We start from the raw sequence: 60571 nt of genomic DNA on the forward strand, positions 1-60571 counted from the left end.
CAGCAATAGAAGATACAGTTGCCCATGCATGGGATTTTGTAAAGTGCTCCTTTTCAGATATATAAGGGGTAATTTTCATTTCCCCAGGATGCAAGTGCTAAGAGGCTCAAGAGCACAAGCCTTTGTGCTCATCTAACAAGCAGCTGCACCCCATGGAAAGCTGCACCCTGCTCCAGATGAAAACCCAGTGCAAGGAGCAGAGCACAGTATCAGGAGGTCCAGGTGACCCCTCTCCTTACCACTTTCAAATGATGCGGAAGGGAAGATGGCTACATCCACCCACCCTGCCTATGAGACTGGTGATAATTCGGTTATGATAAGCTTTCTAAAGATATCCATCCTGTACACTTTTATAGTGTATAATAGATATTTCCATACTTTCTTCAGAACATACTCTTTAGTGCTTTTTGTGTTCTAATCAAAAATATGGTCCTTGTGTAGTGGTTTAACCTTACTTAAATGAAATGTTATGTCTGAAAGGACAATATTGTTAGTAGGATAAAAGTGCAGCAATATAGTTGCTGCACTTTGCAACCTGGTGGTAGGGCAATAGGGCTCTATGGCAGCTATAGAATAATTACAGGGCTAGATGAACCTGCACTAAATTTAGAATATCAAAATGTTCACAGGGCTAGACCAACCTTTACCCAATCCAAACATCAGAATATGCACAGGGCTTTATCAGCCTCTACCCATTTAGAATATTCACCAGACTTGACCATCCTGTACCCATTCAAAACATCATAATGTTCATAGGGTTAGACTAACCTGATAATGCGAGTACCGGAATTTTAATAAAACTTGACCAACCTGCACCCATTCCTCATCAGAATATCCACAGGGCTTTGCCAACCTGTATCCGATCATAACATCCAAATATTCGCAGTGCTTGATCAATATGTGCCCAATCATAACATTAGAATACTCACAGTGCTTGACCAACCTGTACCCATCAGAATATTCACAGATTTAGATTTAACCTGTAACCAAACTGAATATCAGAATTTTAAAGGAGATATTACAACCTGTATCCAATCAGAACATCAGAATAAACACAGGGCTAGGCAAAGACCATCTTGCTTCCTGGCTAGATAAACATATAGCTAGTCAGATTAGTATATATCATATGCCATATAATATATATTGTAGGATTTAGTGTAAACACTGATTTCATAAGACTTAACCAGTACGTGGCCATTCCCATAATGGAACACCTTGGAGCTCCCTGGTAAGAACAACGTGCAGGGCACAGATCATCAACCCCAGTATTTGTGTAGCAAAATACAGTGAACTCAATCTTGAACAGTTCCTAATGTTTAGCTGTATGTAAGTAACAGGCTGCCCTGGGGGAGAGGGCTTTATTGTATTAATGTCAAAATATGAGAACTTTTCTGTTTTCCCACGGGGGGAGGGTTTCACTCAGAACCTAGGGAAAAACGTCAATTGTTCAGTTAACATTAGGTAAGGTGATGCGATTCCTTTTAATCTACCTTTTAAGACAAGGACAAGCTTTTCGGTTACACGCCACTGTGTCAGTCAGTTGGCTGCTTATTTTCTGTGTTGCTTTTGTGAATTTGGTAAGGAGTTGGGCAGCAATATTGACTATATACTGGGGGTTCAGTATTGTAAGAATCATTTTAAAAGAAAACTATACCCCGAACAATGTAGATCTCTATAGGAAATATATTGCATAAAAGAGCTCATATGTAAAACCCAGCTTCATCTAAATAAACCAGTTTCATAATAATATACTTCTTTAGTAGTATATGTCATTGGGCAATCCTAAATAGAAAATTGCCATTTTAAGGAATAAGGGCCACTCCCTGGGATTCTACTAAATCTACAGGTATTGGATTTATCCAGATGTGGTGTTTTCCAGATAACGGGTCTTTAAGCAATTTGGATCTTCATAGCTTAAGTCTACTAGAGAATAATTTAAACATTAAATAAACCAAATAGGCTGGTTTTGCTTCCAAGAAGGATTTTATATCTTAATTTGGATGAAGTACAATGTACTTATTTATTATTACAGAGAAAAAGGAAATCATTTTGAAAAATTTGGATAAAATGGAGTCTATGGGAGATGGTCTTTCCATAATTCGAAACTTTCTGGATAACAGGTTTTTTCCTTCCTGAAAGATTCGGCCGAATGCCAATTTGCATATGCAAATGAGGGGCAGGAAAACGTGGAGGAAAAATGACTTCTTTGTTTTGTGACAAAAAGTTAGGTGATTAATCTTCCCATCCATAATTTGTATATGCAAATTCAGTTTTGGTTCGGCCAGGAGCAAAGATTCACCCTAAACCTGGTGAAAAAGGCTGAATCCTGGCCACATTCAATCCAATTCAGATTCAATGCATCCCTAATTTTAATAAAACTGCTTTATTTAGATAAAGCAGGGTTTTACAAATGAGCTGTTTTATGCACTATATTATTATAGAGACCTGCATTGTTCACGGGTATAGTTTTCCTTATCTTTGTTACATGTCTTATTTGAATTAGTTCTTACAAAAACCAAATCGTGAAAGGAGGCTCGCTCATTATGAGCATGTGTGTGACCAAACATGGCCACTCACTACAGGCGCTCCTTCCTGGTGCAGACGGCATAGCTCTCCCTAGGAGCATTTTTTGCCCAAAATGGCAACAGGTAGGAGTGTGCACTCTATTCAAATACAAAAGTTATGAAATGGGGTGTGGATTGTGGCGGTTGACGTCACAAGCATGCACAGTACTTTGTGATGTCACTTCCACCCACGTCATGTGCACATGCACCGATACAGCCCTACCTGCACCTCCATAAAAGCTATCCTTTAAAGGAGAACTAAACTCTAAAAATAAATATGGCTAAAAATGCCATGTTTTATGTAATGACCTTATTGCACCAGCCTAAAGTTTCAGCTTCTCAATAGCAGCAATGATCCAGTGAAAGTGTCTGCAACACTCACATGCTCAGTGGGCTCTGAGCAGCAAATTGTCATGCAGATGTTTGCTTGTAATATAAGATGATGCTATCGGGCAGATTATTAAATTCTGATGCTAGTTGCACTGGTTTCTGAGCTGCCATGTAGTAATTATCTGTATTACTAATCAGCCTTATATTGTGACATTTATATTCTATGTGTACTGTATATTTTGAGTCAGTCTAAGCTCAGTAACTGAAAGAGCATGTGCAGTGAATCAGCAGAAAAGAAGATGGGAAACTACTGGGGCATCCTTGGGGGCACAGATCTTTACTGCTAAAGGGCTGTAGTTGCCTTGGGCTTGTTAAGAAACCCAAAACATAATGTACAACATTTCTAGCCTACTTCTAGAGTTAAGCTTTAGTTGGTGGCCAATAAAAGCTGCCCACTCTGTCCCCGCAGACCGTCTCAGTTTATTGGCCCATGTATGTGGCCCCAAAGGGCTTGCCCAGCTAATATCTTGCTGAAAATTGGGCACATATCAATCAACAGGTTTGAAAATCCCATTGAACAAGGAGCAGATTGCGGTGTTGATGGCGTCCTCATCTGATGGGACACGGTGCATGATCCCTGTCAGCAAATAGCCACCTTTACTTTGGCTGACAAGGATTTCAAACTAGATCTGAGCACCAGTGTCTAACTAGATATTACTGCCCCCAAAGCAAATTATTTTTCAGGCCCGCAAAATGTCTAGAAGTTAACCTGTTTTACCAATATTCATTGATATTGTATATGAATTAGGACATTGTGGGGCCTCTATACCTCCTGGGCCCCCTGCAGCCTCAACGTCTGCCTCCTCTGGGACAAAACAGAGCACTATGCACACACACACACCGAGAACATACAAACTCCTTGCAGACATTGCCCAGTTTACACCAAAGAACTGCTTGTTTGCAAATGCTCCCGATCTTGCATCCAGTGGCCCTGTGAAATTCAGGACAGTGTGGGGCACAAGCAGTTAATTCCGCGCATCCCATTATGAAATTGCTCTCGGCATCCAGTCTGCAAAATAGGAAGATAAAATCAGCAAGGCCAGCGACTCCAACCTAGTTATTTGTGTTCAGTAAGAGGATCAGCTTGGGAACACTCCCACATGTTCCTTTTTAGGAAGGAGGCGTGTCTGTGACATCAGCTGCTGCTGCACATGGAGGTGTGGATGTTCCAGCAGGAGCAGCAGAGCTCAGAAGTGTTTGTGTTGTGCTTGCAAACAACATCACAGTGATCCCTGCACTGCCAGTCTACAGTGTAAACCCATTGATAACTTGTCAACGGCACATCTCCCTCTCTCCTGTTTTTTTCTTTTTTTTTTTTTTTGGTTGAGCCAACTTGAAGCTGCTGCAAAAAATTCACCATGGAGAAAATGTCCAGGGTTTTACCTCTAAATCCAACTTTTATACCTCCGACTTACGGAGTCCTGAAATCTCTTCTGGAGAATCCGCTGAAGTTACCCATGCACCACGAAGATGGTAATGTATCCACTGATATCTTAAGGCTTTCCTTGGCTGTGTGTGTGTGGCTAGACACTTTATAATACTAAAAAATTGGGGGTTTTATCTGTATTAGTCTGGACTGCTCACGAGTGAAATCATTATATGCAGAATATTTGCATATAGGGTGAACTCAGATTGGTGTATATTTGTTACTGTACTTGTGAGCTGATGCACGAATAGAGAAAGAGGGTTCCATCTATCCGAAAAAATCACAAAATTTGCATGTCCTTATATTTAGTAATAATTGTGTAGACTAGTACTTTATAATTACGTTGGGTCAGATTTGTACATTTTTTTTCTTCATTTATTTTCGTAATCTCCCCTTCCCTCAGTGTAATGGTGTGTATGGTTACAGTACGTACAGTATGTCTTCTGCAGAGTTACATGATGGATTCATTCCCTTTGAATGTTATCCCTGCTAATATCATGCAATCAAACAATTAAAATTGTAATTAAACTGGATGCAGCTGTGTAGAGGGAGAGAGTGAACTATATATGTGTAGAGAGGCAGGTACACACTCGCTGGCATCAGAAGTTCTTTCTCCACTGTAAATAGTGTGTTTTTATCATGCACTTTCAACTTGATTTTATGTGGAATAAAGTCCCTTTTGTTCACTAAGCAGAAACCAATATTTTGTCTGGGAGGGGTATGAATTATTAGACATACAGTAACTGGTACGGTGTATAGAGCACAAAGGCGTGATTTAAGGTTGATAAATTGCTTAATAGGATTAGAGGGAGCCTTGCTTCATGACCACCTGTTTGGGGTGCATGGTAGTACCCTGTGCACAGGTCGAGAGCCAGCTAATGCTGATTGGCTGCAAGTCATTAAAAGATCAGAATGGTTCCTATAATAACCTCCTAAGCATGTTAGCTCCATCATCTGAACTGCGGCCGAATATGTTTTTTATCAGAGTTATGGAAAGACCTACAAGGTATAGGTGTGGTGCCAAAAATACTCTTAAACTTATTAATATGGTTTACTGATGCCGCTGATAGCTTCCTTGTAGTGTTTATGGCATTGAGATGCCGGGTTTTTAGAATGTTCCATAAAGAACTTGGCCAACCCAAGTAGTCCTCACTTAAATATGAAAATGAAAAACCAGTTTTTGTAGCCAGCTATTATTCAGTCTGTGTAGGTGCCTAGATCGTCAATGGTCTTTTGGCAGGTCAGAAATAGATTTGGCTAAAACTAGTTGATGCAGCGTTTAACAAGTATTGTTTAAAATAAAAATCCTGAATTTGGAGCATGCCTAGCATGTTGTAGCCCTTTAGACCATGCACGGAATAAAATAAAGCTGTAGCTTGAATTCTCTCCATATAAACATACAGTGTAAATGAACTCCTTTGTGATTACTTTGGGAACCTGCCATTATTTAGCTCTAGAAGAATGAGAACATAGGCTGAAGGTGTAGGGAGGCTTAGGTTCCTCAAAAAGAGACCATCTTCCATAAATAAGTATGTTGTAAATAGATATACATGGTATATGGTATCCACTAAGGCAACTGTCTAGTGTGACTGCTGGCAATTCTTGCTGAAGTTCACCCAATGGGTGTCTTTCATTGTTACTGATCTTTAGTGAGAGTGGAGGGCACAATGTGCAAACCATCATAATGTGTTGCAAACACTTGTTTTTCAACTAATTCATGCTACCATATATATATATATATATATATATATATATATACTAATGTTCAGCAGACAAGCCAATAATATACTGTCGAACCCCCATGTTACGTTTTTTAGGGGAACTGAAGAAAAAATAGTGTAAAATTAGAGAAAATGTAAAATCAGGACAATGTGACAGTATATTCAATATATATGGGTCGGACCACAATAAACATTGTAAAAGCAGGGATCTGTAAAATTAGAAAGTGTAAAAGTGAGGTTTTCCTGTATACCTAAATGCTAGGCTACAGAAATCCTCAGAATTTCCTCCTGGAAAGAAGAGAGGATAAAAAACACTGATTAGCAATCAGTGCAGAAAATATCAAATCTATATTTTATTTTGGGATGCTCGACTTTTAGTTGCAGTTATTAGGACCCAGCAAAACAGAAAAGAAAGTCATCATTATGTGGTATGAGTGTTAGAAACAATTTTTCAAGTAAAAAAAAACATAGCTATATATATAGATAGATATATAGATAGATATATAGATATTATATGCAACTTTCCAACATACAGTACACATGTATAATGGTATATTTGTAAATAAAGCGATTGTTAAAAGCATTGTCTTTTCATGGCTTTTCTCTGCACTGTTTCCTATTATATGTTATATACACAGGTATGGGACATGTTATCGAGAATGCTTGGGACCTGGGGTTTTCTGGATAACTGATCTTTCCGTAATTTGGGTCTTCATGCCTACTAGAAATTAATTTAAACATTTAGGGGCTCATTTACTTAGGGTCGAATATCGAGGGTTAACTAACCCTCGATATTCGACCGTCGAAGTAAAATCCTTCGACTTCGAACATTAAAGTCGAAGGATTTACCGCATTTCCTACGATCAAAGGACTATCGAATAGTCGAAGGTCGAAGTAGCAAAAAAAATTCGAAATTCAAAGTATTTTTTCTTCTATTCCTTCACGCAAGCTAAGTAAATGTGCCCCTAAATAACCCCAATTTTGGTTTTGCTTCCAATAAGGATTAATTATATCTTAGTTGGGATCAAGTACAAGCTACTGTTTTATTATTACAGAGAAAAAGAAAAATTTGGATTATTGGGATAAAATGGAGTTTATGCCATTCCGTAATTCGGAGCTTTCTGGATATCTGGTTTCCGGATAAGGGATCCTATAAAAGTGTTGCCTTTTCATTGCTTTTCTGACTACTTGTTATTACAGTATATGTATGTATGTATGTGTATATATATATATATATATATATATATATATATATATATCTAAGAAACTAGTGCTAATCTCTGCATTCACTGCTGATTCTGACTTGTAGAAGCCAACTCTCTTAACACCTCCTTCCCTTCACAGACCTTCATCGGCTTGCTTCTGCTAGCCTGTTTAAATAGTCACATGAGTAATGAATCTGTGTTGGAAATTGCTTAGAAATGCATGTTGGCTGTGAAACTTCAGTTTTTTTAACTCTGGAAAACAGTAGGTTGAAAAAAGACTTATCCGTCAAGTTCATCCTTTTATGTCAAAGTGAAACTAGTTGCTAGTTGATCCAGAGGAAAGTAACAAACCCCATCTGAAAAACTGTTGCTTCCAGACTTTAAGATGGCATTTGGACCCCAAAAAACAAATGCAGAACCCCTCCAGTTCCTGTTTTAGAGATAACATGCCCATATTAATGTAGTACTGCAGAGATCTGTTACTTAACGCTAGCTCTTCTGCTCAGTAGCACCCGGCATCCTATTGGAGGATACTGGGAGTTTTTATTAAAGGGGTAGAAAACTGTTATTTTGCATAATAAAAACAAATGTCATTTTAAGCAACTTTTAGCAATAAGCATTCATTTAAAAGAAGTTTCCTGATTTTAATTTTCTTTGAAAAAGTGTTACTCAAAGCAGTATCTGTCTGTCTGTTTTCTTTTTACTGCTGGTCTTGACTATGTGCACCATGAAACAAAGCAGCAGTAGTCAACTGCCCTCTGGCTGAGACATCACGTTCCCACAATCCTTTGCGTGTTCTGAGATTGAAAGGCTAAATAAAAAGGAGGATCCCATATGCAAAGCATTGTGGAAAACAGAATTTTGGCTAGAGGAGGGCTGGTTATTGCTGCATATAATAAGCAGTTCAGAGAATAACAAGAAAAGATAGCTCCTGCCACCAATAGTCATTGCATTTTAAAAATATATGTGTATTGGAAAGTTTCTTAGAATTACATTTGTTTTCTCTAAACAACATGCAAGGTTTGTGTTTTATTTCCCTATTAAGGCAAAGTCTGCAGACTGCCCGGGTAGAGGCTTCAGTTCCTTTCACACATCCTCCATCCATTTCTCTGCATTTTTCATAGATTGGAATGGAGCTGCCATAGTGCTTTGCTTTAATATAACAAAAAACATTATGCTGGGGTTATGTTGTTTTCAGAGAATGCCATAGTTAATGGAAGCAACATGGTAGCTTCTGCTTACAGTATATAAATAATTAGTCAGAAAATGAAAGGGAGGTTGCACACAGCATTCTATGCTTTAAAAATTAATATAAGGATGCACCAAATCCAGGATTCGGTTCGGAATTCAGCAAGGATTCTGCCATTTTCAGCAGGTTTCGGATTAATCCTTCTTCCCATCGACCCGAATCCTAATTTGCATATGCAAATTAGGGGCAGGGAGGAAAATCGTGTGACTTTTGGTCAAAACACAAGGAAATAAAAAATGTTTTCCTCTTCCCACCCCTAATTTGCATATGTAAATTCAGTTCGGTATTTGGCCGAATCTTACGCGAAGAATTCGGGGGTTCGGAAGAATCCAAAATAGTGGATTAGGTGCATCTCTAAATTAAAGCAAATGAAACGTTATCAGTAGAATGTTTCACATTTAAAACAATTTCAGAGATACTGTTTGCTAAAAGATAAGCATTACGTTATGTTTTCTTAATCTATATCTTGCTCTTGTCTCTGTAGCCTTCTGTAAAGAAAAAGAGAAGAAATTAGAAGATGACAACACGGCATCCACAGTCCCACAATCCGCCTTTTTGGGGCCAACCTTATGGGACAAGACGCTACCCTACGATGGAGATACCTTCCAGCTAGAGTACATGGACCTGGAAGAGTTCCTCTCTGAAAATGGCATTCCTCCCAGCCAATCCTCACATGAACTGAGCCATCACCAGCCAAGCCACCCACAAGCGTCTGCCACGTCACCATCTGTTATTGATCTAAGCAACAGGGCATCGACTTCTGTCCTGCCAGGCCTGGTACCTCACAACTGCATGCACAGCCCAGTCAGACCCGGTAAGTGTCATATGCAGTGTATTCGCTAATGGGTAACTGTCTTCTTTGCACATAGAAAATTACAGGTCAGTCTTCCAAGGGCCTGCAGAAATTGCACTTCTGTTACTTCTGCAGTGCAACTGCTGCTGTTGACCAAGGGCTGCATTGTGCATTCCTGTTGTATTGCCAGAGGAACACATGTAAACATTGATCAGCTCTTGAAAAAATCTCAATATAATGATGACTAGTATGTGGCAGTTGTGCTACAAATTAAGTCGGGATTTAGGTTGGGACATTTGTTCGTATGCGGCAGATAGTTGGTACTGGGTGGAATTTCCCAGTGGAGTATTGGGCTGAATTTCCGTATACTCCACTAGCGTCCTGTGCAGGTCCTGTTGGGCAGACCTGTGCCCAACCTAGACCCTCTAACTCAAAACTTGACCCAGACCCACTGCACCGAATCCGCTATTTTCAGAACCCCAAATCCTTTGTTAACCCTAATTTACATAAGGTGAGGAGATTGTGAGCCTGCAATCAGCCTGCATGGTCAGGGAACTAGGGTCTTTCTGCCCAAAACTTGACCACTTTGAGGGCTTTCCGTGGGTACCTGACCCAATGCAGGACTCCACTATCTGGGTTTCTGCTCTTGCACAAGTGCACGTGTCCAACAAAGTAGCAATTACCAATTGTTGTACTGTAATAACTGGAAGGCAGCATTTATAAAGTTTTATTGTTGCATTACTACTGTTAACCCAGACTTGTAATGGTTTATTTAGATTACTGTACATGTTTTCTTTTCATTCTTAAGTGATATCACAAGTGTGACTCCTACAGAGGATGACTGGAGCAGTAGCTCAGCAACAGCTGGAGGGTTGTAGTATGGACAGCTTTTTCACAAAGAAATAGATATGTGTACATTGGGGGTTATATTATTTCATACAATGCTGAGTTATGTCACACAGTATTGTAAAACACTTGTGATGTCACTCATTCATGCATAATATACACCCGACATATTTCTTTGTTAAATAGCATTGTCCATCATGCAGGCCTCCAGTTCCAGGGCTACAGCTACCAGCTCTGTGGCATCTATACATGGTCTCTTTTGTGTATTAAAAGAGACCATGTATAGATGCCACAGAGGAACCCTAACCTCATAGATGTCAAACTAGCAGGGACACAATCATATACACCTATTGCTCTGGCTGCCTATGGGTAACAGGTATAGAATCAGAAATAAACCCATCACACGAGGAGGAGCTAGCTAGAATTAATGAAATGGCTGCATATCTGAAGAGTATACTATATACAGGAACTCATAATGTATATGTTGTACTGTAACTTTTATACTAAACACTGAACCATAAATGTTTTATTGTTTGTTTGTTTGTTATAAAAATGCAAATTCTTATCCTACAACAGGAGACAACAGGAGATTAGTCGCTGCTACATGTAGCCATTTTGAATTCAATTTAATAGGAGAGAATCCATAAGGGATTTCCCTATGTTTTCTGCAGATATAAAATCAACACGTGACACTGGGGTGAAAGAGATATCTTCAAAAGGCAAATTTTGTGGGATTTTTTTGATTGCCCAGAAGGTGGCTGGGGCTGATTGATTTTTAATACATTTACTGGCAGTGAAAAAAGTTTATTCAGAGCTCTGTTAGCCTTCACCTCCGGTGGGGGAATTTTTTTTTCCCCTGATAGGAATTTCAGTCTAAAGCCACTTCGTGTAGTTCCCCCTATATAAGGAAAATAAGTTAAATATTAAACCCTCCAGAGATGCCAGTTATAGAAACCAGCAGCAGTAATAAGCAGGTGTCTACTCACACATGACACACCCTTTGTCTTATTTACCTTTCCAGTCCCGTAATTGAGACACGTGAGCGCACATTTACAATGCTTCTCACATTACCTGTCATGTGACTATGTGTGGATTATTATGGACACATGGTGCTGCCATGTGCTGCCTATCTGCTTAGAGATTTAGCTCCTTCCAGTGCTAGTGACTAGTGCCTGATGTGTGTGCGGCTTGTCATTCGCATTATATGCAGCTTATTTACTAAAATGCACTGGGCCTAACTGCCATGTACCTAAATGCCCCAATGTACAATGGGGATCTCATATGTGGTCAGTATTAAAAGGGTAAGATGGCAATCTTGGTGGCTTTGCACTTTTTGAGTACATACTGATTCACCCAAGAAGCTGTACTTCAGCTGTGGTGGGACCTGAGCCACATGAGGCTTTTCTAGGCCCTGTTTTTATGGGGTATATTTGCATTTAGGGGTAGTAGATGTGTTCCAACACAGGTTGGCAATGCAACTATAAATTGCTTTGGAAGCACAGTTGTTAAGGCCTGCTTTAGGCACGTAGCAGCTCTTTTGGACCCTCATGGGGAGGTGCCGCCAGAGGCAAATGGAAGTTTTTGCTTTAATACTTGTGCATGTTGGCAAATTCTTAATGCAACAGCTATGAAAGGAATTCAGCTACATGCACAAAATAATCTAATTTTAAGTCTGCAGAAATGTGAGGCATGTCAGGGGATGAAAAAAAAAATATTTCTACTTCAACAGCCCATTTTTCATGCTTATTTCCCTTTATCAAAGCTTCGCTCCTTTCCCAGCGCTGGTTACACATCAGTCCGTATAACATTCCACCTGATCAGTTCTGTGCTTTCCAGCGCTACCATCAAAGGGGAAATGTACTATGTTTATTTTGCTCTGTAACAGACATTAGAGTATGAGGATTTGGTTCTACTCGACATTTCATCGTTGTTTGTATGTGTTTGTTAATTTGCATGGGGGCTGCTGTTTCCCTTAGGCTGTGTTGTACAAGGGCATAGGTTGTTTGGTGCAGAAAGCAAGGACAAATAATCTATGCCAGATATGTACCATCCCAATCAGGCCCAGATTTGTGGAAAGGCCCAGGCCTAGGGCGGCAGGATGTTAGGGGGCCACATGCTGCCCAACCACATCCACATTGGTTCAGAAACACTGGGGATGTGCAGGAAATACAATCTTTTTTTTAAATTTCCTGTGTGCCAATCCCCATTTCTCCGCTACCGATGATGAAAATTTGCGTGAATAAAAGGGAGGGAACTGTAGCGATGAATGACAGCTGGCCTAAGGGTGCCCCCTTTGTAAATGTGGCCCTGATCCCAATGGTAATTCATCAGCAACGATGACACAGTCTTATTTTTGTTGCAAAAATTATGAGCAAAACACCTTAACCCTCACTCTCTGTTTGGAATCTTCACCAATCTACAGTAGAGGTAAGAACATAAGAACCATAACCAATAGTAATGTATATGCAAGTGTTTCATATGAATATATCATTCAGATGATAAGCTAGAGAGCACTGGTGGCCACAAGGCACTGGAATTGAATCAAGGTACAAAAGCACATTGTGCATAAGAAGTTGCCTTAGGCAACTTTGGGCGACTATAGAAAACGCATCGCCGCGTGTGCATTAGCGCAGGCGACTTTTCATTCTAGCCTATGGGGAAAAATGCAGAGGCAGTTCGGGGAGATAGTTGCGCAAAAGACGAGGAGATTAGTCGCCAGGTGACAAAATCTCCCCAAATCTCCTCGTGTGGCCTTACCCTAAAACAGGGAATGCTTCATATTTTAGTGTGAAGAAACACAGAGCTACTAGTAGCAGCTACTTTTTGTGGCTAAAGAATACCCTGCCATAGACAATACTGAGAATTGCCTCTTATCACTATTGTCTGTTTTGTAGCCGTGACTTGTAGCAGCTAATTGTAGCTCTGTGTGTCTTCACCCTTAATGAGGTTTGGAAGAAGCCAGGAGCTGTGCTGGGGAACTAGTAGTTTAAAAAATAGGTGATAGGGGTGCTCATTTCCCCTTTAGGTTCTACATCTGATTAGTCTGTGACTCTAGTTGGTTGCACATTACACTATCCATGAGTCACATGGATCTGGGACGTACCGCAACTTTGTTCCATTCTGGCCAGTCAGAGCAAATACACATCTACGACTGTGACATCACACCAATTTCTAAATCAGATCCAATCAATTTGCTGTAAAATCACATGCAGTCACACTGTCCACAGAATCTCATGCAATTTTATTTAGCTTGAAGTCAAACAAGTAGGTTGCATGACTGATCAACACAGAGGTATTTCTTTTCATAGAAGGAGATATGGGAACAGTCTAGTCCTTAGGGGATGAAGGCTGGTGCGTCACTACAGTCATGACCCCAATCACAAGGCCCACAATACTTGCAGTCTTTGCTTCATGCAGACCCATTGCTCACAAAGCAAATTATCCAGCCAAGCGGCTGAAGCTCTTTTGTTGCTACCAGGTAATATTTCACAGTCAATTGCTGCAGCAAGAAATTTATTTTGCTTATTAAAAGAGCCAGTTCCTGCAGTAGCCTTAACAAATTAATTCTGTTTCTTGTGGCTTCATATATATATTTTTTTCTATTATTAATCCTTCTATGTACGGAGGGATACATGGTCAGGATCAACAAGGATAACTGCTATCCTGATCACCATTTGCTGTGGCCCAGTCACCTATAACAACTCAGTTAATGTTTGCTTTCATTTTTAACTTCCCTAGACCAGCAACTGAGCCAGGGGGTGTGGGCCCTGGCTCAGTTGCACCCCCTGCTCCCCCTGTAGTTACGCCACTGTTTACAAACCCCTGCAAGTGCAAAAACAGTAAGGGGTGCAAAAGCATGCCCTTTAGTTACACAGCACTGTTGCCTCTGGCGTTGCTGCAGGGCACAAAACTCAGCCCTGTCTTCATCTCCTACCTTTGGGCAAGCGGTAAGAACACTGCCCCCATGTGGGCTGCACATTCTGCTGCTCCTACCTTGTGCCTCAAAGTGACACATAAGGTAGGGGCAGGTAGAGGGTGGGAGGGTAGGAGGCTTCCTTCTTGCCTCCCTAGAATCTAGAGTGGTCTCTAGAGAGTGGCCAATTGCATTTCGCCCATTTCGTTGGGCATTGTCAATCAGCCCTATCATTTAGTAAATGTGTACACAAGAGATGCCATCAAGATGAGCATACCAGTTCAAATGTCAGTAGCTGTCCCCCTCGTATGATATGACTGCACTTATTAATTCTGAAGGATAACGTAACAAACCAGTGAACTGATCACTGTTTTTTCCATGGATTTGGAAAATTCCTGCCCAAATCATCTGTAACCGTTTGCCCAGGCTGACAGCTAATGCTAGGTCATTATCAGTATTGAACTGCTTCTTGCCTGCAGGTACGGCCTATCCATCTAGTTAAAATATGACAAAAACCATCTAAAGCTTTATTAACACTTCGCTGCATTAAAGGTTCAGTTTTTAGATGGAATGAGGCGTGACTATAATAAATAATAAATTATCTTGCCAATTTACTCACATGCACATGGGCAGAGAGAACTAATAATTTGCTGTACTGTGTGAGCAGAATATTTTTAGACCAGTGCCCTGTCAATCCTATTACTTGTTAAGCTCATGTTGCGCATCAGGGTTTGCCTTTGGCAGATTCCTAGTATTAGACTGATGCATTCTGTGGCCGGCGGGTCATCCGAGCTCTCGGGTCACATTGAATTACTTGTGCCAATTATGGAATGAGATGCAGATCCTGCTGTAACTTTCACTGACTTCCTATAAGTCATATTAGTAGAGTAGCTGTAACAGCGCAACTGTGTATGGAATGTACTCTCCTGAGTCACATTTTCAATTTACTGGTGTCCTGTTGTAATGCTGTAGAATTCCTTGTGGAGCATTAGTACAGACCACAGCTATGTTTGAAAGCAACAACGAGCGGAACAGATACTTTAATTTAAAGGAGAAGGAAAGGTACTGAAGCAGTTTGTCAGTAGATTAGCCACAATACTGCAAGCTATAACACTATTTATTCTGTAGAATGCTTTACCATACCTGAGTAAACAGCTCTAGAACCTCTCTGTTTGTTTAGGATAGCAGCTGCCATATTCACTTGGTTTGACATCACATCTGGCCTGTGTTTCCCTGCTCACACATAGCTCTGGGCTCAGATTACAGCAGGGAGGGGGAGAGGAGCAAATTGAGCATGCTCAAGCCCTAGCCCTGGAGGTTTAAGATGAAAACAGGAAGTCTGTTATAGAAGCCCATGTATACACAATAGAAGGAAAGAAATGTGGTGTTTCTTTTGACAGAGGACTCAGAACAGTATTACTTTGAGGGTTTACTGGTGTATTTATATAGACCTTTCCGATAAAGCTTATTTAATTTTAGCCTTTCCTTCTCCTTTAAGCATCCTGGGTGATTTTACAGAGCCTTCTGGAAATTCAGTTGCAGAAATGACAATTATGATGAAAGTTGCCCAGCGGCCCTGTGGCTGCTCCCAAGTCAAGTCAAGCAAGTTGGAGCCTTTATTTGGCCTTTTAGTTCATGATTGTTTTACTGATTGTTGAAGTTAGGAACACTGGCTGTAGTGGCTTGAATGGGCATATCTCAGCACTGAATTTGTGTATTTAGAAGTGTTTCCCACCCAATATGTATCCCAGTTTGCTGTCAGTGTAGGACTTACAAAGCCACAAGATGTATTCATTTATATTTTTAATTACCTCTTCGCCAGGGCTTACAATCTAAAGCAAATGTAAAGCCTGTCTGACCTACAGAAGCTTCTCGAATGTGGCTCAATGACTTTGAATGTCTGCATACAACTCTTTAGAAATACAGAATCCTTCCTTCCTCTGCAAACTTTTTAATATACTCACTGACATACCTTCCTCCCTGCAACAAACTTGACCGTTCGTTCAGCTGAAATTTTGAAAAGCACTAAGGTGGGTATTAGGGATTATCTCTCCATAAATAGATACGGTGATCTCTTCACTGTCACAAGCCGCACGTACTCCAGCCCCAGATTCTTCGCAGTGATTCTTTGTTGTAGCTGAGAAATATCTTTGGTGTGACTGGCTGGAGGCCCTTGTTTGACAATGATGCATTTGTGTAATGCTAAATGCAGTAAAGGCCAATATCTCTCATAAGAGTTTCTTTCTGAGATCCATAAAAAAAAAAGTGATGGGCAATTAATGATTTCTGATGCAGTTATGAGTACCAATAATTTTGATGGGGAAAAAATTACATTTCCTTTTGTGACATTAACCAATGGATATATTTTATTACCATTCACTCTCTTGCCTTCAAAAAACTACAAGTGAAGGTACAAGTCTACTATGTTTTTACAGCAGTACTACCTATATGAGTCTTAACTACGGTAACTACCCTACTTGTAAGGGGATAATATACCCCATTTACTGTATATATAGGTTCATAAGCTTCCATATATTGCTGGTGACATACATACAATACATAGTAAATGACATATTTATCTATTTCAAACTCTTTGCAAAAATCTAACTACTAGTAGAAGACGACCTCAGAGGGGGAAGCAATTCCTTCCTGAACACAAGATGGCAATCGGACCAGTCACTGGATCAAATTTGTACTAGAGCTAATTTCAGTAACCTTGTTTTTTCTCCCTTTCTAAAATGCCATCCAACCTTTTCTTGAAACTGTCTAATGTATCTGCCAGTAAAACACCCCCCGGGCAGAGAGTTTCACAGCTCTCACTGCAAACAACCCTTTCCACATCTTAACCTAAAATGGAAAAGTTTATTCCCTCTTAAGGAGGTGGTTAACTTTGAGTATGTTATAGAATGAGCAATTCTAAGCAACTTTTCAAATGGCCTTTATTATATTTTTATTATTTTTTCATTATTATCCTTCTTCCCCTGACTCTTTACAGTTTTCAAATAGGGGTCACTGACCCCATCTAAAAAAACAAATGCTTGTAAGGCTATAATATAATGGTCCTCTTTTTTTTTTTTTTTTTATTACTAACCTTTCTTTTGATGGCCTTTTCTATTTCTTATTCCAGTCTCTTATTCAAATCAATGCATGGTTACTTGGGCTCTAGTAACCAGACTGCTGAAACAAATAATCAAAACTGAATGCAAGTTGTCTCAGAATGTCACTCTCTACATCATACTAAAAGTTATCTCAAATGTGAACAACCCCTTTAAGACGCCTCATTTATAAGGTAAAACCTCTGTTACTCTCAGTGACATATTTAACTGAATGGGGCCCAATATATTAGCATAGTATGAATTTGTGCATTTTATAATTTTCCACTTCTAGCTAGAAAATAAAGCAAATTGGCATCATAAAAACAATGCTGTTCTGCGGTGCCTTTCAACCATTTCAACACTATTTACCCTGAGGCTGTAAGGAAACTTAAAAAAAAATGACTTTATTTAGTCTTCCTTCCAATAAAACATGCTTACCCCTTTTTAAAATATTTTATAGAAAGTACTTAAGCAGCCCCAGATGTTTATTGAAATTCTTCCCTGCTGTCAGTATAACAGGATCATGGTTCCTATTAATTGTGCACTGGAGACTCCACATTCTGCTGAAGCCTACTCCTTAGTACTCTGCTTATTGTCAACCTAGTGATCATTTGTAACAACCTCCGCTACACTTGAGTGCTCATTGGTCAGAAAAATAAACATAAAACAGTTTTGGAAATAGGGTCCTTGTAGGTAGCAAAATTGGGCAAAGCCACCTCACTATTTTGGAGCATACAAAATAATAACACAACATTTATGCAGAACCGTGATTATTGATCGCATTTAATGGATAAACAAATGCTACAGTGAAACTTTCAAGTTCAATGAAAATCTTTCTAATGTGACATTGGTTCATGTTAGGAAAAACATCTTGAAATCTGTTGTTTGCCCCAGTATTAAGTTCTCACACTTATGGAACCCTCTTAAGGGTTAGTCCACACGAGGACTTCGTTTTCCGAAGTTGCCTCACAAGGAAACTACGGGCAACTTTGGATAAACGAATCACTGCTTGTGCTTAAGCGCAGGCGACTTTTCATTATAGCGGATGGGAAGACACGCGGAGGCACTTTGGGGAGATTGTCGCCCAGAAGAAGAGACGATTGGTCGCCAGGCGACTAAATCTCCCCGAATCTCCTCGTGTGGACTAACCATAAAGGGGAACTATCACAAAAATGTTATATAAGCATCGTAGCACTGATATGAGATGCTTTCTAAATAAATTCAAAGAAAAAGTCTGTACATTTCTGAAATAATCAAGCTTATCTTCACTATCCCTCTCTCAGCATCTGTTTCTCTTCATTCAGCAGTGGGTGTCAGATTCATTGACAGTTCGAGCCAATATATTTTATAAGGGGGCTCCCTTTCCTAGCAGATGTTTTAGAGCTAACTATAGTAATAAGTCAAATCAACTGGATTTGCTGTGTTTTTTTTTTTTATCTTTTTCCTTGAAGACGTTTCGCTAGTCATACGACTGGCTTTCTCAATTCTGAAAAAAAATAATTACAGCAAGTCCAGTTGATTTGACTTATTGCTACAGATATACCATCACCTGGGTGAATGAGAGCCATCACAGACTTATTAGAGTTAACTTAAATGACTAATTCCAGCACAAACAAAATGTTACAAAATAACTGACTTTGGCACAATCCCTGCATGTAGAGAGACAAGGTTTTAAAAGAGTGAGCTATAATACATTTAAAAAATGCTATGTGGAGGTGAGTGAAGAGTAACTTTGATCAGAAACGGGTCAGAATTTTTAACTCATTACATTTAGACGATTTCTTATTTTAGTACGACAAAGCTTATATTAAATTTTCATTTTTATGATAGTTCCCCATTAAGGATTTATGGGCTTGCCTTTTGCCTCTACTGATGCATGTATGTTGCACAAAAGCTACAGGTAAAAAAATATTTTGAAAATATTTCGTACTATGCTGTAGGCACAAGCCATTGTTTGCAGCTGCTGGAGACAACAGATAATTCAGTAATAAAGAGAAAAATGTATACAAGGAAATGACCTAGTGAAATATGAACACAATTTCAGTAATACTATGCATTTAAAGGTACATTTTTATTACGTGAAAAAAATCCATTTAAAATTTGTTTCCTTGTAGTCTGAAAGTACTTTTTTATCCAAGATCTCAATTTAGTCACCTTTCATTCTTAATTGGTAATAAATCAAAGTCTCTTTAATACAGTACCTCTAAATGATGCATTTTTGCCACTAAGGTTGAACTGTATCACTGCAATACTTGTTTTGAAGGAAGCCATTCTTTAAAGGCATAATTCCCCATGATAGCAGGTTATAAACTGTCCTATTTAAATACTTTTCTTATAGGTTTGTAATTATTTGCCTTCCAGTTAAATCTATTTCTATGTTTCAATTTAAAATGATACCTTGGTGGTCAGGGGTCTGACTGCTGGAACCGACAAGCTATTGCCCTGTGAGACTACTACGTACTTTTCTATCCAGACTCTTTATTATTCATTTGCATTCAAATCACTGCCTCGTTGCTATGTTAAATGGGACCCTAGCAACCAGATAACCGTTGAAATACCAAACTAGGTTTCTAATGATAGAAAAGCTCAGAGTTGGACCTGAGCATTGGAGGCCCACCAGGGCTGCAAAACAAGGGCCATCTCCCAACCTCTAAACTTCTGCCACGCACATGCGCGAAAGATACAGCACCACTGCGCAACTACTAAACGTCGGGGGAGCAGACCGAGTTTTTTCCCAGTGTCCCACTGGCCCAGTCCAACCCTGGAAAAGCTCATTCAAAAACAACCAAAAAATGAAGACAAATTATCAAATTGTCTTAGCTTATGACTGCCTACATTATCCAAAAAAATTATTTTAAGGTATAGAGTGTAAGCTCTTAAGGACAGTGCCTTATCTCATATTGTACTGGTATAAGTAAGAGCTTCAATATTGTTTGCCTCGTGACATTAGCACCACAACCACATGTCCTTCTACTTTTAAGTAACATAAATGGAAAATAATGCCTACTTCTAAACAGAACATATCCCTAATGGAAAGGTGTTTAATGGTTAGCAAAAAGACCAACAACTTAGACATTTATGGTGTTGAAGGCTTGTTAAGTTCATTATTAGCCAATTTCCAAGAGGAGCTGAGCACGTGAGAGACTCAGACATAGCTGAATTGTCCTGTTGGCATGGAAACTGGGCATTTTCTCTAAAAAAAACCACTCGGCAGCTGAAATCTAAAACTGTAAAATTGCAAACTGTATTAAATATATATTAGAGATGTAGAATTGCTATGTATGGGCCTAGTTAACCAGGCACATCAGAGACTGAGCTGCAGCAAACAATAAAATACCAGTGTGCAAAAAAAAAGGCATTTTAGCTTGTTTTTGTCATATGGGTTACTCATAAGCCACAGGCACATGGGCCATTTGTCTGCTGCTGCTATCCAGCTCCTAGATGGGCAACTCACCCCCCCCCCCACCCGCTACACATGAGCTGACATCTGCTGCTGGCGGCCAGGGGACGAGGGACCGGAGTAGGGGAAGGCAAGAGAAGAGGTATGTGCCTAGCACCCCCAAACACACTGCACCCTAGGTACACACCTTTTCTGCCTATCCCAAGTGGCCTATCAAAATTAGAATGTATGGTCAAGGGACAAAACAACCCAAAAAAATTATTTCTGCCTAATAAAAGAAGACATAATTCTAAGCAACTTTGCAATACATAGTTGTTTTTACAAATCATTTTAAAAACACTGAAGATTTTTAAATTATTTAGATTTTTATTCAGCAGCTCTCCAGTTTGCATTTTCAGAAATCTGGTTGCTAAGGTCCAAATTACCATAGCAACCATGCATTGATTGGAATATGAATAGAAAAGGACCTGAATAGAAAGATGAGTAATAAAAAGTAGCAATAGGAATAAATTTGTAGCCTTGCAGAGCATTTTTTTTTTTGATGGGGCCCCATTTGAAATCTAGAAAGAGTGAGAAGATGACAGCAAATAATTCAAAAACAATAAATAAAAAATAATGAAGACTAATTGAAAAGTTGCTTAAAATTGGCCATTCTATAACATACTAAAAGTTAATTTAAAGGTAAACCATCCCTTTATAGGATCAGACTCGCTAAAATTGTGTTTTGCCTTCCTTACAACTCCTTCAATTGAACAGACCATAAAATGACCTACATATTGTCTGATGATGCAATTTGTGCATTTAAAAGAACTTTTAACTCTGCGTCTCGATAATTAATTGGCATTTTTCAGTTTCGCCACTTTAAGTCATCGCTGACCCGAATAATTGAAGATCTCAAAAAACTGTTCTTACTGTTCTCCCATAAAGTTACATAGCGAATCTGCGTTAAAAAAAAAGACAATAGTAAGGTTCAACTCCTCCACAACCTCACTGTCCTCACTGTGAAGAACTACCTATACTGCTTCAAATAAAAGTTTTTTTTCCTCTAGTCTAAAGGGATGGCCTCTGCTGTGGTTATCCTCTTTATGGACGAAAAGGTCCCCTGCTATTTGTCCATAATGTCCGTTAATGGTATGTCCAAGCCTTTCTTACAGCAATATAGTATCTCAATACACAAATTGGTCCAAGTTATAAACTTTGCCCTTGTCTGTTTTAATATAAAATAACATCCTCCATGTTCTACTGTTATTGCCTGCATGGGAAGTGATGCTAATGTTAACGTTCTGCTTTTGATTGGCTGTCTATTTGACAAATAGGGTTGCGACCTTTCACTGGGGGCAGTGGGCAGGCCGATGACGTCATGGGGGGATCAGTGATGCCATTGCGAGGGCCGATTGCGGCATGGGTGGGACGAGACAGTCTTGACCTTCTGAAAACCAGGCTGTCCGGGTCAAAGCCGGGCAGGTAGCAATCCTATGGACAAATCATAAACCAGGTCATAGTACGTAAAACCAAAAAGTTCAGCTTGTCCTCATTTCTTTCAGTTTCCCCCTTTCTCCCAAGCTGTTACATAACATTCATCAGGAAGCCGTTGGCTTATTCCAGCTGTTGATTTCTCATGTTAATAAATAAGTAAGAAGATTCCATAGGCAAATGGAAGTTAGATGACAGTTGGTCAGTAAAGGGGGAGATGTATAGTCCATGGCATGGTTGTTTTAGAAAGGGTCGGACTGGGACACCAGGAAAAAACTGGGTGGGCCCCAGCTCTTGTGGGCCCCGCTGGCCCAGACACACTCCCTGAATCATCTTCCATCTAAAAAATTTTTAAAAAAAACGCATGTGCGCAGCAAAGAAAAAACGTCCAACCCTGGTTATAGATCAGGAATGCCTCTCAATCTATGTCCTCGCACATTCAGTTGCTTTGTTATGGGCTTGGATTGCTAGCATGCTGCCCCATTGCATTAGGGACGGCTGCAGGTGTGGCATCTCAGTGTTATAATCCATCAATGTGAAATACAGAAGAGAATATAATAGCTTTGTAACCGTTCCTGACACTGTTGGTTACTGAACGGTACTTTGGAAAGTACAAGGTGTATTTTTGGAAAGTCCTTTATCCGTCCGGCATTTCAGGTTTAGTTTGTCCGAACAAGTATCACATTGTAAAATCGCCTTCCCAGCTACTGCTATTATCTACTACTTTGGATTATTTTTTTTATTTTACATATATATATATAGATATAGATATAGATATAGATATAGAGATAGAGAGAGAGAGATAGATAGATAGATAGATAGATAGATAGATAGATAGAGATATATATATATAGATAGATAGAGAGAGATATATATATAGATAGATAGATAGATATAGATATATATATATATATATATATATATATATATATATATATATATATATATATATATATATATATATATATATATAATTTTTAATGTGTAAAACACCAGCTTTTGTGAGTTGATATATGTTTCTATTTTAAGCAATGTGCTCCATTCCAGCCGTTGTGTGAGCTGAGAGTCCTGGCAGGTGTTGCTGTTATGTACACCTGTGGGGATTCTACTGTACGGGCCGGTGGAATGAAATTGTTCTAGTGCAGGCCTAGCTATCTGCATGAAATCCAATAGCCCTCTATGGCAAAATTACATGTGGTTGTTACTGTATGAAATGGATATGGGAATTAAGCACGTGTCCATGGTACATGGGAAGAAATGAGAACAGGGCAGAAAAGCAGATAAATCGACCAATACTAAAGAGGGATCATTACTTTTATTCAGTTATTGGATCTTTGGCATGTTATATCTTATTACTAGAAGCCCTTTATCTCTGTTTCTGGGTAGAAAAGTCATCCATAGCTAGGGTAGCCATCTGGCTGGTATTTCGCTGGCTCAGACGGCTATCTGCCCTGCTATTCCTTGCACTGTTGTTTCTAATAACAAGTTCCATTTAAACCATGTTGCTTTGCTGAGCTCTCCTCCAGCCAGGACTCCAGTTTCCACAATGCCTTGCTCTCTTCTTTGACACTCTTTTATAAGTCTGTTAAAGGGGTTGTTCACCTTTAAATTAACTTGATGTACAGAGAGATATTCAGAGACTAGGTTCCAAACTACCCTAGCAACCATGCATTGATTTGAATAAGAGACTGGAATATGAATTGGAGAGGGTCTGAATAGAAAGTTGGGTAATTTAAAAGTAGCAATAACAATACATAAACAAATACATTTGTAGCCTTATAAATACATTTGTAGCCTTACAGAGCATTTACTTTTTAGATGAGGTTTGTGATCCCCAATTTAAAAGCTGGAAAAAGTCAGAAGAAGAAGGCAAATAATAAGAAAACTTGAAGACCAATTGAAAAGTTGCATAGAACATTGCAGCCTTTTATATTTGGGATTACAGGTATGGAATTTGTTATCCAGAATGCTCAGGACCTGGGGTTTCCCGGATTATTTTTCCTTCCGTAATTTGGATCTTCATCTTGAGTCTACTAAAAATAATTTAAACATAAATAAACGCAATAAGCTTGCTTTGCCTCCAATAAGGATTAATTCTATCTCAGTTTGGATCAAGTACAAGGTACTGTTTTATTATTACAGAAAATAAGGAAATCATTTTTAAAAATGGAAATTATTTGATTATAATACACGAGCCATGAATATCCTGCAAATTATTTCCTAATAAACGGTCCTTAGTGATGTCATTGGTTATAATCTGAGCTTAGTGATGTCATTTCTGTCACATGACTCACTGAAACTTGTGTATTATAATAAGTGCCCCCTGTTGCAAAATATGAGGATATTAGAAGTCACCTTGGAGTTCCATGACCTGTATAAGAACACTCGGTCTTCAGCCTCGTGCTTTTATATTGTCATGAAACTCCTAGATAACTTATAAAATCTTCATATTTTACAAGAGGGTTACTTTTTTATATTTAATATATTGAAAGGGGTGGTTCACCTTTAAGTTGAATTATAGAATGTTATAGAATCCTAAGCAACTTTTCAATCAACTTTCATTTTTTCTCTTTATGGTTTTTGAATTGTTTGCCTTCTTCTGACTCTTTCCAGTTTTCAAACAGGGATCGCTGACCCCATCTAAAAAACAAATGTTCTGTAAGGCTACAAATGTATTGCTACTTTGCATTACTCATTTCTATTCGGGGCCTCTCCTATTCCTATTCTAGTCTCTCATTCAAATCAATGCATGGTTGCTAGGGTAATTCAGACCCTAGCAACCAGATTTATGACATTCTAAACAGGCGAGTTGCTGAAATAAAAACCTAAATAACAACAAATGAAAACCAACTGCAAATTGTCTCAGAATATCACTCTCTAAATCATACTAAAGTTCATTTAAAGGAGAACAATTCCTTTAAAACCAGTGACCATTCATTTGCTGCTTATGGTTGAAAAGGTATGTTGAATAAATATGTGCATGAATCGTCTCATTTTGAAAAACAAGACCCATACATTTAGTCAAACTGAACCAGAATCATATAGGTGATCATAACATGAGAACCAGAGACTATTAGTGTTTAAAGGGCATGTTCACCACCAACTACCAAAGTGGTTACAAAACAAATCCAAATAAAATATACCAGAAACAGATTTTTTTTTTTTTTAAAGAAATTTGGTACCCGTGTGTAATATGAGATTTCACTAAATATCTGGACTTATTTATTTGCAAACAAATGAATTTATATTAGAAAGTTGCTTATAGTTAGATTTTACATTTCTCATTATGCAGAAATTAAAAATTAGATGGAGTTCCTTTTTAAATACTGGGCCTAGCTCTAGAAGGCAAACAACAGCCACCCATATGCTTTGCTCCTTCAGTCGTCCATCTGGAGCCCTTTAGCCTTGTCCAGCAGGGCAAGTGTTAAAGTGAGAGCGGATTAAAGAGAACATTTAGGATTGTGAGAAGGTTTTAACAGAGCAACCCTGAATCACTGGCCAGTTTCCAGTGGGGAAGATTTGAAAACATGTTTACATAAAAGGGTTTTAAACCTTTTCTAGGACATCTTTGAAGGAAAAAAAGACCCATTGTAAGCCTGCTATGTTATTTTTTTTTTCTTGCTAGCACAAATGATCCAGAAAATAACTGGAAAATACTAAAAAGTATTAATACTAAAAAGATGCCAATACATTTAATAGATACATACACAGATACATATATCACAAACTCACATACTTATATGTATTATCCAGGGCTCTGTATGGTGGGGAGCAGAAATCACTGTCCTATGTATACTGTACATGTCCAGTTATGTCCAAAATGTTAATTTTAGACAGACACAGATCAGGGCAAGAACATACACAAGGGGAATTGATGGCTTCGTCAGAAGATACTTGTCCCAAGAAATGTAGCCATGTGGGGAGGAGCCAGCAAATAAAAAGTATGACTAGATATATGGGGTTTATATTGATGTAGTATATTGGCTTGATTATGTTTTATGATCATAACCCTGTTTTTAATTTGAATGTTAAACATACCGGCGTCCAGAATCCAGACACTCATCAAAGGCTAAAGGCTGTTACATTTGCAAAAGGAGGCTCAACCAAGTATTGATGTAATATCTCTATTGGGGTGCCCACATTTATGCACCTGTCTAATTTTGTTGTAATGCATATTTTCTGTTAATCCAATAAATTTTGTCTGCTGAAATACTACTGTTTCCATAAGGCATGTTATATATTAAAAGGAAGTTGCTACTTTGATAGCTTAGCCAATGATAAACAAAACTGCAAAGAATTAAGAGGGGTTCCCAAACTTTTTCATATGTAACAGCCTCTAGACACCTCCTATAGCCTTTGGATTCTGGATGGTGGTATTTTTGACCATTCGTCCATACAAAATCTCTTCAGTTCAGTTAAATTTGATGGCTGCCGAGCATGGACAGCCTGCTTCAAATCATCCCGTAGATTTTCAATGATATTCAAGCTGGGGGACTGTCTTTGCCTTAGTGGGTGTACGGTCATTGTCTTGTTGGAATATCCAACCCCTGCATAGCTTCAACTTTGTGACTGATACTTGAACATTATCCTGAAGAATTTGTTATTGGGTTGAATTTATCCGACCCATGACTTTACCAAGGGCCCCAGTCCCTGAACTAGCCACACAGCCCCACAGCATGATGGAACCTCCACCAAATTTGACAGTAGGTAGCAGGTGTCTTTCTTGGAATGCGGTGTTCTTCTGCCATGCAAAGCACTTTTTGTTATGACCAAATAACTCAAACTTTGTATCCTGAGTCCAAAGCACTTTGTTGCAAAATGACTGTGGCTTGTCGAAATTATCTTTTGCATGCAAGTGACTCTGTTTGTGGCGTGAAACAGCTTCTTTCTCATCACCCTGCCATACAGATGTGCTTTGTGCAAATTGCTCTGAATTGTAGAACAATGTACAGATACACCATCTGCAGCATGATGTTCTTGCTGGTCTTTGGAGGTGATCTTTGGGTTGTCTGTAACCATTCTCACAATCCTCCGCATAAGAGGCTCCTGTATTTTTCTTGGCCTGCCAGACCTGGGTTTTATAGCAACTGTGCCTGTGGCCTTCCATTTCCTGATTACATTCCTTGCAATTGAAACTGACCGTTTAAACCTCTGAGATAGCCTTTTGTAGTCTTCCCTTAAACCATGATACTGAACAGTCTTTGTTTTCAGATCTTTTGAGAGTTGCTTTGAGGATCCCATGCTGTCACTCTTCAGAGGAGAGTCAAACAGAAGCACAACTTGCAATTGGCCACCTTAAATACCTGTTCTCATGATTGGACACGCCTGCCTATGAAGTGTAAAGCTTAACGAGCTGATCCAACCAATTTGGTGTTGCCAGTAATCGGTATTGAGCAGTTACATGCATTCAAATTAGCTAAATTACAAGGGTACCAAAATTTTTGCACAGCCAGTTTTTCACATTTGATTTAATATCATACAACTGAATACTGCTTCACTAAAAAATCTTTGTTTAGAAAACACCCCAGTACTCAGATGTTCCTGGGCAATGAAAGACATACCACTGTTATATTTTTTGTTGAAAGTGGAGTAAATTATTATGCAGGCTGAGAGGGGTTCCCAAACTTTTTCCTATGTCTGTACATGATAGTTTGAGGGTGGCCTATATAAAGATAGGCATAACATAGGCCTGTTTGAATGAAGAGGGCAGGATTCCAGAAGCAAGGAAAGAATTGAATGTATGTGTAACAGCTGGAAGGACAACAGCAAAGTATTCATGTAATAGAGAGGACATAGGATCAAGGAAGAAAGTTTTAAGTGGTAAGGACGGGAGAAGGTGAGAGACTTCAAACTCCCTTTTTATAGTCCACAGAGCACTGTAAATAAACTAGCAAATAAAATAGCTGTACATTTCAATCTATATATATAAGAACGCTAGGTCAGTGCTCCCAGAACACAAAATGAATGCCTAGGTGCTGGGAATTTTACATCAATAATAGCAAGGCAACAAATGGTCCGCACGCATAGGTCTTGAATGAAAGACCTATGCGTGCGGACCATTTGTTGCCTTGATATATATATATATATATATATATATATATTTATTTTCACCTGGTAGATCCAGCTGCTAGCAAAGCATTCATTCACTACAGCTAAGTTTTGTGTGTACTGTAATTATTCATAGAACAGCACAGAAGAGGTTAAGCGTAACTTTTTTTTAACGTTCATGCACCATGTGATTTCATAAAAGCTATTTCTGTTGCTGGCAAATTTCAGAGCCACACCAATCAGACACTTGGTCGACTCTTTAATCAGACTGCTTTCTCTATCCTTACATAGTTTGATTGCAGCCTCCAAAAAAGCGGGCTTTTAATCAGGATTTTTCAGCTGTTTAATGACAGTTCGGTAGAATGCTGTGGCTAGGAGGATCAAAACTCGCCATCGCCCTCTGCTGTTATTATTCTGCATTACACCACTGTAATGTTCCAGTGAAACAGTAAGATAATTGCTTTCAGGGACACAAAGTTCTGCTCAATTTTTCACCTGGTTTGCACCTGGGTATTTTTTGTATTCCTTTCAAACAGCACAGATTTCAAGTATGTTTAGAGAAGCAGCCTCATACACATACACAACCTTATACAGTCAGACAATTGCATATTTAGCTGAACCTTGAAAGGCATATGAATACAGACATATATAGATGCTGAAAGGGAAATAGTTTGTTAAACTTCTAAAAATCCCTAAATCATATACTCTCCTCACTCACAGATTAATTACCTTTCGTTATCAGATGTGACTTTCTTTAAGCAATTTTAAAGAACAAGTAAAGTCTTCCATTAGTTAACTGTTAAATTATATGATTTAATATTAATATTTTATGATTTTATATATGACACAAGAGAGGTACCAATCTACAGCTCTTCTGCCTACCCAGACTGCTATGGTCAGATCTGGTCCCCTTCCCCTAGCAGTGATATTTGAGGGATAACCTTTATTGGATATTGGTACCTTAGCTAACAGGCTTTATTGTCCAACATATCTAGCTGCTCCAAGACCTTGCTTGTTTATATTTCTTTCTTTGGTCTACAGACTAATGGCAGATGTGGCTACTGGGGGAGAGTAGTCTCCCAGCGCCATATTGCCTTTTCTTCGGGCGACTAATCTCCCTCTAAATGCTTTTCCGCCTGCTAGAATGTAAATTGCCAGCAGGATGGCACTCTGATCGCTTCTGCCTTCCGAAGTTTCCTGGTGAGGCAACTTCGAGCGACTTCAAAAAACGAAGCGTTCCGAGTGCCATCCCACCGGCGCTTTACATTCTATCAGGCGGGAAGGCATTTAGTGGAGATTAGTCGCCCGAAGAAGAGGCGTTTTTTCGCTGGGCGACTAATCTCCCCCAGTAGCCACGTCTGCCACCACCCTTAAACACAAAATTAATTCTTACAGATAAAAGTAAAAATGAAACTGGGTAAGAAGATAACTACGCAAAATGAAACATGTTTTTAATGTAGTTAGTTAACCAAAAATGTCATCTATGAAGGCAGGATCATTTTTTTTAGATGGGGTCAGCAACACCCATTTGAAACAATTCAAAAACAATAAAAAAAGAAAAAATTAAGGCCAATTGAAAAGTTACTCAGAATAAGCCATTCTATGACATTTTAAGGGGTTTACATAATAAAAGGCACTAAATTTGCCAAGGAGCAGTAACCTATAGCAACCAATCAGCAGGTAGACTCAGGTCCGGACTGAGAATTAAAACAGGCCCTGGCATTTCAGGTACACAGAGGCCCAATGAACCCACACAGAGGCCCAAACAGCCCCACCAGCCCACTAAATACTGACTTTCTATGGGACCTTATAGCAGCCCCTCTGGCATTTGCCAGAACCCACAGATTGCCAGTCCGGGCCTGGGTAGAACATTCCAGTATCATGTTTAAAAGCAAATATCTTATTCGTTGCTATGGGTTACTGCTCCTGTCAAACTTAGTGCCCTTTTAAACTTAAAGCCAACCCCCCCCCCTTTTAGAAATTGCACATTTTCCCCAAGCTATGTTTTTCAGTCTAGATTACTAAGAAAGTTGACTCACTGCAATTTATTTTTCTGCCTAGCATTCCTTTTATTTAGTTTGTCAGCAGCCTTGGTTTACCCTAGAACTGGAAAATTTTTCATAGCAACATGTAAGAATAGCAGAGACAATACAGCGTGGATCTCTGTACATAATAAATTTGCCGTGTATCCTTGGTTATAGCAGGGGTCAGATCAGTCTGCTTTTATTGCTAATCTTATCTTGAGTTGATGTATGCGAGGGCAAAGGAAGGCCAATGCTATCCTTTTCTTCACTGATAAAAAAAGAGAAAAGTGAAGTTTGGTTTGTCTGCGGTTTCTTTGTTTCAAAGCGAGGCATTTGTTAACAATGTCCTCTGCCGACAATAACCATGAATGCTTCTCTTTGGTCATATTAAGAGTGTTAAAGTCTTCAACATTGATATAAAAGTAAAAAAGTATCAGGAATTTTGGTTTACCTTTTATGAAGCTAAAGGGATTGTCTCATATGAGACAGCCTTGCAGTGCTAAGTGGTACCCCAAACCTAGGGTTGTAAGATAGACTTTAGGCTGGGTTTGCTCATGTAAATATAAATAAAGGTGTTGAGAAATATACCGGCAGACGAATTACTGCTGCATATTAGTTTGTCACTATGGATAATTAGACCTGGAGAAAAAACTGTACGGGTGTAGGAAGCATTATCTGGAAACCTGCTACCCAAAAAGCTTCAAATTGCGGGAAGGCCATCTCGCATAGACTCAATTAAATTAAACAATTCTAATTTTAAAAAATTATTTACTTTTTCCTTGTAATCATAAAAAAATACCTTTGTACGTGATCCAACTAAGATATAATTTATCCTTACTGGAGGCAAAAAAATCTGCTTAGTAATTCATATTTACATGATTTCTAGTAGACTTAAGGTATGGATATCCAAAAAGACCCCTTATCAGGAAAACCCCAGGTCCGGAGCATTCTAGATAACAGGCCCTATGCCTGTACCAATATACATTTAATAGTAACACTTTGTGATCTGCCTTGTGAAAGTAAACTATTTACTATGAACCCCCTCTAGGGCACAAAAATCCAGAGCTAAGTGCAGGTTGAAGACAGGCTTCCAGACAGGCTCCGTTGTGACTAGGGTTGTCACCTTTTCTGGAAAAAAATACCGGCCTTCCTGTATATTTATCTTTTTTCCCTATTAATAACATTGGGATAAACCATCATTTTTATGGCCAGATGGCAACCCTAGTTGTGACCCGTACTGAGCACCCACAGATCTGGCACATGCAAGTCTATGTGCTCTAATTTAGAAAAGGGCAGCGTGCAAGTGTGTGGTTTTTCAATTTTTTTTTCAACTTTTCACCAGGCGCTGCACTTTGTAAATAACCTACGATTGGCTGCTATATGATTGGTTGATATATGATTGGTTGCTATCACTGAGTCAGTTTTCTTTCGAACAGATTAACAAACTTTATAAAGGATTAATATGTAATTTATCTTTTACATTCCATTTAGAAAATCTATTTAGAAACTGATAAAATGATTTGCTTCCAGTGGTGCAAATATTAAGAACAGCAAAATATTACAGGCACTCTTAGATCACCTGGAGCTTGGTGCTACATTCTCTGATAAGGGGCATGCAAATATTAAGAAACAAGGGATAAAAGCATTTGGTTTGCTACCCCCCTTGAGTCATTTAATCAGGCTTATAGAATAACATGTAGCTTGTTTGAATGCTCATGGCTCGTTAGTTTCTGTAGATTATTGGATTCTATGAATCATAAGGATTCATAGAAATAAGAGCCAGGCAATTGTTTATGGCAGAACCTTGTTTACCAGAGAACATGAAATCTGTTCATAGAACTGACAAATGCTATCTTTATTTTATCTAGGGCAAATTTTGCCAGCAAACCGTAACACCCCAAGCCCAATTGATCCAGAATCCATCCAAGTGGCGGTCGGATATGAACCAGACCCAGCAGATCTGGCTCTCTCCAGCATTCCAGGCCAGGAGATGTTTGACCCACGGAAGCGCAAGTTCTCAGACGAAGAGCTGAAACCACAGCCTATGATTAAGAAAGCTCGCAAGATCTTTATCTCAGAGGATCTGAAGGTAATTTGGAAACAGTTCACAAGATTTCCTCTGCGTGTAAACATTGGATCCTGACGCGTCCCATCTCTATTCTGTGATTAGTCCTACTTTCTGTCTTTTCCCATTATTGTTTCTGTCTCTCTTTTGCCATCAGGAGGGCACATTTACTAAAGTGCACATTTTTTTCCTCTTCTAACACCACAAACATTTGCATCAATAGATTAGGCATACACAATTGGGGGAAATTCATCGATAATTTATGACAATAATTGACATATGTGGGGTATTAGCATAGAAGATATAGATAGGATATACATAACCAGATGTAAAAATGGCTGCCCTGCCTTTTAAATGGTGTTTGGCAGACTAAACCTGGTGAAATTCCTCTTGAAGAAAATGTGTTCTTGAACTTTTGATAAATTGGCTTATGTTTAAAAAATGAAAAGTTTCAATGACAAGAAATTTCACCTGGTGGAAAGATGTGAATATTCTCTAATATAAAGTTAAAGGAGCAGTAACACCAAAAAAAAAAATCAAATAATAGAAATATAACGTATTGTCGTACTGTAAAACTGGTGGGATGTTTCAGAAACTGTACAGTAGTTTATATAAACAAGCTGCTGTTTAGCAATGGGGGCAGCCATTCAAAGCTGAAAAAGGAGAAAAGGCACAAGATACATAACAGATAATAGATAAGCTCTGTAGTATAAAATGGGATCCTTCAGACCCTATCTGTTATCTACTGTGTATCCTGTGCTTGAATGGCTGCCCCCATAGCTATACGGCAGCTTGTTTATATAAACTATAGTTGTGTTTCTGAAGCAAACACACCATATTTACTAATGCAGGGCAACACTACATTATATTGTCATTCCTTTAAAACATTTTCATTTTTTGGTGTTACTGTTCCTTTAATTTGGCCAAGGCCTGTTGTACACGCAATGGAATCTAATTTTGTCCATTGCGACTCATGGCTGCCTCGGGCACCCTGGAGGAAGCTAGAGGTAAAAACGTCCTGCAGTAGCCTTATTATACAGATTTATTTCTTTTTTACCTTTTGTTGTCCTTTAAAACATATGCAGTATATCTGCAAAGATAATTGTTCTACACAACACATCTACTGAGCACAGCAATGGCAGACAGATCTGGCATGTGTGTGACGTAGGATTGGATTCCTCCCCTGATCCTAATCACACACGTACATAATAAGCAAGCTGGGCCACTCCAAAAAGGCCGGAAGCTCCCGGTGTGCTGGCTCTGTTAGTCCTCACCTCCAGTGGGGAAACAATTTAGCTGTGATAGATGCCCCTCCTGCCAAGGGTTACATAGAATAATAGCTATGTAAAATCCAAAGGAATCAGTAGGAAATGTTTGCAGGAGCAGAATGCTGGGTGAAAGGTCCTGAGCTAAGAGGGGATTTGCAGGATGTGATGTGGATGTAGATTTATAGAGCTCTGGATGCGTGGGATGTATATAGTTCAGTCGAGATTACGTTAGCTGAAAGCTCAGAGCTTTTGCAAGGAAGATAAAAAATACTGTATGTACAAATGAAAAAGATAAGGACTTTTTCAGGCAGATATTCATATAAACCAAGAGCATGAGACACAAGGACTTGTCCGGAGATGCAGAACGTAATATGTCATTATAATCTCTTCCACCGTTAATGCTCTCTGTGATGATTGCTGCTCTTTCCACTTGTACCTGATGCACCCAGGAGAAAAAAATAACAACTCCTGTTATCTAGATAACTATTCCTGGAAGGGATTCACAATGAAAATATGTCTCCACTTCCAATTAAGGTGCCTGTCCACTACGACCTGGTGTCTTTGTTGTTCTTTAACTCAATCACTTCGGAGGCCCTGAGCCACTCACAGCTTTTACTTGAGCCATTTCAGCACTCTGATTGGCTGCTTGATTCCCAGGAAATAGTAAGGAGATTAAGGCGCATGATTCCAGTATGCCAACCGTGGCTCAATCAGGAGGGGATTAAAAGATTTGCTGCAGCAATTTGTACAAATAAAGATGGATGTGGCTCAGGTGACTCAGTAATGAATTGCTTTAAAGCTGATTTTGTAGCAAGTTAACTAGATGGAAGTCTGGAGATAAATTTGAGTTCAGAAGTTCTCTGTTCCAGTGTGATTTCATTTGTTTATATTATCTGGTAGCATATTCTTTATCTTCGCCGTATTTCGATGAGGACAATATATTTTTGTTTACGCAGTTATAGGCTGCATAGATAAAGGAATCATGACCATATCTGGCATTACTGCAGGTAGATCTACTATATTTACAAATAAAAAATGGCACAAAGAATTCTAGAATGTTGGCATCATTAAAGAGCTTTTAGTTTTTAAAGAATTGTTCACTATTTCATTCATGCATGTAGCTACATTGTTGAAGGGACAGCTGTATGATGATTCTGCATATACAGATGGTGTAGAGATTTTGATGCATCTGGTGCAGGATATGCACAATTCACACTATTTGTACTGAAAAACGGGTTCAAAAGCCTGTGCCAGAGGTGTCTCCATGTAAGGAAGAATGCATGATGCAGCACCAATTCTAGCTTCAAGTATAAGATCCATTGCTATAGTGATCCCAAGATCTACAGCTAGTTTAGTATAGTACAGTATAGGTATGGTATGGGATCATTTATCCAGAAAGCTCCAAATTATGGAAAGACTGTCCGTAGTCTCCATTTTATCCAAATGTTTAAAACTGATTTCCTTTTTCTCTGTAACAATAAAACAAGTACTTAGTACTTGATCCAAACTAAGATATAATTAAGACTTATGGTATGGAGATATGGAGGCATCTGGAAAACCCCAGATCCTGAGCATTCTGGATAACCAGTCCCATAGCTGTATTAATTTTTATATATGTGTATATATGTATTTATATATATATATATATATATATATATATATATATATATATATATATATATATATATATATATATATATTTATTTGCACCTACTCATCCTCAGTGGCAAACTGAACAGAGGGAAAATATTACCCACATTACAACATAACACCAAGAAACTGCCAGTGCACCCCGTCTTCAGAGTTTTTATTAAATGTAATATTGGTATGAACAGGGTATTGTATCTTTCTCAATTGTTGTTTCTTTCTTCTAAAATCTAACATCCCCATCATTCTTGTCTTTGAAAAAATGAGCAGGATGAAAAATACTGGGCCAGGCGCAAGAAGAACAACTTGGCCGCTAAGCGATCACGGGATGCTCGGAGACTGAAAGAGAACCAGATTGCCATCCGAGCCTCGTTCCTTGAGAAGGAGAACTCCGCCTTAAGAATGGAGGTGGTTGACTTGCGGAAAGAGCTTGGCAAATGCAAGAATATTTTGGCAAAGTATGAAGCTCGACATGGTCCCCTGTAGGAAAATAAAAGGTGTGTTTTATTTAAGGACAAAATGGACACCCTTTCCCTGTAGCACTAAACACAAATCAAACTGTCTGTCATCAGCACTTTACTGGAAGCAGAAACAGTGTTTTTGTGTTTGTTATTCTGCACTTTTCCATTTTACAAAGGCTTTCTGAGAAGGCACCAACTTCTTAACCGGACTATATAACAATAGGAAAAAACTCTTGTAGCAAAACCTGTTCCAGTGCTTACAATTCACTCCAGAGCCATCTTCCCCATGTTCCTTTTAGGTTATTGTCAGCCATTATGGGAGTATGTAAATTTCGCTGGAAGACCATCTATCATTTTCCTTACATCACAGGACACATAAACCATTCTACAGTCTTATGATCTGAAATAAGAACTGTTTTATATGTTCTTGAATTCTTTTGGTCCAGAATCCTCAACTCTTTGTTTGGTTGGGGGGGGGGGTAGAGAGGACCTTGACAGCTATGGAAATAAATACTATAATCATTTTCTGAGAAAAAAATAAGAAAAATTAAATCATAATATATATGTCTATAAGTATTTCTAGGTTGATTTTTTTTGTATGTTTCAACTGTCAGCAATATTCCTTGAGTCAACACTTGTGATTGTCCCATCTCTGGTAAATAACCTTCATATCGGCATAATGAAGAATGAACAGTTATTAATGGGAGACGTATTTGCCCCACTGTTGCACATTTTATATAAAAAGCAATAACGCTCTACACTAAGCATGTAGGATTCCACAATGCTAAGCTACAATATAGCATACATATAAACATATACCGCACCTTTATAGAACTTCAGATACATTTGCATGTACTGATTTTCACCATCCTGATCATTTTTCCCCCACTTGGATTATATTTAAGTAGAAATTCCAATAACCCTGCAGATCTTTTTTGACCTTCCTCCCCGATGGATGTGGTCTGCAGCTGATTACAGCCACGGATCTTTTTATAGTAAAATGTTGCTCAGATTGACCAGTTTTTACTCACTACCTGCAAATTTCCAATTTTATATTGTAGGTCGTCGAATGTCAGCCTAAGGTCTTATATGGCATAAAGAGTCGTCTGCATTCAGAAAAAAAATAACTCTTACATTTGTACATATATGAAGTATTAACATGACATGAAATGTCAACACAAAACAGAAAAACTATATTCTTTTTGCTAGGTTTTACGGTTGTTTCCAGTAGTTGTATTACAGTCTAAAGGCTTTGTTATATACCAAGTGTAATTTAGCATTGTCTATTTATGTAGTACGACTTATAAGTGCAGGCAACTTGTGTTTTCTGTTTAAATAAGTTGGCCTTTTTAACCTTGGGAATTTGGGCTTTAAGCCTAACAGGCTCCAAATGAAGCCCGTCTATGGACTTAAAATGAGTGGATCATCTCATGGAAAGCCATCCAGAATCCAAATTTTGATTGGTTTGAAAGTTTCCTCACCTTATTGATCATTGGCCAATCATACTGCATTGGCCTTGTGTGATACAGTCATTGAGCTTGACTTCCATATATTCACTTCTGTACAGATAATGGATACTCTTCCACTATTTTTCTAGCAGGTTTTTGGATTGTCTGGACAGCTGTAGGCAACAACGGTCTGAAAAGTGGAACATCTTTTAAAACCTAGGGAATTGTATTGCTGGTTTTGAAAAGGCTTATCATATACTGAGTGGAATTTCAGGAACCAGAGACCACTTGAGGGGAAAGACAAAGTTTATTCGACACAGGCTCTGTGGATTCCAAACACAAAGAATCAGAACCGAACAAAGGAATCACAGAGTTTTATAGACTTGTAAAAGGGAGTTACTAGTGGGAGAGCATAGAGAGATTGCTCCACAGCACAGAAAAACAAAAAACTGCTCTTATAGCCAAGCAAGTGGCTCTGCCTCAAGGTCAGGGTACTAGTAATCAAGACTAGCTTGAGACTAGAATCCATCCAAGTTAGAGGGGCTCACAGGGAATCTGCATACACAGAATGTTATTCCTTTTCAATTCCACCACACGGATGTACTAACTGAAGAAATATAAAATTCACAGATTACTAGAAAACAAATATAAATACATGAAATATGTATTTATATGAAAATGAGTACCAAGCTTGTGGCCACCTAGCTGACAAAAGCATCCTAAGTCTAATCAATAGCTACTACTGATCTATATTTCATGGACACCCCAGTATAGGAGAGTGTCAGGGGAGCCAGATAATCAACATAGTTAGTCAAGTGGAAGAGCTTTAAAGGAATGAGGCAGAAGCTGGTTGAGCTGCTTGGCATTAATGTTAAAGGAAAACTATACCCCCAAAATGAACACTTAAAGGGATACTGTCATGGGAAAAAAAAAATTTTTCAAAATGAATCAGTTAATAGTGTTGCTCCAGCAGAATTCTGCACTGAAATCCATTTCTCAAAAGAGCTAACAGATTTTTTTATATTTAATTTTGAAATCTGACATGGGGCTAGACATATTGTCAATTTCCCAGCTGCCCCAAGTCATGTGACTTGTGCTCTGATAAACTTCAATCACTCTTTACTGCTGTACTGCAAGTTGGAGTGATATCACCCCCTCCCTTTTCCCCCCCAGCAGCCAAACAAAAGAACAATGGGAAGGTAACCAGATAACAGCTCCCTAACACAAGATAACAGCTGCCTGGTAGATCTAAGAACAGCACTCAATAGTAAAAACCCATGTCCCACTGAGACACATTCAGTTACATTGAGAAGGAAAAACAGCAGCCTGCCAAAAAGCATTTCTCTCCTAATGTGCAGGCACAAGTCACATGATCAGGGGCAGCTGGGAAATTGACAAAATGTCTAGCCCCATGTCAGATTTCAAAATTGAAAATAAAAAAAATCTGTTTGCTCTTTTGAGAAATAGATTTCAGTGCAGAATTCTGCTGGAGCAGCACTATTAACTCATTCATTTTGAAAAAAAAATTTTTCCCCATGACAGTATCCCTTTAAAGGAGAAGGAAAGCTACGGAGGCGTTTTATTGCCAATAGATTAGCTGCAATAGTGCAAGCTAGAATGCTATGTTTATTCTGTAGAATGTTTTACCATACCTGAGTAAAAAGCTCTTGAAACTCTCTGTTTGTTTAGGATAGGAGCTGCAGTATTAACGTGGTGTGACATCACTTCCTGCCTCAGTCTCTCCCTGCTCTGGGCTCAGATTACAGTAGAGAAGGGGGGGGGAGCAAACTGAGCATGCTCTTGCCCAGGGCAATGAGGTTTAAGCTGAAAACAGGAAGTCTGATACAGATGCCCATGAGTACACAATAGAAGGAAATAAATGCAGTGTTTCTTTTGACAGGGGACTCAGAGCAGCACTACTTTGGGGGTTTACTGGTATATTTAGATGGACCTTTCTGATAAGGCTTACTTAGTTTTAACCTTTCCTTCTCCTTTAAGCAACAGTATATTAAGTGGCATTTTAAAGAAACTTACTAAACTGGTCTATATATTTAAGTAAATATTGCCCTTTGACATCTCTTGCCTTGAGCCACCATATCATGATGGTCTGTGTGCTGCCTCAGAGATCACCTGACCAGAAATACTGCAGCTCTAACTGTAACAGGAAGAAGTGTTGAAGCAAAAGACACAATTCTGTCTGTTAATTGGCTCATGTGACCTAACAAGTATGTTTTGTTTGATATGTTTGTGTGCTCAGTGAATCGTACGGTTCCCAGGGGGCAGTCCTTTTTTTTTTAAAATTGCAATTTTCTATTTATGATTACCCAATGGCACATACTACTAGAAAAGTATATTATTTTGAAAACGGTTATTATCACTGATCTTTTTGACATTTTTTCCTTGTTGACTCTTGAAACTACTGTAATATTAAAAAATATTCCCTGGCACAATTTGTAAAAGCTCAGTTATAATTTAGTAAATATCTATATTAACTGTTCACAGCAATGTAACAATAGACATATAGATCAACTTGGCTTTCCTTCCAATTTCTCTTCCACACTGCCTCCTGCAACCAACGATATTGTGCCATTAATCCAATGGTTCTCTGTTGCATCCAATGAACCTTTCTAATGTGAGGACTGATCTACAGCAACGTCAAGCATGGTTCATTCTACCCAACATAACACAAAAACCTTTCCCAAAATGTAATTTACCATTTCGGGTTCTTGTCTCACTTTTGTACCAAATGTGTTTTCAGCTAATCTGAAATGTTCAAATTGGTTTTACATAATATATGGTACTATTTTTGTGTTAGAGCAAACGGAAACCCTCTGTTCCTTGTTCACTTGCAGGGATGTTCGACATTTGGGCCGACAGCCTCAAAACAGGTTTTTTTTGGTGAAAATGACTGTACCCAAATTTATTTTTAAGAAAGTCGGCTGCAACACGTTAAAATTAATCCAGTTATGACAATTATTTGTGAAGTAGTGGTTTTTCAAATCTAGGGATGCACCGAATCCACAATTTTGGATTCGGCCGAATCCTTCTTGAAAGATTCGGCCGAATACGGAACCGAATCCTAATTTGCATATGCAAATTAGGGGTGGGAAGGGGAAAACCTTTTTTACTTCCTTGTTTTGTGACAAAAAATCACGCAATTTCACCCCGTCCCTAACTTGCATATGCAAATTAGGATTTGGTTCGGCCAGGCAGAAGGATTCGGCCGAATCCTGCTGAAAAAGGCCGAATCCCAAACCGAATCCTGGATTTGGTGCATCCCTACTCAAATCAGACAAACTGACTGTAATTCACTGTTAAAAGGTCAGGGCAAATATTTATCTGTAATACCGTATTGCTATGGAGAACATTCCTATTGAAACCGAATTATAGGCTACAGATTTAACATAGGTTTTAACTATCCCCAGAGTTCACAAACAATACTTTGTGGCGGCCATGTTGTCACGTTCTTTTGCTAATGGCTGCACTTCCTGTCAGGTGACTCCTACAGAGCGTCTGTGTGCTGCAAAATTGAATGAATGTAAAAATACTACAGAAGGTATTGGTGTTGTCATATACTGTGTGCGATTCAACTAAATTAACACACTCTGTAGACTATTATAAGAATGGAAAGACTGTACAGTTTATTTGGAGTAATTTATGGTTGAGGGTACACTCACAGGATTTTTTTTTAAGAATTAGAGAAATTCTGTGTAGCAATGAGAAAAGTGTACATAATAATATAATGTTTCTATAAATAATCACTAATATATTGTACAAAAGAAGAAATTGTTTTTTTGTTTTTTTAAAAAAAAAATCTTACATATATGAAGGCTGTATTTCATCATTAAATACCTTGTCTGCTTTAAATCATTTCTTTAATTAAAGGGAGTAAATGACCCTATTTCTAAGAAGTGTTTAATTTGCTGTTTTTTCTTCAGAAATAGAAAATAAATGATGGCAGTAGAGTCTGTGCATGTATTCAGGGTATATTTGAGAGTATACGTATAAATGGGGGCTGCCATATTGTGTATATATATATATATATATATATATATATATATAGTTTTAGCTGGTATATCTAATAAAAGTAATTCCAAAAAAAAAAAGCTGGCTGGTGCTTGTCAAAGGCTATAAAAATGTGGCAGCCTCCATCTACATGTATATAAAATATTGACATAATCATTCTATGCACACACTAGTTGCACCAATGTATTATACTGTCTGTTCACATGAAAATAAATGCAGGAAAAACACAATATTTAAATGTTGTAACACTTGTCCTTACTAAGGTGTTTTATCATGTTTTGTTATTAGGGGGGTTTGATGCATTACAGTGGTTGCTTGACCCATATTGTTCATTCTACAGCAAATAAGGTTTCTGAACCTTAATTTACTGCACCAGTCTAAAGTTTCATAATCTCTATAACAGTAAGGATTCAGGCCTTCAAAGCTGTGCTCAGGAGCTCACCATCCTGGATTTTTTCAGGAGCGTCAGTGACTCTGCACATGCTCAGTGTACTCTGCGCAGCTGTTGGAAAGCTAAGCTTAGGGGCATCACAAACCATCAAGCAGGAGATTAACTTCACCTGTGATAGAAGCTGAAGCTACAGGGCTGATACATTATGCAAATTTATTGATCTGGATTAAAAACTAATCAGCCTTATATTGTGACATTTATATTCTATATATACAGTATATAGCCAGCCGGTCCCTTAGCTTGGGTAACTGACAGCAGCACAGGGCAAGTGCTGGGAATCAGTTGAAAAGAAGATGGGGGCATCTTTGGAAGCACAGCTGTTTCCTTTTCAAGGCAAAAGCAAACCGCTATGACCAATGTGGCCCTTTGCCTGGTAACCAATCAGATGAAACCAAGAGAGCTGCAAAGCAGGAAGTAGTGTTCGGGTCTGTTATATTGGACATCCAGTCACTTCAGTCTTTATACATTACATTTTTTGCTAACTATATTAGAAACCTTTTTTTATATTGCAGTCTATTCTGAAGACCTTTAAAACCAAATACATATGGAATCCACAGCCTGCATGGCTAATTAGCAATTCATTTAGATTCATGCTGCAGACTGAACTGATTTTTGTGCAGCCATGCATCATGCAGCTTAGATGAGCAGTGGCATGCTCTCCTCTATGTTTTTGCAGCTCTCCATCTGCACCACTAGTGGAAGGGATGGTTTAAGCACACTGTTGTACACATTTTTCATAGTCATGTATTACCATATTTTTTAGTCTATGCTGAATTTAGGAACATTTATGCTCTAGGCATTTTTCTGCAGGATGATACAACTGCACTTTTTCTTTTTGCCTGCAGTGAATCCAATGCAAACTAGCTCAATGTGTATCCACTGAATCAATTCAGTATTCAGAGCATTACCTTGAGAGCAGGGACCCATTAGTTCCCAGGTTATATGTGATTTCCTTAGGGCTCTTACACACGGCCGTTTCTTTCTGCATTCAACTGCGTTGCGCTTTATTCTGTTCAGTCGCAGGGGAGCGCAAGAGTAGACACACACAATTATCGTGAAGGGGGTTCTACTCACACAGACACATGTATGCACCAAACTCAGGTGAAATGCAACATGCTCCGCCCCACCTGTGTTTGCCACTTACATGCGTCTGTGTGAGTACAGCCCCCTTCACAAAAATGGAGCGCTTCTACTACGGAAGAAAGAGCAAGGCAGGGGAATGCAGAAAGAAACGTCCATGTGTAAGAGCCCTTAGGAACTTGCTTTTACTGGTATTTTAGCAAATGGGAGTAAAAGTTACACCTTATTTTATCACTTTACTTTGTAGTAATCTGCAGTTACTGATGAGAAGGTGCAAAGCCTTGCCTTGCTTTGGGGTTCTCATACTTTATTATTTGATGGTGATGGGCAAATTAAATGGGAAAATCTACTCTGCAAGGAAGGGCTACATGATTAAGGGCAGGACTCCACGGACGATTCCAGGCACGATCCGACGCGCTGCCCAAAAACGCAGGCATCACGTCGGATGCGTTGGAAACAAGGCAAGTAATGCTATTGTCGGATCGTGTCACATTGTTGATGCGACGCGACTGTCGGATGCAGATGCAGCGATCCAACAATAGAATTATTTCCGTCGCATCCCACGTGACGCCTGCGTTTTTGCACAGCGTGTCAGATCGCGCCAGAATCGTCCGTGGAGTCCTGCCCTTAGGGTAGAACAAGAGGTTATTTTGCATCAGCCTCATTCGTATCTATTAAGTAAAACAAGTGTCTTCTTCTGTAAACAGAATGAAGTGTATCCATAGCATAAAGCATATTCCCAATGAGGCTCAGGAAACCAAACAAAACTAAAAATATTTCTGAACTTGGCAACAAACACGTGACATATTGCATAGCACTGGTGCCTTACTGCACTGCAGTCCTGATTTCAGTTCCAGTCCAGCACTGCAAGGAATTTGTATGTTGACCCCATAATTGTATGCTACATACTGGTAGATTAAAGGGGTTGTTCATCTTAACATTTAGTATGATGTAGAGATGGTTATTCTGAGACAATTTGCAGAGGCAACTTCGGGCTACTATAGAAAACGCATCGCCCCGTGTGCATTAGCGCAGGCAACTTTTCATTGTAGCCTATGTGGAAAAACGCTGAGGCAGTTCGGGGAGATAGTCGCTCAAAAGACTAGGCGATTAGTCGCCAGGCGATCTCCCCAAATCTCCTCGTGTGGACTAGCCCTTAACTGGCTCCTCATAAAACTGACCATTGTGTGAGCTCCACTGGGACAGGGATTGTTGTCGGGACTGATGTATAATCTCCATAAAGGGTTATGGAATAAATTGGTCCTGTAATAAAGAATAAAAATTTCATACTTTATAGGACAAATTCAACAGCACACTATGGCGCAGATATATCAAAGATTGTAATGGAATGATGAGTTCTGACAGATTCACATTAGTCACACTTATGACTGCAAAAATCATAAAGGATCCTGTCCTGTTATGGAATCCGACTTTGCATTTTCACACTCCAGCCAAGCTCAACAGCAGCTTTAAATTTATATCAGTAATACTTTATATGGCTTTTCTTGCAATTAAAAGAGTTCATGCTTAGTACATGTAATGTGGTGGGCAGGTATTTAATGGCCTCAATCACATGGATACACAGAAATGTATAGAAAATAAGGACTGCCTTGGCACAGAAACCGGTGACAATATGTGAAACCGATATTGAAATACCGATGTATATTCATATATTGAAGTGGTTTCCTTCTATTGCCAAAAGAAAACTGCCTGATTGGAGAGCCCTTCTCTCCCTGGTTGGATGCAATCTCTCTCTCTGATACATAGCCCTTTTGTTTATAAAAAGATGGCCGACCATCCTTAATTTAAAGCAGTATATAATAGTGATGATAATCCTTTACATACATTACTATACATATAGTGGGCAGAATGTTTCATGTACACCACAGGGTCACCATCAGAAACTTCGGCCTTTATTTCTAAAGCAGCTCTGGAAAGGGAGGAAGTGGAGTCACCGACTCTATAATTGATACATTTCTAGGACTTCTAGATTAAAGGGATACTGTCATGGGAAAAAAAGATTTTTTTTTCAAAATGAATCGGTTAATAGCGCTGCTCCAGCAGAATTCTGCACCGAAATCCATTTCTCAAAAGAGCAAACAGATTTTTTTATATTTAATTTTGAAATCTGACATGGGGCTAGATATATTGTCATTTTCCAGGCTCCCCCAAGTCAGGTGACTTGTGCTCTGATAAACTTCAATCACTCTTTACTGCTGTACTGCAAATTGGAGTGTTATCACCCCTCCCTTCCCCCCCCCCAGCCAAACAAAAGAACAATGGGAAGGTAATCATATAGCAGCTCCCTAACACAAGATAACAGCTGCTTGGTAGATCTAAGAACAACACTCAATAGTAAAAACCCATGTCTCACTGAGACACATTCAGTTACATTGAGAAGGAAAAACAGCAGCCTGCCAGAAAGCATTTCTCTCCTAAAGTGCAGGCACAAGTCACATGACCAGGGGCAGCTGGGAAATTGACAAAATGTCTTGCCCCATGTCAGATTTCAAAATTGAATATAAAAAAAACAGTTTGCTCTTTTGAGGAATGGATTTCAGTGCAGAATCCTGCTGGAGTAGCACTATTAACTGATGCGTTTTGAAAAAAACATGTTTTCCGATGACAGGATCCCTTTAAGCTCTGATCAAATCTCAAGCTCTGCTACCTGATTGAGGCACCGCGTCACAAAGCATCCAGCTGTTATCTTTCTTGGAACAGACTCAAAACCTTCTATGCAGCCACTTCAACCCATGTATCGCACAACTTGCAGAAAGTGCTCAGGCTGGAATTGAAGTCAGGACTATAGGACTGCTACTCAGCAGTGCTAACCAAGGCACCACCCAGCTGCGCAGCTTTTAGGTCTAATCCTTTATCTATATAGTATCAACGAGTTAACATAGAACATAAGCTGTGCAGTCAAATCATACCCACACAGGAATTGAACTCCACACCAAAGCACTCAGTCGCTCTATGCCCTGATCCACCACAGAACTCAAGCCTCCCTCCTAGCCTGTACTGACATGTTGTCAGAATGAATACAGCAACAACTTCACCATCTGCTGGATAGAAAGGGGAGCTGCTGAGATAACAGAGATGGAAGCAAGTGTGATGGCTTAGTGGTTAGCACTCCTGCCTTTCAGCTTTTGTGTCCAGAGTTTGATTCCCTCCTCAGTATTGAGCTTATATATAATAATGAGAGAAGATGGAGTAATGTAATGGCATAGAGGTAAATCCCATTGTATTACAACCCCTGTGTCCTAAATTTGATTCTGATGTCAAAAAGCTGTGTAATCTTTTTCAAGATCTGCTTACGCAAGGCTGGGCACACTTTACCATCATAGGGGCCAATTCACTAACCGGCGAAAATTTGCCAGCACTGGCATCGCACCACTTTGCCAGGCGTAAATTCGCATGGACAACGCTAATTCACGAAGATCCGAAGTTGCGCACAGTCTACTGAACGTTGGCGAAATTACACTCAGCAGTTCGAAGTTACGCTAGCGTTGGCTAATTAGCATACGGCGTGCAGTTAAAGTACAATGGCTGTATATGCTGCAGCAAATACATTACACAAGGCCAGGGAACCTTAATAAAATTATATAAAGTTGTTATAATGCCCTACACATGTGCCCACAATTTAGTTTAGGTGCCATATGTTAGCAAATGTAGGGGGGAAGGAGGGTACCCAAAAAAAAAAATGTACAATCTTTTTCAGTCTATAGGTGGCCATACACGGAGAGATCCGCTCATTTCGCGACGTCGCCAAACGAGCGGATCTCTCCCCGATATGCCCACCTAACGAAAAGTAATGGGTGGTCAGATCGCGGGACCGCATCAACGAATAGATGCGGCCGCGATCCAACGGGATTTTTTGTCCCATCCGATTGAGATCTGGCCAACTTTTGGCCAGATCTCGATCAGTGAAGCCCGTCGGGAGGCCCCATACACGGCCAATGAGCTGCCGACACCGTCTGTCGGCAGCTTTTATAGGCCCGTGTATGGCCACCTTATCACCCTTTAAATAGGAAAAAACGCCAGCGTTTTTTGGGACTTAGAAAAATTTTCAACTTTTTTTTGAGGAACTCCTATCTACTCTATTGCACTTCGCCTGGTCTGAGGTGGCGAAGGCAAGTCTGGCGATAGAGGTAACGGTCAGTAAAATCAAAAACGTAGTGAATTTGCGTAGTAACGCTCTTTCGCAAAACCGAAAATTCGCCAAGCATTAGAGTGCGAAGTTGCGCTAGAGTCTATCTCCTTGGCGAAATTACGCCAGCGAATTTACACCAGCTACCGCTAGTAAATCGGCGAAGTGCCAAAATGACGTAACGCTGGCAAATTTTCGCCAGCGTTAGCCACTTCTCCCTTTAGTAAATTTCCCCCATAGTGAGAGGTTGTGGGCAGGTAGAGTTTGTGGTTTGCTAAGGTCCTTTTTGGGCCTGGGTAAGTTATTGTTTTCCACAGAAAGATATAGCTAATTTTCCATTTTTCCATTTATTTCTGCCCCATCCCCAGTATGCTGAATGCTGCTGGCCAGTGGTGTAAAGGGTTGCCACCTTTTCTGGAAAAAAATACCGACCTTCCTATATTTTTTGCTTTTTTCTCTATTAATAACATTGGGGTCAACCATCATTTTTACTGGCCAGGACGGTAAAATACCGGCTAGGTGTAGGGTTGCCACCTTTTACAGAAAAAAATACCAGCCTTCCTATATATTAAACTTTTTTCCCTATTAATAACATTGGGATCGACCCTAATTTTTAGCGGCCAGGCCAGTAAAATACTGGTCAGGTGGCAACCCTAGTGGTGTATGTACTCATTCCAGGCTTGGGCCAGATAAAGATAAGATGGTGAAGAAATTGGCAGTGGTCTGTGGCAAAAAGAATCCAAGTGATCGCAGAGCAAAGAGAATGGAGAATGTAAAATCTGCTGAGTCCCGAGAAAGTGTCGCTGTTCCTTCTGCTGTTAAGGAAATGGAGTGCACAGCAGCACCTTTCAGGGAAAGCAGGCAAGATGGCGCCTAACCAGGAAGTGGAAGCTCCTACAGGACCATGTGACTCCCAGTATGCAGGCCCAGATGCTGTGGAACCAGCCATTGGTGGTGGTGTCTGTGAGGAACCGACTGCAGTGCTTCAAGCTGGGAAAGTGGCGGCAGAAGGGGTTCTGCAGGAGGCAGCGGCTGAAGAGGAAAAAGTTGTGGAGGTAAGCGAGACTACCAGGCAGAGTCAGGGCAGCAGGAGAGGCAAACAGCAATGGAAGCTAATCAGTATGAGTTATGGAGACTGCTTAAAGAGACAGTCCTGAAGAGAGACACAATTAGTAATAAACAGAGATTATAGCAAATGCAGGAAGGAGAGTCTGCAGCACAAATTGACTTTTTTGTGCTACTTTCTGGCAATGCTGTGCAGAAGACACGGAACTGACTAATTTGGATGATTTAAATCCTAATGAATTGAGAGGAAAAGAACTAAGCAATGGTTTAAAAGGAAAATACTTAAATACAAATGAACTCGGCAAGTAATGAAATTGAACTGAATGAAACTGTTAAAAACAGAAATTAATTGCATTTTTTTGAGGTTGTTCCAAAGTATTTAATGAAACAGCATTAAATACTTTGGAAACAACCTCCAAGAAACTAAATTTATGTTTTACACCATGTTCTGAGTAAGGGAGAGCAGGGGGGTGAAGGGTTAAACACACAAGCAAAGGTGATTGCAGGGAAAGCAGGTTTAGGTGGGAACAGCGGTATAGTTACTGACATAATGGGTTGTGGGGGAGGAATAGAGGATTTTTAGGCAAGAAATGTCCCAGAGAGTACTGGTAGGAGATTTGCAATGTGGCTCAGGAAAATTGATATGGATCAGCCTTTAAGAGAAGAAATGTAATGAAAATCAAGGGGATGGGAGAGAAGGGCAAGCAGGTTTACAGCAAGAAACCTTATTAAACAGTCTTTGGGTTTTTACAACTGATGTTTTAATCACAATACCTGAAAGTGAAGTTGATGTAAACTTTAAGTTACCACAGAGCTGAGATGCTTGTTGGTGTAAAGATGAACATAAAAAGCATGCGGCTCCCACTGGACCAATGTCTGCCCCAATGCCCTCTGTGTGTGATCTGCAATGGGTTTAGGGTTTGCCACCTCACCCCTTTAAAACTGAACACATATGGAATCCACAGCCTTCATGGCTAATTGCCAATTAATTTCGATGCATAGCTGCACATAAATTAGTTCAGTCTGCAGCATGCATCTAAATGAATTGCTAATTAGCCATGCAGGCTGTGTATTCCATATGTGTTCGGTTTTAAAGGGGTGACATGGCAACCCTAAATGGGTTTCACCCATCAAATACCTCGGCATAGATAGCTCCCTCCAACCGACTTAATATATACCTGATCACTTAGACCCTCTAATTCGTCAATGTAAATCCACAACAGCTGTTTGGACCTCCCTATCCATTACTTTGTGGGGACGGGTAAACCTATATAAAATGAATTATCTCCCTAAGTTATTATACCTTTTACATAACTCCCCTTCTGGATGCCCCAAAAAGTTATTTTCTCAACTCACTTCTATCTTATAGCTACGGCTCCCCACTTGTCTTGAAAGACCTTGGCAGCCCCAGTTGATAGGGGAGGGCTGGCTGTGCCCCACCTATCCCTGTACTTCCTAGCCAGTCAACTATTTCATATACATACCTGGTTCCACCTTAAGGAAGCAAATCCAGGACTGGTCTTCCTGGCCCTACTAGTGGGCTCCTGGGAGGCAATTAGAAGCCTTGTATGCCCAAATGTACAGTCACTTCTTTCAAATGCTTTGCAGGCTGAATTCTGTAAAGAGGGGTATAATAGTGAGGACATAAGCCTGGGAATGATATGTGCTGAATTGTTTTTGGTATAATTTTTTTGCAAGTCTAAGTTTGGGATTTTATGCCTAATATTAGGCATAAAATTAGTAAATCTCTGTGGAAAAACAGTGTCAAATCTTGGGTGTCCCCCTAAAGGTATGGTTACAGGGAGGGAGAGTGAAGGAGGTTCAAGTTCATGGTTGTTTTCTCCGATCATATTTGGCTTTTGAGCTGAAAATTCGGAAGATGTGGTTTATTAGCCCTAGGAAAAGTATGTAACCCTATCTTCACTAGAAAGTAGTCATGTGTGGGTCAAGAAAAATTCGACCTGCACTCGAACTGGATCCACAACCCGGCTTCCCCTCTCCATTTATAGACCCATGCCGCCCCGCCCCAATGATGACATCAAAAAAGGTGGGGCAGACGTGAGCCTATAAAACAGGAAGCTGGAAGTAGGAAGCCGGCAATCTAAGGTAGCAAGAGGAGCAGCGAGGTCAGACTGAACCCGCAGGTAATAGAAAGGCCTCATATGGCTAGAGGAAATAGAACATGGATTACTTTGGACTCCCTTTCCACAGGATGGGTCTTCACTAAGTGGAAGGAATGTAGGTGAAAATAAGTAAAATAAAGGATGCTAGAAGGTTCTCGCACAAAGCACAGGGTGGGTATACTCACAACTCCACATAGGCAGTGCAGAATAATTGCAGTACAGAGACAGCACAATGTGACACCTAATGGAGACCGCTTGGGGAGTTAAAATGGTCACTTTTTAGGGTTTCAATGCTTCATATGGTCTGGACCCCCTACAGTAGAAATCAACCAGAGAGAAAATATAGCCTGATTCCCTCTTCAGTGTTGTGGTCCATTCACTGTAGGAACACTACTCCCTTCTGTCTCCTGGTTGGAGCACAGGCTGCTATTACTAGCTATATCTAGCTTACTTTCCTAGAAAGAGCTATAGCATAAACTATCCTGTATCTCACGAAAGCCACTTTTATGGGGTCCCTGCTCCATGACTTCACTAAAGTTAGGGTACCTCTGGGCAGAACAATTTAGTGGGCTTTGTTGATCCCAGGCTCCCTGGAACACATCTTGCCGAGTCAGCATCGGAAAGCCAAAGAGGAAGGACCACCCCTTTCCAAACACTATAATAAAGTGTAGCAGGAAGTGGTCATATGCATAAGGGCCAACGATACAAATATGTTAATAATCAAAGCTAGATACATGGGCTTCTGCCCAGTAACTAGGGAAATGTCTAGGAATTTAAATCCATAGGGTAATATTAACCCTATGGGTCCCAACAGGTGCATAAACACAATATATAACAGCCTTTTAAAAGACACTTGCCACCCACAAATTGTTTCCCTCACCAGAGCCACTTGGGGGAAACAATATTTTTTTTTTATTTTTAAATTGGCAACCGCGAGCGCTAGGCCACCTACACTAGGAGGATGCTCCATTTCTGACACAGCTTACTCTTGTTATGTGCACGTGTGAGATGTCACTGCAACGCCATGAGAAGGATTTCCTCCCAGTGCAAGTGGGCAAACGTTTATGGAGGGCCATTTAAAAAAAAGACAAACCTATTTTTTCCCCCAACTAGGGTGTGGGATCTATTAGCCCACATCTCTGGCAGGGAAACAATATGGGGGTTGCAGGTGCCCTTTAAGGTAAGGGTCAGAGGTGCAAGAGAAATGAAGGCACATTTTAGAATACAGACCAGAACAAAAGATGCACACTGAAACCAGCCAATCCATTTGTCATTGGTTGTTAATGCTATGCTATGTCCATCAACATGTACACACACACACACATGGCAGCACTGGAATTAAAATATCTTTTGATTGACAGGAATATGTTGGTTTAATTGGAATAACTGGAAGTAAACATTGTTACTCCGCTTGTGGAATGTAATATACATTTCAACTTTCTCAGCATTTTCCTTAAAGGGATGCTATTATTAGAGCAGGCCAGAAGGATAGATAACAGGGCCAATGTGGTCCTTTCGGTAGCAAGGCCCTGATTCAGTAGGCTTTGTTTTTAAGGGCCACAGTGTATTGTTTAGTGCTGCTTCTGATCCCTGAATGCATTATGTTCCCACCCCATGTAAACCCCATGTGCCAGATGTTCTCTGTTTTGGTATCATGCCTGAAAATCCCTAGAGTAATCCTTTGTACGACTTTCCTGCAATTTATCTGTGTGACTTGGCCTATAAAATAATATGGAACTTATTTTAGTCTGCTTACAAGTTTTCAACTAGACAGTGTTTGGCATTTCAGGGTTTAGAAGTTGCTATACAAAAGGTCCTTTAGTAAACAGTCATTCCTATGCAGCAACTGGATGCATCGGTCTTATATCCCATACAGATTCAGTATATATATATATCAGCACACTGTTAATATATGCTCTTTTATTTCACGTAATAATGTAGCATCTCAAACCTGTCGAGGTCATGTGTAAGTCATTGGCAGATGACCCTATCCCAATTTAAAGATATTGTGGTTTGTGCTGGATTTAGCCCGATAATCAAAAAAATTTGGGTGTTTTGGCCAGTAAACCGAAATAATCGAGCAATTTGGGACAAAAATCTGAAAAAAACTTAACATTTTTAAAGTTATTATAATAATAATAAGGCAAAATCGTGGATGGGAGTTTTTGAGCCTTTTCCATTAAAAAAAATAGATAAAATCGGATTTTAGTAAATAACCCCCTCAGTGTATGTTTCCACATATGACATTACAAGATTATACATCGTGGGAAAGAACTTATGTTTCTAGTAATGGAAGTTGTGTTTGCAATAGTGATAATATGTGCTGTAAGCCAACTGTAGGAAGTATTTGTATAAGATGGGAAGGTCAAGGTTTCAACGCTCTGTATTTCTCTTTACATAACTATGTCCTTATAACCCCCTTTCCTACATACCTTACACAATTTTAGATAAAGATGACATTGAGTGAAAAAATATAGCTATACAATACATGTAGGTAGCGGGTGAATACTTATGGCCACTTAGGAGCTGATTGACTGGCATATAGGTAGATTAGTATAGTTCTGTCCACACAGACTGCCATGGAGGAACTGCACAGAGCCAGCTGTTTGGGGAGTGTGATACACAGTAATACAGTCCTATGCAGTGTCAGGTCAGAGGATGATTTCAGGAACATGGACAGATATGTGGGAATTACTGATATGTATGATTTTTGGCCAGGTCAAGATACAGCTAGTGGGGAAGTCTTTCCATACATCGTTCATAAACTGACCAAGGACTTTGAGAACCAGATATAACATTTTTTGTGGGGCATCAGACAGTAATGAATGGGGAAATTTCTATATTGGCCTCTGAATCTACAAAGGTTGTCTGAAACAAATACATGCATATGCAGTGTAACTTAAAGGGATTACACCAGTTTTAACACCACCTTTACTCCAATAAAATGCTTCCTCCAAAGTGTGTTTCAATTTCCAACAATGTAGACCAGTAATGTCCAACTTCAGTGGTACTGATGACTTGAACTTTTCTGGCCTACGTATTAGAGTGCCAATAATGGAAAACCAGTGTTGACCACTCCCTCTTTTTAAAGCCACACCCATGTTATCACAAAAAAATGTTAAGATGATTCGTACATTAATGGTGAGAACACACCAAAAAAAAAACAAATGGTTTCTGCTCACTGCAGGGAAATCACTTATGTGAAAAGTGTGTCATATTAAGACATACCCTTAAAGGAACCGTTTAGTGTGAAAATAAAAACTGTGGAAATAGACTGTGCAAAATAAAAAATGTTTCTAATATAGTTAGTTATACAAAAATGTAATGTATAAAGGCTGGAGTGACTGGATGTCTAATATAACAGAACACAACACTACTTCCTGCTTTTCAGCTCTCTCTCATTCCAGCAACATGAAGGGAGGCCACATGGTACATTTCTGTTCAGTGAGTTTGTAATTGATCCTCAGCATTCAGCTCAGATTCAAAAGCAACAGATATGACCCATGTGCCCCCCCCCCTCAAGTCTCTGATTGTTTACTGTCTGGTAACCAGTCAATGTAAACCAAGAGAGCTGAAAAGCAGGAAGTAGTGTTTTGGCTATTATGTTACACATCCAGTCACTCCAGCATTTATACATTACATTTTTACCTAACTATATTACAAACATTTTTTATTTTGCACAGCCTATTTATTTACCCAGTTTTTATTTTTACACTGAACAATTCCTTTAAATCCATATGCCTCCTCCTCCCCTGTAGACAGCACAGCGATCCCCCATGTGCGGGTTGAGCTCTTCTTCTGCTCTCCCCACCCGCCACCATCAAATGCCGGTTTCCGACTTCTGGGTTCGCCTTTTATAGACAATGCACCTGTTCGTCCACCACTTTTGTGATGTCATCGGCGGGACGCGTCTATAAAAGCAACGCGGAAGGGAGGGCGGGTTAGAGTCGGTGCAGGTCAGGGAAATCCCGACGTGCACATCACTAGTGTGAACAATACATGGGATTACAGGTGTGAATAATAATGAAGGTCTTTTATAGCCACCATTCAGCAGCCAGTTAATGTCAGTTTTGATACCTTTTGAAGTTTACAGACAGGTAAACAATCAAAGCAGCCAGTTGGGCCACACAAAAGGGGTCAAGGGCCGCCGGTTGGACAGCACTGGTTTAGTACACTTGCACCTGTAGCAAAGGCCAAACATGAGCGTGAGCCTCCTCTGCTTGCTCCGTATAAAGGAAAATCTAGTGGAGCTGATGGATGGATTTAATTCCCACTAATCCTTACTCCCGCTTCAGTGCTTAAAAAGATCACTAGTAGTATGAAATGCAACACGTTCTGTGGCGTGCCTGGATTGTAGTTATCTGCTGACTGAACATGATCATTGTCACATGCCTACAAAATGTGATGCGCTCTGTATTGCTTTCTTAAGCTCTGATATATATATATCATGGATCCTGCCATGTGTTAAATAGTCACATTCACTGGCCTCTGAAACTGTGTCAATATGAAGTATAATGAGCGATTGCTGCCACTTACCTGTCCAGTCCCACGCAATACTGTTTGTTCAACTTGTATAATCAGAAATGGCTGTTGAGTGGGTAGCTATACCAAGGCAGCTCTTGATGGTGATTTTTGATCCATGAATGCAAAAGGGGGTGAACTAAAGATATCCATATAAATGCAGACATTGGCTACTAATGCTTGAAAAAAATTGGAACTCTTTGTGCCCATTTAAAGGAGTTGTTCACTTTTGAGTTAACTTTTAGTATGACATAGAGAGTGATATTCAGTGACAATTTGCTATTGGTTTTCATGTTTTAATGTTTGGTTTTTGAGTTATTTAGCTTTTTATGCAGCACCTCCCCAGTTTGCAGTTTGTCATCTCACTGTTATGGTTCAACTTACCCTAGCAACCATGCATTGATTTGAATAAGAGACTGGACTATGAATAGGAGAGTGCCTGAATAGAAAGATAAGTAATAAAGGTAGCAATATGTGTAGCTTTACAGATCATTTGTTTTTTAGGCTTTTGAAAGCTGGAAAGATGAAAAGGCAAATACTGTAATTTAAAAAACTATAAAAATAAATAAAACCAGTTGATAAATTGCTTAGATTTGGCTATTCAATAACATACTAAAAGTTTAATTTTAAAGGAGAATCACCCTGTACCAAAATGATCCCTCAAGGCTCCTTCAGATATTGAGGGTGTATGATGTCGACCGATTATAATTTGGTTAGGCAAATATGTTGTCAATCAGAATTATAATTTGGTCAGGCAAATATGTTGTCAATCAGAATTCCATTATTTAGAACATGAGAAGGATTAAACACTGACCAATGGTTTGCTAATCTGGTTGATAATGACACAACTGGAAGCCCAGTTTGGGCATCCACTTAACATTTATAAATAGAACAAAGATTAAATAAACCTAACCTTCCCTAAAGTTACTGCACCCTCTGTGACACTTACCCAATGACCACATTTTCAACTTTCTCATGCTAGCAGTTTATTGAATATTTTTTTTTACTTTACCTATAAGGGAATATCATGGTGGGAAATTTTAGATTAAAAACATGCACATGATTGAGCCAATTTGTTTTTTTTTTGCATCTTGCAAACATCGACTGGGGGCGCAATCACACCCAGACCTGCCAGAGCCGTGATAAAGGAGTGTGCAGAACAGCATGGAATTTTGTGTCCCAGGTGAAGGGATGGGGTCACTTTACTGGGGAGCTGCACTGGGCACTGTATGTGCTGTCAAATCTCTGGGTGTACACAAGGAGGCACTGCTCATGTGAAGTGGGGGTGGAGGTATACTAGAATGGAATCCAGGCTTGTAGTTAGGTTTAAAGATGGTGCCACAACACTCTCACAGAAGGTACCCTTGAGATGTGTGTTTTTTCAGCTAAAAGGAGCACCACCAGAGCACTATAACTGTATTATTATGTGCCTGGAGTGGATATTCTAAAGCAAAAGCACTATATAAGGAGGACTGTAGGGATAATGAGCCTGCATTGAGCACTTTTATAAAGCCGAGTTAGGAGTCACAAGCAACATTTCTCACGTGCATAAAATAATGGTAGACGTTCCCTTGCTGACTACAAACCTCCTGTAAATCTGACTGAACTGTAATGGGTTCAAGTCAGGGGGGGGTCATTTATAAACTCTGGCCAAATTTGCGCCTAGGCAGTAACCCATAGCAACCAATAATATGATTGCGATCAGTGTTCAGCCTGCAGCTGGCTGAATCAAGCTAATTACTGATTGGTTGCTCCAGGTTACTGCTCAGGAGCTAATTTGCCCAGTGTATGCCCACCACATGTACCTGTGCATGTTCCACCTCAGTGTCCTGCCCAATTGGCAACACAGTTCTGTCTTCTAAATCAATAAAGGTGGTGGCCCTTATTACTATTTGTATTTCTTATTCTGTTTAGCTCCAACTGTCATTTCACCCTTTCTGTGCTGGATGGTGCCGAAATGGAATTTGAGTTGTTAGACGCTTTATAATTCCACAAGGGGAGGACACCTAAATACTAGGAAAGGGTCAAAGCAAAAAGGTAAATAACTCAAAAGCCTTGTTTCAGCCATTGTATATCCCTTAACAATATACACCGATTAAACGAGAGACGCCATCCCAGTTTGGTTAAAGGAACAGTAACACCAAAAAAATTAGTGTTTTAATGGCATGGCAATATAATGTACTGTTGCTATGCACTGGCAAAACAGGTGTGTTTGCTTCAGAAGCATTTCTATAGTTTATATAAACAAGCTGCTGAGTAGCCATAGGGGCAGACATTTAAGGGCAGGATACACAGTATAACTGATACGTTCTGAAGAATCCCATTGTATACTACAATGCTTATCTGTTATCTGCTGTGTATGCTGTGCCTTATCTCCTTTTTCAGCTTTGAATGGCTGCCCCATATATTTTTATTCCATTAAAACTCTTTCATTTTTGGTGTTACTGTTCCTTTAAAGTAAAAAAATATATATTTTAGTCACATCAGTAGTTAAAAAACATGTATAGTATTCCCAGAATCTGATTCTGCCTATGACTAAGTGCTGGGTAAGCATGAAACGCGTTAGGCGTTAGAGGGAATACTATACATGTTTTTTAACTACTGATTCTGCCTATGACTAAGTGCTGGGTAAGCATGAAACGCGTTAGGCGTTAGAGGGAATACTATACATGTTTTTTAACTACTGATGTGAATAAAATATATATTTTTTTACTTTAATAGCATGTGTTGGAGTAATTTTTGAGATTGTGGTTTTACCTCTGTTTGGTCACTAGAGGTCTCCGACATGCTTACTAATAGTATTTACTGTTTCTGCTCCCAATTTGATTTAAATAACTGTTCCTTTAAATACCAGTTGTTCTATGGCAATGTCTGTTCTACCCTAGCTGCACATCCTAACCATAGTCCATGTTTTCGAGCATTCTGGGTGGATTTCAATGCTTTACAATGGTGGGAATGCAAATTGGGGTGCTAATTATGGGGGGGGGGGAGGGTGACTGGGCTGTTACTCAGGTCAGAGTAAATCAAGGTGACTCTGTGTGAGACTAGAATGTGCTCACAGACTCAGTATAAAATTGTCAGAAATTAACTGACTACACTGTAGAAGTCAGGATTGCTGACTAACCCAAACCCTAACAACTGTGTGATACTGCAGTACTGGATATAGTAATGACAATAAAGATAACACAGGAGGGAGCTCCCTCTAGTGGGCTTTCTGTAGTCTACAGTATATTGATGTACATAAGATATACAATGTTATAAAGGCATGCCCATGTTATCTCTTGGAGTTAAAAGAAGTCTGAATCTCTAGGGCCAGCTTGTTTGGGAAGTTTTGGTTGCTGCCTTGCATGACTTTTTAGAACCAAGCAGCCAGTAACCACCCTTTGTAAGGAAACTAGCCCTTCTTGGACCCTTATGTGACTTTGATATTGACCTGGGACATTTGGGATGCCATATTAAAATACAGTGCAGCAGAAAAATAAGTGCCCTGTTCTTTAACAGGGCATTGCTTTAAAAGGTATCAGTACTGAGATTAACTGGCCCCTGCATTGTTTACACAATGCCCCTAAGTATTTACCAATGGTAAGGGAACACGGGCAGATTTGGGGAGATTAGTCGCCACAGCGACAAATCACCTTTTCTTCTGAGCGACAATCTCCCCAAACTGCCTTCCCCTATCTTCCCACCGGCTATAATGAAAAATTGCCAGCGGGATGGCACTCGAGGCGCTTCATTTTCCGAAGTTGCCCGAAGTCGCCCGAAGTTTCCTCGTGAGGTGACTAATCTCTCCGAATCTGCCCGTGAGCCCTTACCCCTCGGTGCAGATTCTATCCAGCGGTGTTCACAACCATGGGCGCCTTCTTCCAACTGCACATGCACCGATACAGCACTTAGCTTCCCAAAGATTACTGAGGAGAAGAAGATGGTGCCCGTGAACTCCGCTGGACAGAATCTGCACCGAGGGATAAGTAAAGACTTAAGGGGTAGCAGCGAGGGGGGTCTATGTAAGGTAGGGGTTTTTTAACTTTAGGGTTTGCTTCTCCTTTAAAAAGGGGAGTGGTGAACACTGGCTTCCATTGTTGGCCCTCCACAACAGAAAGCAGAAAAATTCCGGTCCTCTGTACCACAGAAGTTGGACAGCACTGCTCTATGGTGTCCCTCCATGCTCATTTCCTATGAAGCTCAATTGAGTGAAATACAATACATGGAGGAAGTGCAACTGACACCGGCAAACTGTATATACTATTCCCCTGCTAACCATAGTCTGCCCATATACATGGCTCTGGGCTCTTCAGAAATCATGCAAAAGGTGGAGGAGGTGCAAAGGGATAATCCAGTTCATTCCCCAGTTTGGCTAGGGATTAAGAATCAGGATAACATATGGCAAATAAAAGGATTAAAGGGTTGTTTAACTTTCAGCTAAATTTTAGTATGATGTAGGCTGATATTTTAAGACAATTTGTATTTGGTTTTCATTGTTATCTTTTGTGTGTGTTTTAGGGATGGGTGAATTTGACCCGTTTCGCTTTGCCAAAAATTCGCCCCTGGCGAAATGTCTATGGATGTCAAAAAAATTTTTGTTGCGCGCCAAATTTTTTTTAGTCGCACGACGCCATACATATCTATGGGCGTCATTTCCACGGCAAAACAAGCCGAAAAAATTCACCCATCCCTAGTGTGTTTTTATTATTATTTAGCTAGTTATACAGCAGCTCTTCAGTGTGGAATTTCAGCAGCTGCTCTCTGGTTTCTAGGGTCCAAATTACCCTAATAAACAAGCAGTTCTATGAATTAGAGACTGAAAACTGAAGAGGAGAGGCATAAATAGAAAGTAACAACGACAATAAAATTGTAGCAGTTTTTTTGGCTACTGGGGTCAGTGACCCACTGTTTAAAAGCTGGAATAAGGCAGAAGGTGGCAAACAAACAATTATAAAAACAATTAAAAATGAAGACCAGTTTAAAGGTTGCTAAGAATAGAACATAACTATAAAGTGCAGTGGTGTAACTATAGAGGAAGCAGCCCACGTAGTTGGCGGTGGGGCCCAAGCAGTAGGGTCCGCTTCCTCTATAGCTTTAAGAAATACTCCCCCCCCCAGGTTGCTCTTTTACTTAACTTGTGTCAGGAGCAGGGGGATACGGCTGGGTGGGTGAGCTGACAGGTGGAGGAGTGCTGGGTAGATGCTCGCTGGGCAACTCCAAAGATTTGCAGGGGGGCCTGGTGCACCCTTGTTATGCCACTGTTAAGGTGGAGTATGAATTTTATTATAAATCTTACATCATGAAGCCAATATATTCTGGTAGGATAGATGTGTTGAATTGTTGTCCTTTTGACATATCCAGTCACACAGGATAATACTATAGTAGTGTCAGTGAGAAGGAGGGGGTGAATTAAATAGTGAAAATTATTATGCCTCAGCTGGGGCTACAAAACTGTATGGAACTAGCATGCCTAGTTACTAACCTGCAAGTCAGAAAAAACATGAATTCATTCCCATTGGGTAAGGACCCAGGGAAGGAAAGTACACCTGTGGAATGCTATGATACAATCTATTCAACGTGCTCCATGCCTGGCAAAATTATATAATGGTATTTTGGAGAAAGTTAATGTCGTCTTGATTGGTGAATAGATTATTGATAACTAAAAAACAAATCTGGATCCAAAACAATGCATCTGCTTCTGAGGCCCCCCCTCTCCCTTTGCAAACCTTACCACATGCTTACCTCTCCTTGTGCAAAGTACTTTCCAGCTGATAACACTGCTCAGCACTGGCCACAAATCAACCACTTTCTGTGGGCTGCAGACCATATGCACTAGGGCCAGGTCCCACTAAAATTACTCCTGATATTCCTGTGGCCCAGCCTGACCCTGGCTATGCTGCTTAGAGACCCATCTCACCAATGAATTAATACAAAATTCTAGTAGATTCCCTGGCTGGATGCATAAGTAAAGCGATACAGGAAACATAGACATCCTGGGGGGCAAGGGCCCCAGGTCTTCATAAGTAACATCCAATATAGGAAACATAGACATCCGTAGGGGGGACAAGGGGGACCACACTTTAAGTGAAAGCACAAGGACCCAAGTCCCCATAAGTAACATCTTAGTAACTGCTCATTCA

General features: G+C 39.6%; 1 protein-coding gene across 2 annotated transcripts; it reads left to right on the plus strand.

Moving 5' to 3' along the window:
- Positions 1–4092: 4092 nt before the first annotated feature.
- Positions 4093–37912, plus strand: hlf.L (hepatic leukemia factor L homeolog). Of its 2 annotated transcripts, none has more exons than XM_018235126.2 (4): positions 4093–4427; positions 9040–9369; positions 32016–32236; positions 35398–37912. In XM_018235126.2, the coding sequence occupies exons 1-4, from the start codon at positions 4313–4315 to the stop codon at positions 35611–35613; spliced, it is 882 nt and encodes a 293-aa protein (XP_018090615.1). In that variant the 5' UTR covers positions 4093–4312; the 3' UTR covers positions 35614–37912. The 2 variants fall into 2 exon arrangements, with proteins under 2 accessions (XP_018090615.1, XP_018090614.1); XM_018235125.2 differs by having other exon boundaries at positions 4094–4427; positions 35395–37912.
- Positions 37913–60571: the final 22659 nt, after the last annotated feature.

The sequence above is a fragment of the Xenopus laevis genome, chromosome 9_10L (genome assembly GCF_017654675.1).
Source record: "Xenopus laevis strain J_2021 chromosome 9_10L, Xenopus_laevis_v10.1, whole genome shotgun sequence".
NCBI lineage: Eukaryota > Metazoa > Chordata > Amphibia > Anura > Pipidae > Xenopus > Xenopus laevis.

Excerpts from the sequence above, each read along its gene's own strand:
- hlf.L (XM_018235125.2), top strand. The coding sequence starts at position 4,313 with ATGGAGAAAATGTCCAGGGTTTTACCTCTAAATCCAACTTTTATACCT. Across the intron at positions 4,428-9,039 it reads ACCCATGCACCACGAAGATG|CCTTCTGTAAAGAAAAAGAG; the intron begins GTAATGTATCCA and ends TTGTCTCTGTAG. Across the intron at positions 9,370-32,015 it reads GCACAGCCCAGTCAGACCCG|GGCAAATTTTGCCAGCAAAC; the intron begins GTAAGTGTCATA and ends TATTTTATCTAG.